Source organism: Apium graveolens, chromosome 4, assembly GCF_009905375.1.
Source record: "Apium graveolens cultivar Ventura chromosome 4, ASM990537v1, whole genome shotgun sequence".
NCBI lineage: Eukaryota > Viridiplantae > Streptophyta > Magnoliopsida > Apiales > Apiaceae > Apium > Apium graveolens.
The window spans coordinates 11,325,167-11,396,264 of record NC_133650.1 but is presented as its reverse complement, the minus strand read 5'-3'; the positions used below and the strand labels follow the sequence as shown (position 1 = coordinate 11,396,264).

Here is a 71,098-nt window from a genome sequence, read left to right as displayed (position 1 = left end):
GAGAGTGTTGTAGTGAGGTATATTCTGTTCCAATTCTTTGTCATGTCTTTCTTCTTTACATGATTTGTGATTTTTTAAACTGCTTCTTTTACCTTTATTTCATTACACATGCTTCAAATTCATACATATATCCCTGTGTTTGAAATTATAAAATTGAGTTGTTATGTATATTATTGAAAATGGAAGGGAACTTATGTACTTTAATCTTTCTGATTTTATGCACTCAATCAATTTTTTGTTCGGAGGTCCATGTGGTAGATGAATTACTGATACGTCACGCCTTTCCAGGCATACTCTGACCTTTCAAAAGATGTTATGTTTTCCTCCATTGTTGACGATGTATATGAAGTATGTGAAAAGTTGCATATGTTCCAATGCTATTTTTAACTCATGCATCACACCCGTTTCAACTTATCCGATTTAAACATATTGTATCTAATTTGGACATTCTAATCGTGTGTAATTGTACCTCACACTATTGTAGCTACTAGCTATAAAGGTTACATCCTTATACTTGGGTAAAATTATAATTGAGAGAGGAGTAGCTTAAGCGTTTTATGCTATTGAGGTTCATAGTTGGGAAATTATATTTATGTCAGGGTAGAATATCCATATTTTGGGTGAACATTATGGGCGGAAGCATCTTATCATTCATATTGAATATTTTTTTTAATGCATAATCACTTTTTAAGTTATAAAATATGAAATTAAATATTAAATATATTTTGAATGCAATTCTTACTTGAGCCAATTACTTTAAACTTCAAATAGAGTGCACTTGCATACCTTTATTGACTTTGCTTGTTGGCTATGACCTAGATTTTATAGATATAGTTGAATCTAAACTAAGACCTATCAATTGACATAGTCTAACTTGACTTGAGTGTCGTACCAGTGCATAGATGCCCTATATTACTTATATTATTTGGGTTGTGGTATGGAGTGTCAGACATGATATATATCTTGAGTGTTGATCCTTCTTTTTTGTCAAAACCTGAGTTTTGATCTTAGAAGATCCAAAAATTGGAAACACGAGGACCTTTTCTTATATTTAGACACAAGTACGGGACATGATATATTCGTAATGAACAAGTATATTGTAAAACCTTAATTAGACATAATCATGTTAAGGGTATGTAAATCAGGGCGTCTTGCTTGGATATCTCTTATTAAGGAGTTTAAAAACAGTTTATCTTTATAAATGTCAATAGTAAATTCACTTTTATGATATCTAAGACAAACTTGTCCAAGCGTAAAGACGAACCAAGGCAATAGTGAATCACCTGGCTCTGGACGCCTGGGCTTTAAGTCGCCAGCCTAGGTGTGTATTAGGTGACTTAAGATTCTGCTATATACAGACATATATATATATATATATTAGACATAATGTAACTTTATTTTGATTGGTTTTAGTAATAATTACATCAATGTAAAGATTAAATTATTTAATTGAAACAAATAGATTTATTAACTCTTGTTTGTTTGATATTGAAACTTTTGTTAAGAGTGATGGTTCAATTGTTCAAGTTTATAAATTTGAACACTCAAAAAGCGTGTTTTGATTCAGTGGGTTGGATGCAAATTTTTCTAAACTTTAAAAATTTTCAGTTAAAGCCTTTATATATAAAAATTGAGATTTCAAATAACATAAAAATATAATCACTGTATACAGAATATACTTGCCAATAACTCAATGAACTATTATATTTTCATTAACGGTTTTTTTAATGTGTGCCCAAGGGTACACAATAGACACTAACTCCCATGAGTTTGCTGCATTTTGACTGGTCTTCTAATAATAAATATTGACGGACCCCCTGTATAAAATGCACCAAGCTCGTAAATTTTCCCGCGTATTGTGTTCCCTTGGGCACACATTAGAAATACCCTTTCATTAATTAACAAATATCAATAATATATTCCAACAAATGATAAAAAATGTTATTTTTTTCTTTAAAAGCCACCTATAAACAGATAAATCGGTAGATGGTGAAGTACAAATATGGAGCATACAGAGATCTTACCAATTAAGAAACTTATTTCATTGGGCGAACCAAGTTGTATACATCTTTGGAAAAGATGTGTTGAAGTGAAAGGAGGTATGAGGATTTCGGTTTAAATTAAGTTTTAATTATCTAGGGTCAATTTTTTCAAAAAGTTGGGACCTTTTTCATTTTTCTCACAAACAATATTGCGACCTAGCCTAATAGATTCTAAAAATCAGCCCAAGCCTCTCTGGTTAAGGAAATGATCAAGATTTTTTGCACCCTAACAATTATATTTTGTCACTTTGCGCCAAAGTTGTCAAGAGATTGCTTAAGAAGCTCACTCATGGGTAGGCTAGGCCCACCTTGATTAAATGATATAGGCTCCCACAGGCATCAGGGTGTCATTTTTGATAATTCAGAATTTAAGGTGGCCCAGAGCCTATGTGAGCCCAGAATTTAGAATGCGCCTATTCCATTTAATCAAGGTGAGTGTGGCCGACCCATTAGTTGGCATCTAAAGCAACCTTTTGACAATTTTGGTGCAAGGTGAGGGGGTGCCTCTATTGATTTGCATAGGAGTTTGAAATTTTTGATAATTTCCATAATCGGACAGGCGTGGGTTGGTTTTTAAAATCTATTGGGTCGCAATATTGTTTTGTGGGAAATGAAATGGCCCAAGTGTTGAAAAAATTGATCCTAGATAATTAAAACCTGATTAAAACTTAATCCCCGAAATCTCATTTCACTTCAGCACATCTTCTCCAAAGACGCGGCGGCGACGACCTTATACAATTCGGTTCGCCCATTTAACAACTTTCTTAATTGGTGAGATCTCTGTCCGCTCCATATATCTACTTAATCATCTACCGATGTATCTGTTTGTAGGAAATTTTTATAGATTTTTTGAAGCAATCGTTATCTTTTGTTGGAGTCCGTTATTTTTATTGGTATATTGTGAATCACTGAAAATTTAATAGTTCATTGAGTTATGGCAAGTGTATTTACGGTGATTCAGTTATTAATTATTTGAAATATAAAATTTGGTATTCAAATGTTTTTCATTTAGAAGTTTAATTATGTTATATTTGAATTTATAGTTCATGGTAGTAGACATGACAAAGGCTGTGTTTTTTGTACATGCTTCCCTTCTGTGAGGGTCGTTTTCAAAGTTTTAGTATTTGCATCTATACATGGAGTTGTAATCTTTTTGTTATATTCAGAAATTGAATAAATATTGAAACCGAGTTTCTCCTCTAGTTATGGATTGCGATCCTGAAAATTTATCTGTGGTGTAAGGTCAATGACGAGAGATTAAATTACGCACACACTCATTTGCCTCCAGCGAGGCTCAAATCCTCGACCCTACCTTTTTGTTCTTTTCCTTCTTTCTTTAGCGTTGATTTTGTGTTGATTAAAAGATGGATAAATTTCTTAAAAGTTATTAAATTTTGTAAGCTAGCATCTAGATCTCCACCAATTTTACAGGCTTTTAGTGCTTGCATGCTGCAGTAGTCTTTATGAGCAATTGATTGTTCTTGTTCTAGGTTCATCTTAATATATGACTTCGAAAATTCCTGATTTCACATAGGTCGGGTGTAGATTTAATTTAAATTTGAGTGTGGGCTAGCTTATATAGCACTTGGAAGTGGCTGTAAGTAATTTTATTGGTACTTATTCATCACTTAGTAGGTTACTAGATTTAGTGTAGTAATTATAAAGATGTTAGCTAAAAAAAGAAGATGTTTCTCTGTTCACTAATGCCGGAATTTAAAAGAAAGGAACCAGTCAGAATGATATTGTTATTCAATCTATTCTCTTGAGTTTTCCAAAAATATTTGGTTGCATTCTTTTTGTTAGCAAGTGTACACCTTAATACATTATTGTCTTCATATGTTTTTAGCTTTATTGAAGTGTTGATTGTATGAATCATATCCAAAATAGTTCCATGATGTTTCATTAGTTTATGAATACAAGTATCCTGTACTAGTTAATGTTACGTTGTGTAGTTTTATGAATCAGTTGTACTTGCAGCTTGAATTGTTTTGAGAAATGGCAACAATGGGAGAACTGCCCTCTGAGCTCCTGTGTTATATTATACTGTTGTTGGTGCAGTCGCCAGGAGGAGCGACTGATTTTGCAAGGATGGTAACTGTGTAAGACATTACATTTGAAGTCTGAAGTATCTGTATATTTATGTGAACATGTTACAGGGCTCCACCATTGTCTTATTTTAATTATTGTGCCATTTTTTTGTAAGATAATAAAGAACTGAGACTAATCTCAGGTTCATTACCTGAGAACATAGGGTTCCACAGCAAAACCTAACATGCTCTGCAGCTGAACTCAAATTGATGTACAGTAGAAATGGAGATGATATACTAGGGTTCTACGGCAGAACATCATGTTTTGCATTGAAACTATAGAAGACATTTTCATAGAGCCGCTCTGAAGATGCTAATGAAAATTTTGCAATCATATATACAATTAATATTCATATATACAATTAATAAAAAATATTGTGTTCTGCAGTAGAACATAGTATTTTGCACATGCAAAACACCAGCATAATATTTTGCACCATAGACGGTTTTGTATTATATCTGAGAACATTTTCAGTTGTGCTGTTGTGCAAGTATGTATCTGTTACTAAAATTGTATGTGCGTGCGTGTGTGTTTGTCATGTATAAATAGGGTCTTGTTGTGTTTGAACAGATTGTTAAAATGTTCTACTGCAGAACACTACAAGATTAGTGAGTTCTGTTGTAAAACCTTGCTATCTCTGGAAATGAACTTGAGATGAACCTGATATAAATCTCGGGTTCCTTATTCTCCTTTTGTACCCTCCTTTCTGATTGGTTACAAGATTTCATAACAATGCCTGGTAGGAATAAGTTGGTAGTTTTCTATTATACAAAGTTTGATATTTGTATGCTTAAGAATTAACTATCTATTTACAATTAGTTTTGTGTTGAAATTTTTTGAGAAATGCTTTTACAAAGAATTGAAGGGTTTAATTTATTTGTTCGTAAAATATGTATATAAGAATTCATCACAAATTAGGGGGTTCGGCCACCCCGTACTTCTGTCTTATATTAGATCAGCTACCCATGTATCTTGCTGGGCTTTCTTCCCAGTAGGTACTCTCTGGTCAATTGGGTACCACTTTTTCGAGATGTATTAAGTTTTTATAGGAGATGCGTCAATCACCAGTTGAGGCAATGCTCAAGTAGATAGCATAATTAAGCTAACCACACATGCGCTCTCTTCCCCTCTTGGTGAAAGGGTAAATGAGGTTCTACTGTGTAAGTCGGGTTTACAATTTTTTGAGCTTTTTTTGAGCAAGATGCAGTAAGGCAAACTTGTGGCATCTCCTGCCCTCTTGGTAAAACTTTTCAGGCCTTAGTTTTACCTGCTTAGGCTTTTAATATTTTGTTTGTTCTTGGATTTATTTTTAAAATAAAGTTTTTGATATTCTGTTTGCAGTTTTTATAAGTGCAAATTTGTTATCCGTTGAATGCAAGCATTTCCCAGAAGTTATCTATCAATTTTTATAGTTAATGTGGAAACATCATGTATTCATGTATATATGTACTTTCCCAAGGGCTCAAAATTGTCTTGGTAAATCTTTATTGCAGTTCCAGAAACTTTAATTTGTTCGTGCAAGATGAACGCATCCTGAAGGTTGTGAACTTTGAGATAAAGATGGAACTTAAGAATTTTAAACGGTATCAACACATAAACAGTCTGCTAGTGAAATGTTCTGAAGCTGGAAATGTAGCTGCCCAGTTTTTGCTAGGGAAGGTAACTTATTTATTAAATCTTTTTTTGTTCAAACAGTAATAATATGATTGCTGAACCCCCTTTTACCTTATGTTCCTTCACTGAGAAACTTAAAACCAAATTTTATGCTAACCTAATAAGAAACACGACTTTTGTTACTCCTACACAGGTAATCCTGGTGAGCTCTTCTCAGCCATTATTTGGTGAATGGCAAAAAGTAGAACGTGATGTCCATCCTTGTGTTTTTCCAACACTCCGTGAGCTTAGTTGTATTCTTGGCACAAATGTTCCCACTCGAAACCCTGAAGTTTGCTCTTTTATTGCCTACTTTATACCTCAGCAAGAATCTACTTGTGAATTTTCACAGCAAGATTGATTCATTACCAACTTGTTAAGTTGTTCTTGCTCAATTGTAGCCTGTGGGACTTCGCTGAAATGTCGCCATTTTACAAGTGTTACATCAAGTTATTTTACCAGGGTTTCTGAAGAAGATAGTCGCCTCCTCAAAGCCATCAGTACTCTTTTTCCTCGTGCTGATACCGTCAGAAATTGTGAGAAAAAGTTCATGGAACCCAGTTGCCTTTGTGCAGTCTGTTCAAATGATATTAGGAACTATATTGATCAAAGAAACAGTCATCTTCGCATTATTACGAGCCCTGACAGGTCGTTTCTTTCAAATTAAATTGGGATAGGATTACATGTTATGCAAGAATTGTAAACATTTAAAGGGTCACAAAAGGCTCTGGATTAGTAGTCAAAGACTAATCCTTGTGCAAATTCTTGCTAAATAAATTAGGTCTGTTCTAGGTTGTCTGAGCCAATTTCACTTGGACTGAATGGCTATATGATACATTCTGTTGTGCTTTATAACTAAACTGTGGTATTGACTTGCCTTGTGTCTTTGAAAACAAATAGACATACTTGTGCATCTATATTATGCTGGAGTTCATTTCGAGTAATTTGTCGTAATATTTCAGACTTTGTACAAACTATATTCCTCTTCTAACTGTTTGATTAGATGACTATAGCAATCACAGTCGATAAGCGTTAAAACAGTACACAACCTCCCTTTCCAGGATCCCACATGATCTGTAAATGGTAGACCAGATTTATCAGATACAGGGATGCAAAACAGCCTATGAGAAGACATTTGTATATTTAGGCAAAGTAGTGTCACCCAATTTGTAACAATGGTCCAATGTGTCTTCGCAACAATCTGACTGTTCACATGCTAACATTTAGCGAGAGAGAAGTCTAAGGATACTTGTTGAAAATTTGCTTGTGATTTAGATATTTTTTGCAAAAAAAAGTAGGGTTCTAATGTTCTTGCTAATGTTCTTGATTAACCAGGATAACAAGAAAAACAGGACAAAAGCATGTTTTGGGAGTTTTTGAACTAGCAAGTCCCAGAAGTAGGGAATGGTTTGAGACTGGAATGATTAAAATCTAGAATATTAAATTGGGACTTTGAATCTGAATGATATTAGTTGGTAGGAGGACATCTGATTAATATGACACTGAAGAAGGGGGCCAATGAGGCTGGGGTTATTATTGGTGACACCTAAAATGATACGATTAGTGCTACTTACGTCAAATCCGTTTTCGAAACTTGTCTCGAATGAAATGACATTTATCACATTTTAATTTGTGGGTACACATGAACACATAAGCGGAGTCACATTTCATTATCGAGAAAATGATTAAATATGTTCCTTCCAGATCAGTATTTGGGAACGGTTTTGAGAAGAGACTAGAGTTTTGACGACCCTAGCATTTGTGAAATGATAGTGCAGGGAAGGAGAGGCCAAGGCCTGAGAAGGGGCTAGATAAAGATTGCCGTATCCATTTATTTTTATTTTCAAACAGGACTTAACTGCTACCACATGTTATCCTTAATTGTGTGTATATCAATCCATATGAACCAAGTGTGGCATCCCAGAAAATGGGACCAGTTGTGAAAGAAATCAGAGCTCAAAGGACAAAACTCATTTAAGAAAAAAATTCCTAAAATACCGGTGCCAGAACCAAATTTTGAGGAGTAGTGTTCAATAAATCATATGTTTTTTTTACCTTTTTTTCAAAAAAATAAGTGAAAGATAAAAAAATAATATTGAATATCACTGTATGACAACCTTTTCAGTATTGTATTTTTTTATCGTAGTAAACCCGCAATCGCTATCCTTCGGACGTGCAATGTGTAAACTCCATAAACTCACACAATAATCTGCAAATTACGTGAACTACACTATTGTATTTTATTTTGCACTATTCGGAACAAATTCACGGTATCGAACATATTTGAACAATATCTTGATCTTAAAAAAAAAATGTGCAGAACCTAATCGGTTCATGTATATGTTATTGAACTGTTCAAATCACAAAAATCATTCTCATTCCATTGTATCGATTCGTGATATGTTGTTTTTAATTTTGATTATGCAGTCGTGATTTGGAATTTTGAGACATGGTGCAATGCGATAGCAAACATCTCTATCCCACATCAGCTTAATTTTCTTAATTGTCCACTTAAAGGGACATAAACTTAAGTTTCTTAAGCAAACAGTGGCTCAAAAATCATCAAGATTGGACAGAGACAGATTGGTAGGGTGATAGTTTAATATAAAATAATAATAATACACGCATACAATAATTTATTATATAATGAGATGGCAATGTGTTATTGAACAGTAGTAATGTGGAATGTATGGTAGGCAAAGACAAGAAGAGCAAGCTGAACAAGTAGAGAGAAACACAAAATTTCTCACGTGCACATCCACCAGAAAATTTCCCATTTCTCCTGTCCACACATGTATGTGCACTCACTAATCATTCTCCTTTCTGTTCTTCTTTTGTAATTCTTTTCTCAGTCTTAGTAAGATATAAGTGAACATATTTGAACATGTAACAACATAGTTGCACTAAGTAGAGTCATGCATACACCATTTTGATGCAAAACTAAGCCTGTAATGTTTATGTTTGGAATTCAGGTCTAAGTTTGAGTTTTCTGAGCTTACCTGGGAAAATGGATTTCTTGCGACGCATGAGCTTGGCGGAATTCTTCCTACAGCACCAATAAAGGCCAATTGGGGGAGGAGAGACGACACGCTAGAGTCCATTGTGCATCAGGCGACAAGCCAGGGTCAAGACATTAGACCGGAGACGACTGTACATCATCATAATACTAATGTGGGAAATAAGAAGAGACCGGTTGTTGTTGCGTCCTCTGACGGGAAATGGGGAGAGAATTTGAGTCAGGTAGAAATGGCTCTAGGCTTCCCAAGAAAAAGAGACTGGACAGAGTACTCTAATCAATGTGAAAGAAACTATAACAGTAGCAACCAGGAACTTGGAGAACCAAGTGCATGCGCCAGTGCTAGCGCAACATTTTGCAGGGGTAAGGACAATACTATGATGACATGGGCTTCTTTTGAATCTCCTCAGAGCCCCAAGAGTAAATCTGCGTACGAGGATTCAGCTTTTCTTGACGACAGGGTAAATTCCACAATTCTCTCAAAGTTTCATTTCTATAGCTCAAGTTACAATATTCAAAACAAAATCTACTCTAGTCTGACAGAGTACTATTAGGTACATTAGCTGTAAATCATCAACTTTATGTACCGATATCACAGTATTTGAATGCCCTTAACTGTTTAAAAAAACATTTAACAGGAAACCCAGGATACCAAGGGAGAAGCAAATGAATCTCGCTCAACAAGACAAACTAGACGTAGTAGAATTGCTTCTGTTCATAACCAGTCGGAAAGGGTAATAACCTAGAACACACTGGCTGACTATTTTCTCTCTTCTAAGATGATTATAACAAAAAAGAAATACTTGTTGTGTATAAACATTTTAAGTCTTTTTATGACTAATGCAGAGGCGTAGAGAGAAGATCAACCAGAAAATGAAAGCTCTTCAGAAGTTGGTTCCTAATGCAAACAAGGTAAGAAATTGCAGGGGATTTTCTCATCAATGTCCTTAAAAAACTGAGATATGTAAACTAATAATAGTTGCACAACTTACTACGTACTTGTAGACCGACAAAGCTTCAATGCTTGATGAAGTGATTGTATACTTGAAGCAACTGCAAGCACAAGTTCACATGATGAGTATGAGAAACAATATGCCCCAAATGATGATGCCTCTGGGAATTCAGCAGCAACAATTACAACAACAACAATTACAACAACAGCAACTACAGATGTCTCTTCTAGCACGTATGGGAATGGGCTTCGGACTAGGGATGAATACAGGAATGCTCGACATGAGTTCCCTGGCTCAGTGTTTCTCTCCCCTAATTCCCCAAAACTCTGCCACTCCTGCAACTCCCAATCTAGTACCACAGCCATTTGTGTCGCCGCCAATAATTAAGAGGCACATTTCACCAGAAGCAACTCCTACTCAGGGACCTTCAAACACTTCTGTACCATTCAATGATCCATATTGTGCATTTCTAGCACAAGTAAGTCCATAAATATGCAAGCAGTATTTTTAGTTTTACACTATCATTATACAAATATTGTATGGTAAAACTATGGTCATTTTCCTGCAGTCCATGAATCTGGAACTCTATAACAAGATGGCAGCTTATCATCAACAAGTCAATCAGGCGGCTCAGGCGTTGCACGGGGATAAAAAGTCCAATCAACTCCAAGGGGAATGAGCATGCCTATATCCTATATTTCTTCAGTATAAAAGAAGCAGCATGTGTAATAAAATTGCATCCACTACAATTATGCAATTTCTGTATTGAACAGACAGTTAGAAATTAATATTATATAGAATCAAAGGCTCTTTATTTAAGGTTAAATATATATATGGTTTGCTAATTTACTTTGTTATGCATTTAGCCAGTTTCAAATGGGGACTAGGACTATTTAAATGGCAGTTATTATATACCAAATATTAGAACTTTGCACAGCTATTAAATTTAGGGTTATGTATATATCATTACTGTTTTCTGATATAAGCCTCTGATGAATCTGTTCTAGAACAGATAGTGTGAAGCATGCTTAACTAATCTAATACACCTTACTAGTACGAGGGAAGCATGTTAAGAAAGTACAAGAAAGGAAATCAACAATCACTTAAAATTGAATAAAGCGAGTTTTTTCCTCAACAGCAGAACATTACAAATAAAGTGAAGTGCTATACTAATGTTTAATTTTTGTTACAGAATGTATATCTCCATCAACTTAGTTTTACACTGTTAATAAATGTAGGGGTAGAAAAGTGGAACATTGTATTAATCCTATTATTGTTATCTATTCACATCAGACCATAATCCACTAAGCTACCAAACAACTAATACAATGAGTTTTTCCGAAATCAAATCAGAAAATAAAGATTTTAAGGTTCAGCATCTCGAACTTGTTAGCTTCTCTGAAAATTGTGGAGGAATGACTACTCATGGATAAGAGGAATGCTAACATTTGATAGAAGGAACCCCAAAAAAAGAGAGCGCAAAATGAAAATGATAACGGACATCAAAACCCAATAACTGGATCGGTGTCCTTGGCAAGTGAACTCGTGAAACATACATTTCCAATTTTCAGAAGAAAAGAGACATGAAGAATTTAATAATGAATCACGTTCTACTAAATCCTACGAGAAGAGGATCCTACCACTGATTATTTAGTGCAGTCTAATAATTATCACGCAAGGAAGTTTAAACATTAAGTAGGAACATACTTCATCAACCAGCATCATCTGCAAACCTTAAAACATTTAGGAGTTTGGTATTGAATAGCTTGATATATTATTCTAAATCTACTTTGTAAGGAGGTGTCTTTTTTAAAACTTAAGGCACCTGTAAAAATGACTAAATTGAGCAAAATCCCTCAACAAGAACTGAAATATACATCTAGAAACTGCCGACATACTTGGCTGTTAATAGCCACTATACAGTGTTTCAATCATTGAATTAGACAGTCAAATACACCGGGAGACAGGCTTTTCTCTGTGGAACCAAAAATATTGTTGGAAGTCATTTTCCAGACCAGAACATCAGCGTGTGGAAAGGTATTATTCATGCCACCATTAGCTATCTAATACTCTCGACACTGGACCACTGAGATGACAGGATCTGCCCATTGAGATAAACTAGAGTTGGGAATTCGGTTCTCAACTAAACTTAATCCATTCTGAGAATCCTTTAACGGGTCTTAATACTATAATAAAATTATCTAAGTCAACTTTGTTCTTAATAACAGACCAAAGAACTATATCAACTGCTTTTATTACTCATTAAATATGTTTACATATATCAGAACTAAACAAAGCATATAAAAGTTATATAATCTACTATAGTTTTAATATAGGCTTCTGGAACAGTAATGATTTTATTTACAGGATACAGCACTGTCACTGTCACTGTCACCAACACTTCGTATGATTACGAGATAAGATATACGGTAAGAATATATTTGAAATCTGCGAAAAGAAAATGGAATATGGAAGAGAAGGATAAAACGGCAAAGGGTGAAGAATATGAGAATGCAAATATTTTTATGATAAGGTTTTGTAACTGATACGAGTAGCATGTAGGAATAAAGATTCATCTCTACATTTAGCTTAAGTTTAAAATTGTGCAAAGGAATGGAGCAACTGAGGAAAAAATAAATATATTATAATCCTACAAAATTAGTACGAATTTCATTATTTTTCCTCCCTCCTTTTATCCAACTAAACAGAATGTACTTGAAAACATGAAATTAATGTTATGAAGTACAAACTCCATCATAATACAAATGATGAAGTAACATTGAAGGTTCTGATTTCTGAAGGACTGGAACCTTCAAGTGTGCTTAGATTGGGCATACATACATAGGTGGATATATCTGTACATATATTAATCTATATTCATGATCAGATGTATCAGCAAGGACCGCTGAATCCTCTAAAAATAGATTTCTTGTGGGTTCCAAAACACAGAGAACCTCTAGTTGATTATCCCAAGGGCCAGGGTAGCTAGATGTGCATTGAATGTAATTTTTTTCTAACATTCAATCCAAGATTGTGATATATACATGCACATATATTTAAACACAGGCACTAGCTAAAGTCCAACAACATGCAATAATATGTATTGTATTCATATAGATATAGATTTAACAGGCAATAAAATGTGTTGACCTATAATATATACTCCTATATATTAATATAACTGAAGTTGAGCAAGGACCATCTGCTTCATTGGTCACAGGCTTGAAAAAATTACAATAAGCAGAAGGGGATTGCCACACTATATCTTTAGTTATCAAATTAAATGAATATTCTTTTTGGCACTAACCACAGCCCGCCCCTATGGGCTAGGGTTTCACAATCCCTTATGGACCCTTCCTAGCGGCAGCTTGGCGGAGATTTAATGCAAAGCAAAAAGTAAGAAGAGCCTAGAAATGAAAATGAGACGCGACCATTCCCAGAAACTTCCCTCCTAGTCACAATCGTCTCCTAAAGGGATTATTATCATACATATCAAGTCCATAACATACAAAAACCATGGCTTCCAAGATAAAAAAGCATCTATTAAAATCTTTCCTGTGATTTATGTGCAATATTTTTAGTTTAGTAGTTGAAAAGTAAAATTCTCAGTAATTAATATTATGACAACGATTATCATAACAATCTCTCAATCTCGTGTCAAAGGGAAACATATGGCACTCTTAGCTGTGGCACCGGTGTACTATACATAAGTGTTATGTGCTAACTATTTGGTAATCCAGTTTGCACCAACTACCTCCTATAAACATAGACCTCAACAAATCAGGTGATATATGATGCAGAAAATGGGTCGAAAAGACCAAACAGAGTATTTGGGAGCAATATAGAGGGATCTGAAAGCCCAATACGTAGAATATTCTGAAATAGGTATTAACTATAATAGCTGATGATTATCTGTTATAGAAAAAGGTTAGGAAACATCATCTCATTACTTTGAATTTTACAAAGAAAGTAAAATTTAATAGCTTGTATTTAATCAGAATTTTTTTATTGAAGAACTGTCCTAAAATTTAATAGCTTGTATTTAATCAGAATTTAACCACTAAAATGTCTAGTCACATGCCCCAAAATTGCTACCTTCTGCAAACAAGCTAAACGCTCAAGGAGAGAAAAGCTGAAAAGGAGTTAAGAACATAAGATTTGGGCACTTAGTGAGCTTATATAGATTTGAGAGAATTAAAGAAAGGAACTTCCATTACAGAACTTGAAATCTTTAAAAGCTTACAATATAATTCTCCGTGTGATTATTGGGTAATCTACAAGTAGATCATAACACAAGTGAAGTACTATTCCATGCATTGGAGCTTATCATTTGTGGGATCAAGATACTCTTTGGAAATCTCTCTTACTATCAGAACTTAAAAGGTCAATATTCAGATGCAGATACTCTTAACGCACCATAAGATATAGATTATACCAAAGCATAAGTAGTCCAGAGGCCAGAATGATCATGACGGTATTAAATAATTCCACAAATTGTATAATATAGCCAGCAGGAAGAATGCCAAAAAGTAGACTTCACAGAATGAAAATTCAGTCAAAATTAATTGATAATTTCCCTGACCAACCAGTCAAGGCTAGGGTATGCAAAGTACAAAACAAGTAAAGCGGGGACAGCAAATAAAACAGTGATAAGAATGTACAAAGCCAAAATGGCTGCACTGGCAGGTATTGCATACAAAACAATAAGGAGAAATATGAAGACTAATGGAAATTTAGCAGTCAAGTGAACAAAGAAAACTAAGGACTTGCGAAGGGATAAGTGGAATCTTTCCGTATTGAAATGAATACCGACTGAGCGACCTTCGTTATGGTTGGACTCATTTTCTGGACGATGATGATGTGTATCGGTGGTGCCGATAAAGTTTCCATTGTTAACCTGATTCCCAGCCACATTCTTGTTTAAAGACCAGACATGTTGATGATCAGTGCACAAGGAAGTATGGGATTTCATCCTGTCGCCATTCATGCTCTCAACCATCCAGAGGACAAAGTAGTTCTTGCAAGGAAATTTGAGGTTTCCCTTGTACACCAGCCTGAATGATAGCAAGCTACACCATGGGCAAGAAATGAAGAAAGGAAGCTGAATAGGTAGCGTTGGAAGTTTCACGATAGCCCATTGCAGTCCTAGTACACAATTCTTACACAAGGTATGACCACACCACAAAACATAAGGTACATTCTCCACAATGTTAAAGGATTCCCAGCAAATTGGGCATTCCAATCCTTCCTCCCTATGCTTATTGACCGAAATCTCATCATCTGAACACTCCCAAGGAGCTTTATTTGCCTTCAAAACATCTTTTTTCAGACCCTTATTTCCAGAGATCGCATTGGAAGCAAAACCCCACATGATGAACTATAAAAATGCTCGACTTGATAAAAAAGATCCCACCTTTACATAAACATGAACACGGGTTTTCTCAAGAACTTCCTTTCAAGGTATAATATAACAAAAAATCGACAATTTCTCACAACCAGACCTACAAAATTGTACAAAAACATTAAGATATCACGGTACACATGCGCAATAGTGAGCAATCACAATACTAGCTACAAACATGAACAAGATGCAAAACCTCCAATTGAAACAAAAGCAAATCACCCAATTGAGCATACATACAAGCATTTGTATCTATAACAAAAAAGAGCTAACATAACAGTCCTATAAAGAGGTTATTATTACTTATTAGCAGTGTTGAAATTATAATCAATATTAAAATGCAAAAAAGATTAAATTTTTATATCAATTAACATCAAGCACAGTGTCACATTACATTTCATTATTTTTAATACTTCAGAAACAGATTCATTCAAATCTTATCAACGCAAAATTAAATAAAGAAAGGAAAAAAAACAAGAAAAGAATAAAAACCTTAAAAATGGTGCCTCGAAAAGTGTGCCAAGATTGAAGATGACAAAAGATGATCGAGTCCTGTAAGAAAGTTGAGATCTTTATTACAGGAAACGTTGTTAAGACCAAGAGCCAGAAGCTCTATCTAGCTTCCAAGTGTTCTGTCTGGAGGATAATGATTAGCTACATCTAGGGTGCATTATAACAAACATAGACTCTAGCCTTTTTCTTGGGCCGGGTCAGATTTATTAGCCAGAAGGTTTTTCAATTTGGGCTTTTATTTAAGGTGACTATATTTTGGATGGTCCTCTTTTTTGAGTTAGAATTGGACCTGAATTGAAGTCATCACATCATCAGGGAGATTGAGCCATGTTGGTGCTTGAAATGCTGATCTTTATACAGGTTATACTAATATTTTTGTTTTTGTAATTTATATTAAAATTTTCGAGAAAATGTTGTTGGTTTAGAAAATCTTGCAGAGTTTTATGTCATGGACTTATTTGTGTTATAATCGGACTTATTGATCATGAATCATCATATGAGAGCTAGCTGCATTTTCTTGCTTGGTAAAGAATGATTTAAATTTTAAGTTATATGTAAGAATGATTGCATTCTGTGATTTTTAGGATTTTTTTTTATTTTTGATGCTGTAAGGTAGAGTAGAATCGATTTTTTAAAATGTAAAATGTTATGGTATCATCTACTTTGGTTAGGCATAAGCTCATTGGATAGGATGTCAGAACTAAGAAGTTACTAAGATTATTAGAGAACCATGCTTAAGCTTATATCAAAATATCTCCCTAACCACAATCTTATTTGTAGGCAAGCCGATAAGAAACAGTAGAACTTAAACTCATCGAAAAGTTAATGGAATAAGCTTTGCAATGCCTGCAGCTCTGGTTAATGGTTGGGCTGCAAAAGTTGAAGCAAAACTTCTGCAAAGATTGCTGACCAAAGTGTTGTCTAGAAAATCTATGTTAAATTAGTATTTACAAAGAATTCTAGTAACAACAAAAATGTAGACATGATTGTGAATCACTAGTATAAACATATCGACATTCTGGATCTTAATTTATTAAGATGGAGGAGAAGGAAAATATTTCAAATCTGTTTGGCTAGCAAATGAAATCCTAAACAGCATAGCAAGCACCTCTTTCATATTTGGCCTAGCTTGCGGTGACTCTGCTGTGCACCTTATTCCAATTTTAAGCACCTCGCGCAACTCCTCTGCCCCCTCTCCCAGCCCAGACTCTGATACTGCCACGGGTACAGATGTTTGATTAGTAACTCCCTGTTGCCCGTAGTCCATCACCCTTCTCGCCCATTCAACTAGGCATTCTTCTCCTCCATCCACTGCTCGTCTCCCAGTAGCCAGCTCCATTATTAGTACTCCGTAGCTGTACACATCTCCCTTTGTTGTGGCCTGCCATGTCTGTCCATACTCTGGCGCAACATATCCAACAGTTCCTGCCACCATAGTGCTTACATGACTCTCTCCAGCATCAACAAATCTAGCTAGCCCAAAGTCTGTCACACGGGCTTTCCCATCTTTATCAAGGAGCACATTGCTAGCTTTCACATCTCTATGCACAATTGCAGGGTAGCACTCGTGGTGTAAAAATAGCAGAGCCCGTGCAACATCAACTGCCACATCAATTCTATGCTTCCATGTGAGACGTGTTCGATCTGAAATAAGGTCTTCTAAGGTTCCACCTACCATATACTCATAGACCAAGTATTTTTCTGAGCCATCAAGGCACCACCCATAAAGAGTCACAAGGTTAGGATGAGGCCAACCAAAGCCCTTTCCGGTTAGCACCTCCATTTCTGCTCGAAACTCTCTTTCCGCGTCAATACCCTCTCTTTGCTGCTTCTTAACAGCTACCTCTCTTCCATCTGGCAACACTCCTCGGTAAACTGTCCCAAATCCTCCCCTTCCAATAATTCTCTCACTGGAGAAGTTCCCTGTCGCCACTAAGATGTCCTTATGCGTAAATGCAGTTTTGTCTAAACGAATGACTTTGATTCCATTGGAAAACCAGGGTGAAGACCCGCCAGAGATTGAACTCGTGTTGTGTCTTTCCTTTGTGCCTTCCATGATATAATTTGGTAAGTCTACCGGGCTTTTCAATACAACACATATCATGAGACTTGTAATTCCAAATGCGAAACAGGCAATTAGTATGACTAAAAACACCATGAGTGCTGATTTCGCACTCCTCGGGTTTTTGGTGATACTTGAGGATTCTTTAGTAGTATTATCCATATAATGCGGAAGGCGTAACAATGGGTCACCAACAAATGACCATTTCTCAAATGTTGCGAATTGTGCAATTGTCGGTATGGCACCAGAAATATACCGATTGTAGGAGATATTAAACTTGGTAAGATCATTCAAATTGCCCAAGCTTGAAGGGAATACTCCAGAGAAATTGTTATATGACAAGTCAAGGCCTTGTAAGCAACTAAGGGACCCTAATTCTGCTGGAATTCTTCCAGAAAAGTTGTTTCCTGTTATGTTAAGGACCATTAGTGGCAAGTTTTTTATTTCAGCAGGAAATTTGCCCTCGAGTCGATTATTACCTAGGTGCAACATACTGAAGTTCTTCATCTTCTCAATTTCTCGAGGAAGCTCGCCAGTTAACTGGTTATGTCCGAGCTGAATATAACCAGATATTTGATTTGTTCGAACACTTGTACCTGGGGAGCAAACTGAAAATAGGCCATACCCTTTAAGCAATGTATCCCATAGGCTTCTACATTTCTTCATTGTGAGAAGAGTATAAACAAAACTAAATGGAGGGTAGTCTGCAGGTATCCATCTCTTCATAGCTGAACACTCCCCCGAACCAGCAGAAATTTGATCACTATTTCGATTCAATAGAAATGTTGGCATCGGGTCCTTGCCAATGCTTGCTAACTCGGGTGGTATTTTCCCTGAAATTTGATTATATGCAAGGTTAAGCCACAACAAGCTACTACAATTCCCTAAAGCTGCGGGGATTTCACCAGATAACTCATTATTTGCAAGCATCAACCACAGCAAGAACTTTAATTTCCCCAAACTTTGTGGAATAGATCCATTAAGCCTGTTGTGAGAGAGATCAAGAGCTTGGAGTTGCTGAAATTCTCCATATTCTGGCGGTATATTTCCAGTGAATTGATTGGAGGAAAGAAACAAGTACTTCAAGCTACGCATCTGAGAAAACTCAATCGGTAACTGACCACTAAAGTTATTCTTACTTAGGTCTATACGAGAAATAATTGGTAATGTGAAAATTCCAGATGAGTTAAGGCCTCCGGTATATGAATTTCCATGCAACAGGAGAAATTTCACTTGTGTCATTCGCCCGAAAATTCCTTGTATATCACCACTGAATTTGTTCTTGCTCAAATCCAGAAAGCTCAACTTTTTCAGGTCAAGGAGAGACTCTGGAATTTCGCGGTCAAATCTGTTTTTCCCCAGTATTAGTGCCTCAAGATTCACAAGTGATCCTATTTCCCACGGAATTTTTCCAGTGAATCCTTCTCCCCACAAATTTAGTGAAACCAAATTCTTGCAAAGCGAAATCTCCTTTGGAAGTTCTCCTGTGAATGAGTTCTCTGACAAGTCCAAAACTTTAAGACTGCAATTTTCTGAAAACATCCATGGTTGAATTTTGCCACTTATCTTATTCTGAGATACCTGAAACTCCTTCAGCCTTTGAAATGCAAAATTGATTTCCCCTCTCAGATGATTAGCGCTAAAATCAACATACTGTAATTTCAAGCATCCATCTAAAGACTTTCCAATCTCACCAGTTAGATTATTTGATGAGACATTTGCAACTACCAAGCTACTACAAAATCTTGGTAAAATTGACCTAATGTCTCCTTCAATTCTATTTTCTGAAAGATCGAGTGTTTCTAAGTTGTTGAGTCCAGAAAAGTTGAGCTTACCAGCTATGAGATTATATGAAATGTTCAAAAACTTTAGGTTCTGACATACGCCTAAATCAGCAGGAACTGGCCCTCTTATTGAATTTCTTGACAAGTCAAGATGAATGAGTGCAGTCAATGCTGAAAAATTCCGGTATATGTGCCCCGAGAGATTGATGTTGGAAAGATCGATTTTAGTGACTCGACTATTGTTGCAGGTGATTCCTGGCCAGTTGCATGGTGGTAAATCTAGTGGATTCCATTGGGTGTATTTCCCTCGATCAACACGATTTTGCTCTTTAAGAAATGATCTGAGGTCGAGTAGGACTTGTTTATCAGTGTCAAGTGAGTCTCCAACAACATATCTATCTGCAGTTTACAACAAGAACGCTAGTAAGTAATCCAATTATCAACATGAGTCCTCCTCGCAAACCTTGAATATGTATTAGACTATTAGATATGAAAGAACCATTATAGTTTGTGCCATGCAGAATTTGGTAATCACATGCAAGGTACATGTTGCTATAGAAAATTTCCCATAAAAAAAATAATTGCTGATGAATACCAAATTAGAATGAAATACAAACTGTCATGTAATTAGTTTTTCTCCTGTAGGATTTTTTTGAAAGATTGATCTAATATGCAAACAAGTGTAGTGAATAGATACCTTTAAGTAAGATCCACAAAACAAGTAGCAATGGTAGATGTCGTATGGCAATTCTGTCTTTCGGCATGATCAGGAAACTAAATATTCTTCTGCTGCTGCTGCTGCTGCTGTTGTAATTCAGATTGGTCTAATGAACTTGGTTTATGAGAAAAATAAATATTGAGGGAACAGATGTTTTCTGGATAGAATTTTAGAGGTCAATGGCAACAGGGTCTTGAATAAAAGAAGAATGTTCTTCGATTTTCGAGAATCTGCAGAGGGAGCAGAACCAACCTTGAAGACTTGAAGCAAATGCAAGTAAGTTGATGTTTTTTGAAAAAATGGATTACTGGTAATGTCTGTGAAGTTACAGTAAGTATGTATAATTAGGTAATCATATACTATAGTTTAACTAGAGTTGATGACTTTTGGTGTTGTTGAAAAGAAAGGAGGAAGAAGATTATGAAAATGTGCAGGTAACTAAGAATGAAGAATGTGTGCTAGGCTTAGTGAGAAACCAAGAATACCGCCCAAGTTGACCTAACTTTGTTTGACCAGCTTTGTTGTACATTTTTATATGCAACCAAACATATTCATGGGTATGTTTTAGCTACGTGTTGATCACAGTCAATGGTCGTTTAATGTTTTGGCATGTTTGCAGACCAGTCTTTCAAAAGGTTCCAAAATAGTATTTTGATTAACTGGCATATGTATCGAACGTTCTATTTCATTTCCCTCTATCTTTCTTTTTTATCACACCACCACACTTTATGACTCAACTTGTTGATTGACTTTAAATATTCATAAAACTCAGTGGTATAATAACGCTCGATGAAGAGAAGACGAACATAACATGTACGTGATTCTTGTTTTTCTTATTCAAATTTATAAAATTATATCCAAGGAATTACTCCCTCGGTCCCTGATTGTATATAGGAAGGGGATATTTTAATGCTTCTCGTATAGTTTTGTATATAATTTTTTATTTTTTTTAGAATAAAATATTGATGTTTAAATTTTAAAAAAAAATGAAAATTTAAAAAAAAAATTATGAAAATATATTTTATATTTATATTCACTGTGTAAGCATTTAAAAAAAAACTTATACAATTGAATTGGATGATACAAAATACAAATGAACAAGTACTAGTACTGTTAGGTACTTCCAAATTTCAAAATTTTTCTCAAATAATTTGGTGTCATTTCAATGGATGAGCCAATTGTTACGTGGTAAAATAATTTTGGTTATATGAATGTGAGAGTAAGAGTTTGGTTCAGACTTCCAAAACTTAACAGGAGAACAAGGGCATAAGTGCAAATTTTTTTATTACAAATGAACAAGTACTAGTACTACTAGGTACTTCCAAATTATGAATGTGAAGAGTAAGAGTTTGGTTCTTCCAAATTATGAATGTGAAGAGTAAGAGTTTGGTACTTAATAGGAGAATAAGGATATAAGTGCAAATTTTTATTATTATTATTGTTTGTGAAAATCGAACTCAAGTCATTTCATTCAACTATACAATATCTTACCACTACATCATATTGTCACATGTATTTTTATCATACACATAATATGTAAGTGTGTTGAATTATTATTTTATTTAACTTTAAAATACTTACTTGAATTCCGCAAAAAAAGGATAGTTAGTTGAATATTTGTACAGTTAATTTTAAAGAATTAAATTTCAGATATAAAATTAGGCATAGTACATAAATTGATTATTATCTTATTTATTAATCATTTTTTAGTTTGAAAATATATCTCATATATTTTTAACAAATTTTTTATTATAAAAAGTAATTAAAATGTACCTATATAATTTTTTTAAAAAATATTGAAAAAAGAATCGCTTATATATAAATAATCTATATTGGTATTACATGTTTAGAGAAGTTCGAATTATAATGAGTCAATGCATTTTAGAACTTGGTCCATTGTTCAAAAAATACTCAAAAATTGACTACATGACCCGGCCGAAAAATATCGTCACATTCTAATTTAAATTACAAGCTCGGCGATAATATCTTACCAATAATGTGAATTTTTTTAATATCTTATATTAATATAAATTAATGTGTTTGAGGTCATTATAGAATCAAGTCAATTAATTATTTATATTAAAATTATTAACTTTACTAGTAACGGGTTAATTGTTTTTGGGACTTTTTTGAATAAATTCTAATCAAACTATTTAAATTTAAATTTTAAATATGTCAAAATTATGTATAATAACACATTTATACTCCTTAATAAAGTTATGATGAATTAAATATTATTTATAAATAATTTTTAATTTTAAAAAAAACAAATGAGAACAAAATAAAAATAAAAAACCCTCGTGAGCCACCTACAACAATGTTTCATTGCACTAGCCGCAATGAAACAATGCTACAGGTGGCAAAAGTCATTTTTTTTATTTGTTACTAAAAAATGTTTAACATTCCGGGGCTCAGTTGTTTTATATTTTTTTATAGGTAACAAAAAATTGATAAAATTTCATTTTTTTTAGTTTTCCACATTTTCAATTTTTAGCATTATATCCGTTTATTATAAATTAAAAATTGATAAACTAAATTGGATAAATATAAGAAAAATAAAAATAAAAACATAAACCTCACACTATTAAAAAAAAAACATAAAACTCACAATATTCCGTTATAATAAAAATTCGAAAATACTATTTCGAAAAAATAATTAAAAAATATTTTTCCACTCAAAAATTTTAAATTCAATATTAAAATTAAATATTTTAGTTTAAAATATTAATTAAAAAATATCAAAATATAAGTTCGAAAAAATATTTAAAAATTCATTTTTAACAAAATAAATAAATTAGAAAAATAAAACGAGCAAAAACCGTTACATTTAAAACAATGTCCTCCAGCAATGTTTCATTGCACTAGCCGCAATGAAACAATGTTGTAGGTGGCAGAGAGTATTTTTTTTATTTGTTACGAAAAAATATTTAGCATTCCGGGGACTGAGTTGTTTTATATTTTTTTATAACTAACGAAAAATCGATAAAATTTCATTTTTTTAGTTTTCCGCATTGTTAATTTTTAGCATTATATTCGTTTACTATAAATTAAAAATTGATAAACTAAATTGGACAAGTACAAGAAAAATTAAAAAAAAAACATAAAACTCACAATATTAAAAAAAACATAAAACTCACAATATTTCGTTATGATAAAAAATCGAAAATACTATTTCGAACAAATAATTAAAAAATACTTTTCCACTCAAAAATTTTAAATTCATTATTAAATTTAAATAGTTTAGTTTAAAATACTAATTCAAAAATATCAAAATATAAGTTTGAAAAAATATTTAAAAATTCATTTTTAACAAAAAACAAATTAGAAAAATAAAGCGAGCAAGAATCTTTACTTTTAAAACAACGTCTTCCAACAATCTTTTATTGCACTACGTGCAATGAAACAATGTTGTAGGTGGTACAGAGTATTTTTTTATTTGTTATGAAAAAATATTTAGCATTCCGGAGGCTGAGTTGTTTTATAATTTTTTATAGCTAACGAAAAATCGATAAAATTCAATTTTTTTTTAGTTTTTCACATTTTCAATTTTTAGCATTATATTCGTTTACTATAAATTATATAAATTAAAAATTGATAAACTAAATTGGACAAGTACAAGAAAAATAAAAAAATATAAAACTCACAATATTAAAAAAAATATAAAACTCACAATATTCCGTTATAATAAAAATTCGAAAATACTATTTCGAACAAATAATTAAAAAATACTTTTCCACTCAAAAATTTTAAATTTAAATATTTTAGTTTAAAATATTAATTAAAAAATATCAAAATATAAGTTCGAAAAAATATTTAAAAATTCATTTTTAACTGAAAAAAATAAATTAGAAAAATAAAGCGAGTAAAACGGTTACATTTAAAACAACGTCCTCCAGCAATGTTTCATTGCACTAGCCGCAATGAAACAATGTTGTAGGTGGCACAGGGTATTTTTTTTATTTGTTACGAAAAAATATTTAGCATTACGGAGGCTGAGTTATTTTATATTTTTTTATAGCTAACGAAAAATCGATAAAATTTCATTTTTTTAGTTTTCTACATTGTTAATTTTTAGCATTATATTCGTTTACTATAAATTAAAAATTGATAAACTAAATTGGACAAGTACAAGAAAAATAAAAAAAAAAAACATAAAACTCATAATATTCCGTTATAATAAAAATTCGAAAATACTATTTCGAACAAATAATTAAAAAATACTTTTCCACTCAAAAATTTTAAATTCAATATTAAATTTAAATATTTTAGTTTAAAATATTAATTCAAAAATATCAAAATATAAGTTCGAAAAAAAATAAAGTGGCCAAACAGTGTCTTACAGCAATGTTTCATAACAGTGCCCTCCAGCAATGTTTCATTGCACTAGGCGCAATAAAACAATGTTGTAGTGGCACCTTTATATATATATATATATATATATATAAATTTAGAAAAATTTGACATTTCATAAAATATGTATATAACAATAAAAACAACAAAAAAATTAATATTAAAAAACTGCGTATAAGTAATTTCACAAATTTTACTAATAAATTTTTATAAAAAAAGTTATTTCAATATGAAAAAATTATAAGTAATATGAATAAAGTTTCTCGTGCATTGCACCGGAATAAAACTTGTATTGTGCTAATATTTTGAATTATTTTAATATTTTGAATTATTCAAATAAAGGTTATATCTATATTATATTGTAACATTTATTCAATACATTTTATATTATTTAAGGAAAAAACATATATTATTCAATAATTTGAAAGAATTAAACAGTTCAACCGATATTTATAAAACTTTATCGAACGAAATTTGTTTAAATTTAGAAGAATAGTGTAAAATGTTATCAAATTATTGTATGAAGAAATATTAGAGTCGTAATGAAAGAAAATTAAAAACGGTTTAAATAGCGATATAAATACAATTTTTCTTTCGAATTCTTGAAAAAAATCATGAATATCAATAATAAGTCTTAAAAATATATAATTGATTAATACGCGGTTGCGTAAAAAATATATATGGATTGTTTGTTAGTGATAATGTGAATACTGAATACCATATATAAATTATAGCAATTTATTTATTACATAATTTTAATTTTTGAATAATTATAAATGCATGTTATTTAAGTAATCAATTATCTCACTAGATGTTAATAATGATTATACATGTACATAAATCAGATATTTAGTATATAAATAATTGAAACCATCATAATTTACTAATAGATGTAACATACAATAATTTACATGCTAACACTAACAATATTGTAAATAAGAAACTAACATTTTCCCATACATACGTTGAATTTCAAAAACTAATATTTTTCATTAAAATCAACTTTAATATCAGCAATAATGTAAATTTTACATTATTGTATACTATGATTGCAAATCATTTTGACTTCAATTATGCATTTTTTTTATCTTTTTAAATTAAGTAAGTTAATTGTAAGTTAGTACTGAACTCAGTAATAATATATAGCAGTACATATAGTTTATTTAAATAAAATTCAAGATTTTGGTCAACTCTGTATTCAGCATATATGTTAATTTGTAGCTTTTTATTTGTAAACATACCAACGGCATTTTACAAATTAAGTTTAATAATTTCGTTTTAAACGTACACTTACTGCCCTGTTTATATTCATTCATTAAATATAAAATAGCAAGTATGAAAAATATAATATAATAATAGTGGAGGGGATATTCACTCCTAAAAGTGAGGAAACATTCGAAACTCCTAATATTATAGAGGGGGATATGGAGCTTGTTAGAGAGAAATTTTGTCTCAATTTCTTAAAAATTTGACTCAAGAACCTATATAAAGATATTGTTGGAGTTGCTCAACAAACATTATAATTCCATGATATATAAAAAATTTCTAAAAAATTAAAACATTTAATTTAGTAAATATATGGGCAACTTCTAAAAATGGCTACTATTGGAGAAGAATATCACCAAGTTAAGATAAAATTAGATGAAAATAAAAGATTAATATCTTTTGATAATTTGACAAGGTTGTAATTCTAATTGAAAATGCTCCGATAAGTACTAGTTTATGGACATATCTCATAATATTCCTATATCAATATAACAGTGGAAGATAATACGTGCGAATTGGGCAAAGAAAATTTATTAAATGTATTTGTAATTATATAATTAGCATAATATATTAATATTATGTTATAACTAAAATATGGTGAAATTAAGAAATGTATCGTTAAAAAAAATACAAAGTTTTAAGAAAAATAAAAGTATGTTAATATACACAATTTCTACTAATTATAATTTTAACAAAAATTAATAAAAAATATACGGGATGTAGAAGTTTTGTAATTATGCTGCGATTTCAACAATTTTGTTACTTCCATAAAATAGGAATTTAGGGGTGGAACCAAAAAACGGCAAACCAAAATATAATAAAATCAAGTAGCACTTAAAGAGGTTAGATTGAAACGAAAATACGGTGAAACCGGGTACCGTATCGTTAAAAAATAATACAGAGTTATACGGGAAATGGAAGTATTTTAATCATAATATGATTCAAATAATTTTATTATTTTAATACAAAATTATAAAGAATTTTACGAAAAATAAAAATATCGTGATTATAATATGATTCCAACAATTTTATATTTCATTAAAAGTAACATAAAACTCTACATGAAACAAGAATCTAGATGTGAAAATGAAATACGACATAACCGTACTAAAATGTATGAAACCAATTACTATATCAAACAATTATTTAGAGCTCTGCGGGAAATAGAATTATAATCGTAATATGATTTGAACAATTTTATTATCTAGGGGTGAAACTAAATACTGTGTCTATAATATCTATATTGTTTTATTAAAATGGAATTCCATCAATAACTTAAAAAATTATAAATTAAAATATTCTTAATTTAAACACATGACCTATTTATTTGGTCGTCATTTATATTTTTCGGAAGTTATTTAGTTGGACCAATTTGCGAATCTATTAATTTTAAAACATAATTAAAAATAGGAATTCAACCTATAAAACAATAAAAATACATGGTTTCTAAGAATAAAAAAGGGGTAACAATAATACATATAGAATTATAAGTTATATAGGAATAAAAAATAATAATACACTTAGAGTTATGAAATTATAAATAATATAAAAATAAAAAAAGGTTAAAAATAATACAATTAGAGTTATAATATGAAAAAAAAATGAAACTGATGAAACCAAAAAATGACGAAACTCGAGTAACACTTAAAAAAATACTTCGTATTAATAAAGATTATTAATTAGAATGTCACCGATTACATACAGGATACTATGTTTTTGAGAAATATTTAGGAATAATTTTTGGATCATTTAATATTTTCCAAGGAATCAATATTCAATAGCGACAAAAATAATCACCTAGTCAAATGTAGGATGCAGAAATTATAAAGATACGAGGGGATAATTCAAAGATTACGGTTGCTTTAAATTACAGCCTAGGTTGTTTTTACAAGGGAAATCCCCCCCTAACATAGGGAGTGATTTGAGATTATTTTATTATTTTATTTTTATTTTTAGTGATTTGAGATCGGAAGTTGGAGCCTTTTGGGTGATCTACTCATCAGCCGTTATGTAAAAAAAATTGATAATCTAAAAAGTCCAATAATGCCCTCAAAACTTGTACTAAGTTAAAATTTGAGACATTTTAAATAAAAGAGTTATCCAATAATATCCTAGCGGTACCTTAAAATACTAATACATTTATCATGTCCCTCATTTTGTAAGGCACCACTAAGAATGTGTATTTCTATTAAAAAATTATTTCCCTCTCATTTTACACATCTCTCTCCTCTCATTATTTATTTTCCCTTCTTATTATAATTCAAATTTATTACTTCTTCCGTCCCTCCCAATTGTTATCGTTTTTGGGAAAGTGTTCGACACGTATTTCAAGATGAACAAATATAAATCATATTGTTAAAGTTGATATACAACAAATTTATCTTAAATTACTAGGACACAATATTTATTATATTTATAAATTATTTATTAGGACATTATTTGATTTGCTCTAACATTCTACATAAAGGCTCATGTTCGGTGACAAGACGGACGGAATAAACTTTATATAACACACAACTTTCAAAAAATCTGGTATATATTTTAAGAGTTTATATTCAAATATTTTTTTTCTTTTTGCTGATATTTTCCGTGAATCCAAATTAGTTTTTTGACTGAAAATATTCACGTAAAGCAAAAAGTCTGATCCGCGTAAAATATTTGACGAAAAAAAAATTAAATTTATGCTTTTAAAATAATAATCTAAGAATTCTACCTGATTAGACTAAGACTACCCGATGAATATGAGGCAATACAGCAGGTTAAAAGAAAGAATTTATTAGTGGGACGAGGCAACAGAGTGGTTTGAGGAATTTTAAAATAAGTAATTTATAATTTAAAATAAATAATTTATTTATAAGTGATAATTTTATTTATAAATTAGAATTTATTTTACTTAAATGAATTAAAATAAATAATTTTTAAATATAATTATCTTAATTCATGAATTTAATATTAGATTAACATTTACAAATATATATTTTAAAATTAAAATATATAAAAAAGCAAAAAATCATAATAAATTGAGAAAAAGTATATCGTTGCTAACATTTAACTTATCATCAGTTTAGAAGTTATAAATTTGACTTATAAATTAGATTGACAAACACTTATGAATAAATTTACTTATAAGTTACGTACAAAGAGACCCTAACCAGCCACATTCTACAAAAATCAAACATTTGATTCTTGTGTTTTTTTTTTTTTGACAAAATGTTTTTTATAAATTGCATCAACCAAAATTACAACTTAATTTCAATAGAAACAAAACTCCCATCGAAAAAAACACAGTCAGGATTAAACAAATAAACGAGCTAAGCAAATAGTCGCTTATGTTTTCAGACTGTTTAACATCATGAATCTCACGATTCTTTGAATGAAAAAAGATTAAAATAGCTTCCTGATCGATCATACATGCACCAATCCTGAAACTAGTAATATCACAAATGACCTTCACATACGCACCACCTGTAGCCCAATGTTCAGAAGCACCCAAGCTATCTACATGCCAAAAACCAGCTATAGACAAGCCGAGGGTGAAAGATCTCAAAAGATGAACACATTTTAGTTGTGAAAAATAAGCTCTTGTAATAATCGGCACTAGCCCAAATTTAATGCACGAAAAACAGATCTCCCACAAAACCACATAAATCATTTTCAAAGTAGCCAGATTAACCCAAGCATGACTAAGCAAAAACATAACAAACACTCCAAAAGGAGAGACAGATACACACTCCAAAAGGAGAGACACACAAATACCCAAAAAAATGGGTTTTATTGAAAAGAAATCAACGAGAATAAAAAAATGAAGGGATTGAGGCTTTCCACTGGAGAAAACCAGTAGAAGCCCCTCGATTTACTTGAAAATTGACAAACCCTAGGAGAGGGGAGAGGAGGGAGGCGGCTATGTGATACCTAATTGTGCTATTATAAATATTTGATTCTTGTGTTTTATTATAAGTCGGGGAGTTGCTAATATCCTTTAGAGCATTTCATCAGCTCTTAGTTAAAAATATGTTGGATATATGTTGAACATATCATTGATATATATATATATATATATATATATATATATATATATATATATAAATAAGATTTTATGTAAAAATATTCAATTTTGAAGGTGCATTCTCTTTAACTAAGATATTTAATCAAATTTTTCTACATTCACTATATTTGTCGAAACTCTGAGGGGTTAAATTATACATAATTTATTATTATATTCAAATAATACATTTTATCTATAACAAAATAATATCTAATATAATATTTTTAAAACATAATCATTATTGTTAATATAGTATTTTTAATTTATATTTTCAATTATTTTAGCTAACAGTTTTGATAATACGGCGGAGATGCAATTAGTAGTTTGATTATTAACGTCTTAGTGTCTAACCACGCATCAATGCAAGTTTAGATTTCAATTCTCGAAGCAATACTTACCTGAGTCACTCGTGAATACATGCTTTACTATTTATTTTGAATTTCAATATCAAAGAGGCGGACATAAAAAGTAAAAACATATGTACGGATCTTTTTAAAAAATATTTTTTTAATTAAGAATAATTTATTTATTTATCTGGGAGTGATCCGTTGGAACATATCCGATTAGGGGAACAAAAAAAAGAATTAACTTTGGATTGATTCAAGAATCGAGAGGCACCTTTGTTTTACTTATGGGTCCTAGTGACCTGCTTATATGGGACCGGTCTACAACTATTTCGTAAACCGGTATTTAACAAACCGTATTATCACGGTTGGATGATGTATCGAACGTCTGGTAATTAAAATAGCATAAAGGGGAGTGCTGAAAATTTCCGCGATCCGGGATAATTAAAAAATACTTCTAACCTTCGGGTCGCGGATAATTTCCGCGGTTGGTATTATTTTTTTGTTTGTTTAATACCCAACAAACACATAGTACCCAACAAACACAGACATAAACATACACAAACACAGAAACGCAGCAGAGGCAAAGAACATGTGAAAAACACAGCAAACCCAAGCATCAACAGCCTTGAATCCTTGAATCGTTCCCCTTTTTCCTAATTAAGGTATATGATCGATTCCTTTTTGTTATTTTCAGTTTTGTTGATATAATTTTTTTATTTTTTTATTGTTGTAGATCTGATTTTGTGTATGTAATTCAAATTTTTAGGGTTAATTAATGTATGAATTATAGTACTGAATTAACATATGAATTGTAGTATGATTAAATTCGATTTTTAGAATTTCAAGGGTTCAAAATTTTGAATTGATTTAATTCGATTTATATTAGTGTTGATATGAAATTTAGTTCAATTTTTAGGATAAATTTAATTTGATTTTTAGGATAAATTAGTGTTAAATTCGAATTATTTTAGTGTAAAAATTGAATTTATAATGATAAATTAAGTGTTAAATTCGAATTATAGTAGTGTATAATTAAAAGTTTTAATGATAATTTTATATGCTAAATTTCGAATTTTCAATGATAATTTAGTGTAAAATTCGAAAATTTAATGATAAAATTAGTGTTAAATTCGAATTATATTAGTGTAAAATTCGAATTTAGATATAATTAAGAATTTATAATTATGAATTTGGGGTTAATGATAGGGTCAAATATAGGGGTTAAATTTAAGTACATAAATTTTGGGATGTAATTAACGTATGATTTTGGGATACTTTTTACAATAGTTCGAACAAATGGGTGTATAATTACGAATTACGAATATAGGGGTTAATGTATTGTGTACTTGGTGATTATATATGTGGTGATTGTTTTTATTGTGTATGTGGTGGTGTTTTTATTGTGGTGATTGATGAATTATGTTCACAATATTTTCAGGTATGGATAATTTTGATGATTTCGGGAATATGTTGTCGGGTTCGAACGCACATAATGTTATTTGGGATAATCGGTATCACATTAGTGAAGATGTTTGTGACGGTGCAGGAAGAGAGGAGTTGCAGAGCTATTATGGGAACAAGTCATTGCACGATTGGAAGTTAAGGAGACCACATCGGGAATTGTTACACATACTCGGGTTTGGGATATTTGCAGACCCTGTAGTTGTTTTGACTACTAACACTCGGTTGATATCTGCTTTGGTAGAGCGTTGGAGACCAGAGACCAACACTTTCTTCACGAGACAGGGGGAGATGACTGTTACACTGGAGGATGTAGGGTTCATTCTAGGGTTGCAAGTTCAGGGGGATGCACTGACTTGTGGGGTGATAGAGAACAAGGTTGCGTAATTTGTTAATAACTGGTTTGAGCCTTTGACCGATGAGGAGGTGAAGTAGGTTTTCTATCGGAATAACATCAAGTTAGGGTGGTTGTTTGATAGATATAGTGCGCAGAAGCCTGAGAAGAATAATATGATGGCCACTGTTGTATATATTAAGGCGTATCTGCTATGTTTGATGGGTTGTATCCTCTTCCCTACCAACAACCGGTCTTTTGTTCATGTTCGGCATATGCACCCATTGATTAATATGCGGGATATTCCTTATTATGCTTGGGGTGCAGCTGTGTTAGCTCATATATACCGGGGTTTGGAGGACAGTAAGAGCATTGCTTGTTGTGCCTGGGTGTTACATGTTTGGGCTTACGAGAGATTTTCTCGTATTGGCGTGCCTTTACGGTCTCTCGGTCAGGATCATTATCCGGTTGCTGAGGGATGGGCCTATTCTAGTCATACTCATGTGGGGGTTTCAAAAAAGCGCAGGAAGACATGTCCTCACCACAGCTTACCGTTCTATAGGGGTGAGTTTGATGGTATTGCTGGTGATGAGGTGGTTTAGAGGCCATATGTTAGATTCGATGATATTATGGACAGTGAGATGATACAGGCACAGTTAGCAGGTTGCGGTCGAGTTCCCCTTGTATGTTATGATGTGGTCGAGTGGCATCATCCGAACAGGGTGAACAGACATTTTGGTGCTAGTCCTCAGATTTCACGAGCGCCGGTGAACATGGTTGGCTATAGGGGGCCTAAGGAGGCCACGTTTGCAGGAGAGGATTGGCTTGTATGGTGGTTCATTGATATTGGCAAATGGTCCAGGTTTTGTTCAGAATTGGATGGGCTTGTTGATGACTCGGTCGATATTGCTTCTGAGGCTGATTACATGGTGTTGAGCAACTCCTTGCATAATATCCACGAAGCATGCAATATGGTAGAGAACAAGTACATAATCATCACGGATATGCCCTTCCGTAAGTTTCCACGGGTAAGGGTTGGAGTCGTTCCAAATGGTAATATGAATGGTACTCGAGCCATCGTAGAGACGAAATCTTGCAAAATATGTCCCGCATTCCCTCTCCGTCCCTCCCGTTAGATGTGAAACCCAACCCTTCACATATTCAATGCGCATTTGATCCATATTACAACCCTCACCATGCCTCAAGTTTACATTATCGGCAATCTGATCACATTTAACAAGCTTACCACCATTCCATCCGGATTTTTTCCATTTTCCATCGGGCGTGTTGTTGCCCAAATTCAAGATCAGAAGGAAGTACGGATCTGAATGAGAGTTCACCAATCTCCACGGTTCACTACCCCCATCCAATTGCTTGCCTCGATCCAATTGTTGTCCCTGTAAGCCTCCTCATCGGGAGGGTACAAGTCCGTTTCCTCTTCCTTTACATGGGGCAGCTCCTCATTGTCCACAAGGGGCATCAACTCGACACATGCATCTTCCATCTCACTAAAGGTTGGTGAGACCACATATTCCTCGTCATTGTCCTCATATCATGAATCGCTTGGTTGGGAGTCCGAGAATGTGTTGCTAACGTGGGAAACCGAATCACAACTATGATCGGAGTTGTTGTCACCACTATACTCGCTAGTCATGTTACCTATCACAATAAAACACAATTATATGACAATAATTGGCAATTATATGACAATTAAACATAACCAAAAATAAAGCAATGTTAAATATAAGAAGTTCAAATTCATTAAAAGATTACAACATTCCGTTACAAAATACTACATTACTAATTATATTGCAATTATTGAGCATTTCTAAAATTTTCTAGTCTACTAGCACACTTTCTTTTATCATGACCTTCCATTTGACAATATGTGCACTTTCTTGGCGGCTTTTCCTTTTTACCAATCGATTCTATGAGACTTTTGAAACGAACGTCCTTTTTCCTCCCTTTAGTTTGGGACATAATAGGGTCAAAAATTGGTTCTTCATGAGCACTTGTATTTGGAGCATGAGAATTGCTTTCGTAAGATTTAATTCCATCAACACTCATTCTTTCGAGGATTAGTATTTCTCGATTCATCACTCCAAAGGCATAATCATACCGTTCCTTGGATGCAATGCTACTTTGAATAAAACTCATGGTTAACATTGCCATATTATTAAATTGATCGGTTGAGGTCATCTCATGACTTTGTCCAACATCCAAATCGTAAGGCAACACACCATCAACTCTATTGGCATGCATTGTCCACCTCGAGTTTATGAAATACGGGGGGATTTCCGAAACCCGTTTTTTAGTGAAGACCGCCAATAGGTGTCTACAAGGTAGCCCCGAATGTTTAAACATTCCACACATACACATTTCCAAAAAGGTTACTTTCTCGAATGCCACAAAATAAAAATTTCTTCTCGTAGGCTCGGACATGGGCCTATAACAACTATAGTACGTATAGACATCCCCCATTCTCTCCACTTCTTCACAAGCTCGTCGGTTTTTTCAACAAAGTATTTTGAAGACTCAAACAATTCATCTTGAAATCTTCTAAACATTTTCTTAGTGTAAATACAAGAAGCATGATACTCCAATATGGTATGCATTTTCATAGGACATTTTAGATTAATTGTGACATAATCTTCTTCCTTCTCCCTCATGAATTGCCTTGCCAATGCTTTTTGGGCATTTTCAATGAATTCCTTCAAACCCGTTGCCGAATTCACATACTTATCAAAGAAATAATTCATCCCCTCACTCCTCAATGAACTATTTTGAAACGCCGAAAATGTGTTTCTAGTATATGCAATAATCCACTTGCGCTTCGACTCATATAACCCATTTAACCATTTATGCTCTTGCAAGTGATACTTTTCCACAAACAATGCCCATCCAGCCTCAAAAATATCTTCGGTGAGAGATTTATAAATACAATGGTTGAAGTCCGTCTTGAATTTCGGAAAAGCCGAATAATAATGAGCTAATTTATTGGGGAATTTTTGACTTATGTGCCAAGAACACATTAAATGGGTAGTATTCGGGAGTACAACCGCAATAGCGCTTGCCATGGCTTGATCTTGATCCGTTATTATAGTCAATGGAGGCTTATTTCCTACACCTTCAATCCAAGTACGAAGAATCCACTCAAAAGTCGACGCGTGTTCATCCCGCATCAATGCAAACCCGAAAATCACCGATTGATAATGATGATTGACTCCGGTAAATGGGACAAATGACATTGCATATCTATTTGTCCGAAAAGTGGTATCAAAAGCCACAACATCGCCAAAATTTTGGTAGGCCATTAAACATTTCAGATCAATCCATACTAGACACTTCAAACGATTTTCTTCATCAACTTCAGTCCTAATAAAATATTTAGAACCACTTTCTTCATTCAACCTATGCAACAAGTCCAACCCCGCTTGGGCGTCACTAATCTCAAACATTTTGTTCCTCTCGTCTTTTAACACATTCCTAACATGTTGAACATTGAAACCAACTTTATCATTACCTCCATGAATGTTACCAATCACATTCATCACTTGACAATTACGAACCCCCGAACCAAAAAGCGTTTTAATCAAACTACGGGTAACGGTGTTGACATGTCTTTCGCGTTGTACCAAATTCATCTTACTAGGGAAAACAAGACCGTGGTCGTGTACCAATTCAAGGCTAGTTACCTCCCAAAGACGTTTTTCTTTTGATAATTGACATACATCATCACCTTGCACTCACTTTTAGGAAGAACCTCTCTACGCCATTTATTTTTACTACTCTCAGTAACGACACTTTTTCCATAAAGCCTACAAACATATAAACGACCATATATCTCGTTGTCTTTATTACGATGGCTCGCTTGAATTTTAATAGCAAATCCATTTTGTAAAACATAAACCCTAAAAAAATGACCGGCCTCGTCCACAGTTTGAAAATTTTGATTCAAATATGGAACTCCCCCATCAACATTTTCATACATATTTGCATCTTCTACATTATCATCTTCATCCTCGCCCTCAACATTATCATTATCATTTTCAAGCTCATTTTCAACCTCATTTTCATCATTTTCATTTTCATCCTCAACATCAACCAAATCGTCATCTAAATTAATAAATTTCTCATTTTTATCTACGAAATCATCATCTTCAACAAATACAGGGGTTTTAGGTTCTTCACTAGTATTTAAATCATCAAGATGTAAACTATGATCAATAGTTTTTTTTTACGTTTATGACGAACCATACGAGCAAATAAATTATCCGCCATGAAAATGTGAAATTGAAGACAAGAAATATACCTTAAATTGATAAAAGAACTTGAATTTTTTGATGAAAATGCCCAAAAACCGCCTAAATTGATCACTCTCCAAGTAAAATTTTTGTTGTGAATTTTTGTTGGTTTGTGTGGTGAATGGAGGCTGTTGGGTTGCTGGGGATAAGGGAGCAATCCTACGAACCACGGAAATTTTCAACGGTCCGTCCTACCAACTGCGAAAAATTTCCGTTGTCCGTCCCTCATCCCAGTTCCCCAATCCCCATCCAACAGTGGAAAAACAGTTTGTTGTAAAACTGGTCTACAACAAACGATTGTTGTGGACTGTCCCCTACTTATATTATGACAATGAAAACCTTCACAGGCTTAAGAGCCCACAAAATTTATCCAGATCGATCCAAAATTAAATTATGAATTTCAGGTCCAATATTTCACAAAGCCATTAGTTAGTTTTCATTACAGCTCACTGTTAAGAAAATGCAATGTGCAGGATTTTTAAACAAGAATATCCACTGTTAATACAAGTGATCATAAGGCAACCAACCTTTTAATGTGATATATAGCAAAGCAGCAAGTTTATAACAATATTTTCAACAGTTTCATGTAATACTAGAACTTCATCTTCAGAATCTTACCTAGTGGCTGATATGGCTTTGGAGGCTCAGGATGTTTCCTAAAACTGTTCTTTAAGGAAATGGATTCTTGTCTAAGTGCTTCAAAAGCAACCTTTCTCCTCTCCTCTTTCTCCTTCAACTTCCTTTTCTCTTCCTCAAGCAATGCTTTTGCTTTCTCAGCTACCTCTGCTCTCCACACTGCTTGTTCTGCTCGTGTTCTTAACTCCCCGATTCTTGCTGCTGTACTCTCCATTTCTCTTTTCAATGCTTCATTCTCGTTACTCGTTTCTTCGGCCTGATCAGCCTTTTTCAACAATTCCTTGTAGTCTTCTTCAGATATTGAAATGCATGCATTTGTTTGTTTATCTGTTATGGCCTCATCAGTCTCGATAACTTCTGAATTTTGCCTTTCTTCGTCTCCTTTGTGTGCTAAATCTTTTATTGTTTGGAGCTTGTTCTTGGCTTCCTGTGCTTGCAGTGCTAACTGCTGTATACAAAGCTCTAGTGCCAGCTTTTCGCGCTTGGCTCTTTCTTCAGCAGCATCAGCAGCAGCTGCTTTTGATCTACCTCTATGCAGCTCAGACTTTAACAATGCAATCTCAATTTGTGCTTCACTTTCTTTCTCATAGATTTCATTCACCTCATTTGTAAGCTTCTCATTCTTGCTTCTCATTGTCTCTAAATCACATTTAAGTAACTCCCCCTCTTTGTTTGCAATTTTAAGTTCTACTCTTAACTGACTTAGCTCCATTTCTAGTGCGATGATCTGACCATCTTTTTTTGAGTTTCCAGTCAGAAGCAGTTCCATATCAGATATTAACTGGCCTATATCATTAACTGCATCATGAGTAGCCTTTTCAGCAGAATAACGAACCTCATTTGCCTGTTGAAGTTCCGATTGCAGTGACTGAATTAATAAAGACTTTTCTGAAACCTCACCTTCCAAAATCGTCAATTGATTTCTAGTTGATTCCATCTCTTCTCGAATTTTCTCTGCTGATCTAGTGGCTTGCATCAAAGCAGTCTGGTTTTCAGAAGAAATTAAATCTTTTTCTTTCTGTGCCTCTAAAACGACAAATTGTAAATGAAGAATTGTTTCATTGAGCTCCGCTACTTGGCCTGAAAGCTCTTCAGCCCTTTCCATTTCCATGTTCAAAGCAGTCTCCATTACTTCTGCTTCTTTCACTGCCTCGATCTTTGCACTTCTGGCTTCAACAAGTTCAACATCTTTGTTAAGCAACTCCTCTTTAGCAGTATTCAACTCCACTAAAACTTGAAAATTTTCGTCTTTGAGTTTTACAGTTTCGGACAATTGTGCATCCATCTCCTTTATCTTGGATTCAAGTTCATATATTCCCATTTTAGCCTCTCGGCAAGCATTCATGTATATCTCTCTCTCAAACTCGGTGTTCTTCAGCAAGATGAAAAGTTCTACTGCAGTTTTTTCATACTGATCTAGCTTCAACGAGATTTCAAGATTCTCCTTCTCTAGCTGCTGGTAAAACAAGAATAAATTTTGGACCGTAAGTTTAATCGGATATGTATTCAGAAAAGGTTTGCTAGTATTTTCAACACTCTGACAAATTCTTCCTATTTATAGATCTTTCATTCATGAATTTTACTTATTCTTGCTAAATATGTTCATGAGTCTTAATTGCTGTAAACTTATGTAAGATTTCAACTAGCTAGCGACATAAGCATTACATTATTCCTAGAAAGCATTTGATATCGCGGCTTAGAGAACTTACAGTGTAGCAGGCAGGCCGGCTTCTTAACTGATCACTTTTGTCACCAAACAAGGAAATCGATGCCTGAACCGATTCAATAGATTTTGTGTCGATTTCTCCCATTCTTAGCAACGTACCAACTCCTCTGTGAAATGCATTCTGGCATATTGAAAAATAAAGTCACTTCACAAAGTCAAAACAAGGTAATAACACTACAGTGATAGAAAAGCAATTCAAGACAATGGACAGTTTGCTTACCAAGACAGTAGAATTCCCATGAAGCTGAATGTGCAGAAATAGTTAATCTGAATCGCGATGAAATATGATGGAATTGACGATAATGTTTCTCATGAGGATCTCCTCGAGGTATATATACGGGAATTTAGCGTGCATTATATAGCGTTTACTTGAAAGTGGTTCTGGAAATCGAGTTTACCAAAGGTCACAAATGCTGTCTGAAACGAAGAATCTAAAGGAGATGATGCTGACAACAACATTGTAACTATCGTCAAAGTTATGTTAGTGGCCGGCTTAAATTCCAGATATCTGTCTTTTGTAGTACTACTTGTATTATCGCTTTGTTTTTTGTTAACTAGCAATCTACACGAGCGTGAGGCCTTCTTGTTATGAGATGATTATTTGCCACTAAACATATATTACCTGGCGAGATTTATGTATTTGGAAGATGTGCACCTCCGTACAATGATTTAATATATGTTCTCGCTGTAGTATATGTTTTTATCTGATCCAATCATGCAGCAACTAGTTGACCTAAATCAATCAGTTGGCAATATTTATCCTATCTGTCAAGCGGCTCGATACATCAAATTTTTAGGGCGCATTTAGATGTCGAGCCGCTCTATGGATCCAAAATGTCTGTATAAAGAAGGATCGAGGTAAGATAATACAACATCGTCGAGCTAATTTAATTTGAGATATAATTTATTTCACCTCTTCCTTTCCGAAATATAGAAAATTTAGATAATATAAATATCGTCGAGCTAATTAATGTATTATATAATTGAAATCATATTTTTAAAGTATTGAATCTCTACCCTTGTTAAAATTACAAAGTTTATAGAATAGTAGAGTTTCTAATTTAGAATAACAGGTAGCGGAAATTTGATATATAGGTATATATATTATCTCGCCAATCAATATAAAAACTTAAGTTGTTAAGAGAAAGGTCATTTTGAGGATATTATATTACTCTTTTAAATCACTCGAAATTCCATTTATGGTTAGAGTGGATTACGGGCGCCCCAACCCGCGCTCTGATATCATTAGTGACCAAGAACAAGTAGCAGGATTGATGACATCAATTAAAGGCATCTGACCAAGGTGAAGGGAGGTTGTACTGTGTTTTATAGTCTGAGATGAAGTTGGGATAGGGTCCCAATTAGTGGTTGTAAATGATATAGTGATGCTAGAAAACATTCTTGGAAAACGAAAAACTTTTTCTCCAAAAATTACATATGGGGAAATATACAACTTGGATTTTATTGGATTTAATTGTAATGAATTAAAATATTTTCTGTTAAATGGTTCGATGTTAGGGTTGATGATTGATGCACCATATCAGTTAGTATCAATCATAATCAAGTTGCTGATCTTGGCAAATCGTAAATTAGTCCTGATTTATCGCTATTAACTACAAACTACACGTTGTTGCTAAAAGTGTATGCCTTTAGCAGTGCTAGTGCTATTCGCATTAATTCTCTTTGCTGATTTTAAGTAGTTTTACATAGCTGTAGTGGTGAAGTTACAAAAGGTGGATTGTACATATATAGTACTAAAAATTGATACATTTCCGTGTTCTTAACTAAACAGAGAATTTCACAATTTAATGGTTCTTCACTAAGGAGTTTCGATGCAGACAAAGCAGCAGCAAAAGCGATGGATGCTTAAACTCAGAGCCAAGGCCAATAAGTTGAAACTCGAAGGCAAACGGCTGTTTTCGGGTTGCAAATTCTCAATGTTCTGTATTAAGGTGTTCAAGAAAAAATCAGCGGCGATCAAGCTGAAAACCGAAACACCAGTTTCTGTTGTTCCGAAATCTAAGTCTCTGAAATACAAAATATTCAAGATTCTTAAGAAACTCGGGATCAAACGGACCAAGAACAAAGATGCAGGTGCTGAGATAAACGCAAGAGCTGAACGTTTAAGCGATAAGGTATGATTGAAAGATAAGCGATTTCTTTCAAAGAATATATATACTACACAGAATAGTCCAAATCAGAACTAATTTTTAAAAAAAAACACAGAATGTTCATGAAAATAGTCGAGCTGGATCTGCTCAGGGCTTGCGTTCCCAACTGGTACTTACCTATGAGCTATAGAGTAAATTTGATTTAATTTGCTTTGGTTTTGAGATATGACAACTGTTCGTTAATAAATTTGTATATTTCAGCAACCAAATCCTGTAGGTAATAACGGACAAGGCGTTAGGGAGAATGATGTTACAGAGAAAATGATAGGGGGTTTGATCATAATGTCGCACTATTTTTTAATGGTGAACAAGTATGTGGGAAGTAACAAACCAAACCATCTGCTGATATTTGTCATTTCAATGGCCATGGGTTATTTCACCATCACATGTATGCGGAGTATCGACCAAATTGAAGACTTCATATCAGGCCTGATTTCGAGAGCTTGCAGTTGTTACGTTCTGCTGTGATCATAGTTGGTTGGTGGGTGTTCATCAATCTTATATATCAAGTTGTGTTCTAAACTCTATATGTTTGTTTCAGCTACCACTCTTTATATTGAACCCTCCTATGATTATTAGTATGTTAATTATTCAGATAAAATTCGATACAATTGCATGCTGCAGATAGGGCATTCTGGAGCCTAAAGAATCAGAAATGAAACTACAATAAAAAAATCTCTGTCAATGTTTTGAAGACAAACTAACTTGGCCTACAGATGATAGATCAGTGATAAATGTTCTGTGGGGAAGTGTTCATTTGTAGTAGAATGCTAGAATGTGACTAGGAATTGTAATGGATTTCGTAGTTTGTAGAACAGGACGGAAAATAGAGACTAACAATAATTTACGGCACATGAACATGATGATGCTGTGAAAAGCTCTGCAACTTACAGTGGATGACATAATTTCATGGAATGTGAAATGCAGGAGAGTTTATAAGAATGAAGATGCACTTGGTGGGGGCAATGAGTAATGTGTTTCACATATGGGTTAATAAACACCATCACACCGTTTGGTAACATATCTACCAGCCACGGTTTTGGTAATTATATTAAGCTCCTGCTGTTATCGTGTTCCAATAGTTTGATAAAAAGAATTTAAATACAAAACTAACTACCGATTCTATAAAAAATTTCGACAATATTAGCAATTGTCATATATTTATTACGTACACATCTTAGAGGTTCGTCAACTCAAAATTTTATACTCTGATTTTAAGTGAACATTCGCTTTTAAGTAAAGAAACATGACGTCTTTAGATAAACGTACTCCCGTCGACAACGCGTAAATTTATATATTAACATGAATATCACAAATAAAATAATATATATGAGCTTGCCATGAATCTGGTCATGGACTTATATCGTTGTCATTGGGGAACAATTTTGAATATTTTGAAGGACATATAACTGTTACGGGATTGCAACAGTTTGATAAAAAAAATTACAGATTGCAATTGATTAATAATAAAAGAATTAAATACGAAGCTACTAGCGGATTTTATGAAAACCGTCCATAACAGTTGTCAAATAGGTTAAATATTCATGTTATTATTGTTTTTGAGTATATCGTAACTGTTTTCTGAGTTTAAAATTTGAATAAAAAATTTAATTCAAATTTAGTTGTTCTCTTCTATAAGGTAAATACAAGTCCAAATTTGGTTCAAAACAGAAAAAATGGGTTTACAATTTTCTAAAAATAAGACGGTACTAGCTTGAAGGAACCTATCTATTATTTGTTTGACAATGACAGATTGACAGGTAGTTGAAACATACATTTAATAAAAAAAATTGTATTAATAAAAAAATAATAACAATTAAATGCCGAATAATACAATAATAAACAACTGTATCAATTATTAATAAAAATATTTGAGCTGATAGCTCATCTAATTAAGAGTTTATCTTTTGTTAACCCCAAATTCTGGTTCACGAGAATCCTGGGATTTGTTAAAACATATTTTTTATTGTAAGAAAAATAAGTTTAATTTGTAAAAATATTTTAAAAAATAATTTAAATATAGAAAGATAAAAATGAACAAAGACAATAAAAGAAAAGAGTAAAATAAGTTGTATTTTAATTTTGTACACCCGAAAATACAGAGGGGGCGTATCTATCTGTATGCATATATCTAAAATCTAACATCCTGAAAAAAGGACAACATGACAAACATAGCAGTTTCTATCTTGTTTCCGTTCTAACTTCCTGTTCTCGTCATTACATTGCCACGTGTACATTTCTTCCCTTCAATTCATCAGCTATCCAGCCCCAACTTTGCTCCATTTTTTACAACTCCACTTCTTTTAAACCTTTTTTATATTTAGTCAAACTATTTTTAACATTTCGATTTCTATCATATACTTTTTGAATTTCTAACAGTTTGTTTCAACAATTTGTGTCCTGTTTGAATTTTATTCAACAGGACACATTGTGTCCAATTGTGTTAAATTATTATTGTTGTTGTTGTTGTTGTGAAAATGGAGAGAACTGTGGTTGTGTTGTTTTGAAGTTTGTGACATTTGGATCTGGTAGGGAGAGAGGAGGAGCAGCAGCGCCATTTGTGGTGAATGGCGCTGTTCCGGCGGTTTTTTTATCGAAAACCGCCAGAAAGGCTCCTCGAGATCTCGGAAAGGCTTTACTGTAAGCTATTGCTCCTGTTTTTTTATTGTTTATTTTATGTTTATTGTGTTGTGCTGATTTGATTTTATGTGGTTTGGTATAGCTGCTTAATTTGTTGAATTTGATTTTCGTATGTAATTAACTTCATTAGAGTTGAATTGCGGTTTATTTGATAGAATTCGCTATTTGTTAGTTTGTGTAGGCTTTGTAGTTTGTTGTATGAGAAACTTAATTGATCATGATCACGACTTTTATGTATTGGATAGAATTCAATCTTTAGGGAGCTTGTTAAGGTTGTGATGTTATATTGCACCGTTATGGTTGTTATCATCTTTTCGTTTGAAATTCTGCTTCTACAAGTTTTATGCTACAAAGTCTTTTATAAATTTTGTATATTCTGCTTTTAGGAATATTTTTGAACTTTTGTGATTTTCTTTTGGTTTTGACTGTTTGAGCGTGGAATACCATTTATTTGTTAGCCTATCTATTATTGACAATATTTTCACTTGGAATTTATGATTTGCAGTGTTTGATTGCTGCTTCTCGACTAATGTACTGGGAAAAGATGAATACAAATCATACATCGGTGGAATTATAGCTCAGCTACAGGATTATTACCAAGATGCTTCGTACATGGTTTTTAACTTTAGAGAAGGGGAAAAGAGAAGCCAAGTTTCAGATTTGTTGTCTCAGTATGATATGACAGTCATGGACTACCCTCGAGATTATGAGGGTTGTTCACTTTTACCCCTAGAAATGATCTACCACTTCTTGCGATCTAGCGAGAGTTGGTTATCTTTGGAGGGCCAACAGAACGTGTTGTTAATGCATTGTGAAAAAGGAGGCTGGCCTGTGCTTGCTTTTATGCTTGCAGGCCTGCTTTTATATCGTAAACAGTACACTGGCGAACAGAAAACCCTTGAAATGGTATACAAGCAAGCTCCAAAAGAACTTCTTCATCTTTTGTCTCCTATAAATCCACAGCCATCACAACTGAGATATCTTCAGTACATTTCCCGGAGAAATTTAGGTTCTAGTTGGCCGCCTTTAGATTCACCTCTTGCTTTGGATTGCATTATTCTTAGAGTTCTACCCTTGTTTGGTGGGGGAAGAGGTTGCAGACCAGTAGTTCGAGTTTATGGTCAGGATCCGTCTTCAACAACAGCTGGTAGAAGTGCTAAGCTCTTGTTTTCAACTTCAAGGAATACAAAACACGCTCGATTCTACACACAGGTAACCTCAATTTGCAAAATTAGATGTAGGATGTTAAATTTAGATTCATAATTTAATTGTACCTGTTTCTTCTTAAATGCAGGAAGAGTGTGTCCTAGTGAAATTAGATTTCCATTTCCGAGTTCAAGGTGATGTTATCATTGAGTGCATTCATTTGGAAGACGACTCGGTAAGAGAAGAAATGATTTTCAGAGTCATGTTCCACACAGCATTTATCCGCTCAAACATCTTGAAGTTAAACCGTGATGAAGTTGATGTTCCGTGGGACATGAAAGTCCAGTTCCCAAAAGACTTTAAGGCAGAGGTGGGGTCTTCGCTTGCATGAAAAGTGTTTTTCTATTTCTGTCTGTTAGTTTTCACATCGAAGTTGATTTTTGGCTATATATATATTCAGGTGCTCTTTTCGGATGCTGATGCTTCATCAATTATCACCACAAATGTGTTGGCAGAAGATGAATATGAGACAGAAGGCCCTCTAACTGAAGAGTTCTTTGAAGTAGAAGAGATATTCAGCAGTACTGACACACAAGTTGGAAAAGGTGACCTAGATGCTCAAATAGCCGAAGAATATACTGTAGTTCAAGGAAGCAAATCGATTGATGACAACAAATCGATTGTTTGGAAAGATGATCTAGAACCTCATGCATTTCTGGACTGTGCATCAGATGATGGAACTCCCAAGCAGGATGGTAATCGTATTTTTAATGAACTAAAAGCTGAGAATAGGGTTGATGAGATGTACCCTGCTAAATTTGTTCGTGACAAGTCCTTCACTAAAGAAACTAAGCTGGTGACTAGTGATATGTTTAGCTCAACTGAAACTGAGACAATTCTTACCGACACCCGTGACATCTCAGATAACAAAGAAAATGAACATGAAAAGAAAGATGGTACCTTGAAGATGCTTGAAAGACATGGTTTACGAGAAAAAACTAGTGTCGGGGTGGCTGGTGGTGTCTGCGGCACTTCTGATGTTACGAACAATGTAGAGGAAGGCAAAACAAATCCTGTGGAAACTCTAGAAAAGCAAGATTCACAGCAGAAGTTGAGTGCTGATGTTCCGAAACATAACTATGATAAATCTAACCCACCAGCAACAAAAAAGCTGCCCACTCCAAGCTCGAAACCAGCTGCAGATTCAGGTAGTACCAAACAAACGTTCAAACAGCAAGATTCGCCGGGCAGTGTTTCAAAGCAGGCTAAGACGAATCAAGTATCTAGGTGGATCCCTTCTAACAAAGGCCCTTACACTAATTCAAATTATGTGGTGTATCCACCATCAAGGTATAATAGTGCACCCCCTGTGCCAGTGCCTGCGAAGGATAGTCATATCAAAAGCAATTTAAAGCCACGTCCTTCCACTTCTTTTGAAGTGATGAGTAGCCCTGAATCAATATTTTCTGAAGTAAAAGCGAAGTCGACTGCAAATAGTGTACAGGTGAAGGCACCTTCGTCCCCAGTATTAGAGGTATCAACACTAAATGTGACTCCGTTGCCTCCACCCCCATCCACAGCTACATTTTCTGTGAGCTTAAGGGCAACCGTTGCTCAGTTAAACTCTAAATCGCCTCCGCCCCCACCTCCTCCCTTGCCACCACCCCCAGCCCCCCCACCCCAGACTCCGTTTTACATTCAGAATGAAATCAGACCTTCATCTATTCCTCCATCTCCACCCCTTGTGCCACATTCCAGCACTTCCTTACATACTACTTCTCCTACTCTATTCCAACCCCCTACATCAAAAGCTTTGCTGCCCCCACCTCCTTTTTCTCGAGTTTCACCTCCACCTCCGCCTCCACCACTCCTGCCTCCTTTTTCTCATGATTCACCCACATTACCCCCAGTTTCTGTTTCACCTTCACCACCGCCTCCTCCTCCTTCTCCCTTACTTCCTTTTTCTCGAGCTCCACCTCTGCCTCCACCACTGCCCTGTACCCGAGCTCTGCCTCCACCTCCACCTCCAACCCCTCCTCCACTGCATGGATCCTCACCTCCGCCTAAGCGTGGATCCCCGCCTCCACCTCCACCTCCCCCTTTATCATCAGCGCCACCACCTCCTCCTTTAAAGCGCGGGGGACCACCTCCAGCACCTCCTCCTCCGACTCGCGGAGAAGTAGCTCCACCCCCACCACCTCCAATGTGCAGGGGACCACCTGTTCCTCCACCACCACCACCTCCAATGTGCAGGGGACCACCTGTTCCTCCACCACCACCACCTCCAATGTGCAGGGGACCACCTGTTCCTCCACCACCACCTTTGGTTGGTTCGTCACCGCCACCTCCTCCAGTGCATGGAGACCCTCCCCCACTACAAGGAGGACCACCTCCACCCCCTCCTCCCGGGGCACGTGGACCTCCTCCACCTCCTGGTCCACCTAGATCTTTAGGTTCCGGGCCCCCGCCCCCTCCATCATTTGGTGCTAAAGGACCAGTAGCTGATGGTAGAGGCTTGGCTTCAGGAAGAGGACGTGGGCTTCCGCGTCCAGGAGGCATGCCAGCTCCAGCAACTCGAAGATCTACCTTAAAGCCTCTTCACTGGAGCAAGGTAACCAGGGCACTGCAAGGGAGCTTATGGGAAGAATTGCAAAGGAATGCTAATCATCATAGGTATTACATTTTTTATTACTGCTAGAGCTATCTTGTTTTTGTTCAGACAAGTGCTTTATTTTTTTTCTATAAACCCTTTCTCTAAATTCTAGTACCTTAAATCTACACTATGTTATATGTCTGTAATGCTGTATATGTCCGAGTGAGAAGTGCATTTCTCTGCATGTATTTTAGTTGCTCCTTATACCTGTTTTTGATTTAAACTAACTTAATTCTATCATCAAATCCCAGTTCGTCAGATTTTGATGTATCAGAAATAGAGTCCCTTTTCTCTGCCACAGTCCCAAAGTCAAACAGGGCGGGTGATAAGTCAGATGACAGGCGGAAGTCCCCTGGATCTAAACCTGAAAAAGTTCACCTGGTAATGGTTACAATACTTTACATGTGTTTTATATGAATTTTGATATTACAGAGTGAGTTGCTTCTCTAACATGGGCATCGATCTTCACTTTGTCATGATATTTACCTATCCGTAAGCTTAATTCCTAGGAGCTATTCTTCACCTTTTCACAAATTACGTGTACTTGAATGCGTATATTTACTTCAATTTCATGTTGATTTATTCTATCCACCCTTTCATATGTTTTAGAGTAATTATTCTTATCTTGTGGATGATTAAGTAGTAAATGTCATTGTTGAATTAGAATGCATGTTTTTTATATTTATTTATCTGCTACTGGATGTTCCCTGTTCACTATAGGTTGATCTGAGGCGTGCAAACAACACTGAGATTATGCTCACAAAGGTCAAAATGCCGCTACCTGACATGATGGTAAGTTACCTTTTACATTATGGTTTCTTTAGTATATACTTCCTGCTTCTTCTGCATATCGTTGTGTTTGTTTCATATTTCACTTGTTCTTAAAACTGCGAGTGTTTGAAAAAACAGGCCGCAGCTTTAGCAATGGACGAATCGATTTTGGATGCTGATCAAGTAGAAAATCTAATAAAATTTTGTCCTGTTAAAGAAGAGATGGAACTCCTCAAGGTGAAGTAGATAGGTCTGCAGAATGTTGCTTAATGTTTTACTTCCCTCTCTTATTTATACATCATTTGGTTCTATTTGATCCTGCAGAATTACCCAGGTGACAAAGAGAATCTGGGAAGGTGTGAACAGGTCCGTAAACCTCATATTCCAAAGTTGTTTTTTATGATTCTGCCTGTAAGAATTTGGTTGCTTCCGTTGTGTGAATACTAGGGATTTAAGTTTCTTGACTGGGAGATTTAACAAACAAATTACTATGTTTTATTTGTTGATGAAGTTTTGCTTGGATAAGTTGAGTAGCTTAATTAAAGGCATTTTGCAGAAAATTACTGTTCATGAATATTGTTCTTTCTGGTTTTTAGTTTTTTACCTTTTCCAATTTCCATCTTACTTCAAAAGCATGTAGCTGAACAAGAGAACAATTGAAACAATGTCGATAGTCCCTTCTATTAATATACGATGCAATGTGCTAGTTTTTATATTATAATTTTATAAACCGCACTCCCAATCTATCAAGTACCACGACTATGAATCTGTAGCGAACAGTTATGGACATCACAACACATTAATGTCTCCTTAATCCTGGGTTAGGGATTACAATCTATCTTATACAGTAATAATTAATTTGAGTTAATGTTTCAGTGTTTCCTATCTGATTTGTATATATTTTTTCAGTTTTTCTTAGAGCTGATGAAGGTGCCACGAGTGGAATCTAAATTAAGGGTTTTTCTTTTCAAGATTCAGTTTAATTCCCAGGTTTGTTGGTATATATATACTTTAAGTTCTGTGCAAATTTAGTATTTGTTGATTTTAGTAATTTCGGATGTTAAATATTTTTTTTATTACAGATTTCAGATCTCTCGAAGAACTTAAAATCTGTTTTTGCTGCATGTGATGAGGTTAGTCGTAATAGTAATTAGTGAAGCATATTATGTTGTATACCTTCTTCTGGTTCTAATGTAGAATTTCAATTTCCTTAGGTTCGGAATTCTGTCAAGTTCAAGGAAATTATGAAGAAAATCTTGTATTTAGGAAATACATTAAATCAAGGAACTGCTAGGGGTAAGTGAATTTTTTTAATAAGCAAAATTCTGCCCATGTTAGATCACACTATTATAGTTCACTGCTTTGTATCTTTTTTCAAGAATGAAGTCTCTTACATGTCAAAAATATTACAGGATCTGCGGTAGGATTCAAATTAGACAGTCTTTTGAAACTTACCGATACCCGTGCCACCAACAACAAGATGACATTAATGCATTATCTTTGTAAGGTATGCATACTTTGTGTTATTTGTCTCCTTTGCAAAAAAAGAATTGTTTAAGTATTGTCTTCCTATGCTGTAACTTTAACTTGTAAAGAGAGGGCTTGCATGATAGGACATTGTCTCTTCTTACCGTGCTTAAATACGACACACACACACATATATATAATAAGGTTCTATGGAGACCGCTATTTTATCGGAGAACTCGGAGATTACCTATATTCTGCAATCAATATACTATAAAATATATTATTTTGTGAAGTATGTTTTACGAGTATCACTAATTCATTAAAATTGTTGAAGATCCAATAAATTTATTGAGTGGAATGTTTATGTTCCACAAACTGAACAAATATTCTTCAAACTAAACATGTTTCATAGAATTAAACATTTTGTAATGTTTTACATGCAGTACATATATGATATTCAAGATTTTGCATAAAATAATAATCTTTGTAGAACATGATTCACAAAATAATACGTTTTACAATATTTTTATGTAAGATTTTACTTGCATATCCAAGGTCTTCGACCAAAAGGTGCTGTCCATAGAACTTTACTTTTAAGAAATTAGAAACTAATCTAAGCCATAAAATCAATCTAATCTAATGCCCCCCTAAAAGCACCACACCCAACTAATCTGCACCCTCCCACGCACAATCTCAGTTTTTTCCCTCCATTTTTAATTTGATTTTTCCCGTCAAACGGTAAGTTTTTTTTAAATCCGACTTCACTGTATTTTTCTCCATCTCTCAACGATCGATTTGCATACCATATGTGTTATATTTTGAAGTAATTTTTTTTTAAAAAAAAATTGTTTTCTAGTTTCTATTCTAAAATTGATTTCTATTAGAGTAGCCCCCTAAATATATAAACACCATATCATCTATCAATATACTTGGTCACTGTACATGATGAACAGGAGACCAACCCCACATAAAAGTTGCATAGTTGACTATGGAATTTCAGTATATTTTTCATATAGGGAAATTTCACTTTATGGATATTTGTATCAGACTACGCATTCGATTACATGGAAGAGAACTAGAGTTGGAACGTTAATGGATATTGGATTAAGACTAGGCATTTAATTGTGTAAAGATAACTATATTAGAAATGTTAAGTGTTTGCGCAAATATATCTGTTCATTCATTATCATGTGATGTGGCCTATGAGGTTATTTCTTTGTTTTATAATAGTAATCAAAAAATTACTGGCAGATGATAGGAATTGCTTATACTACCTTTTCACTGCTGGCCTTTACCTTTTATTGTATTATATAGTGTTAATCTTTTTCTTTTCTTTTTTTCCAATTTGTGTTTATTCTCTTTATCCATTTTTTCATTTCAGGTTCTTGCTTCCAAGACCCCAACTCTACTAGACTTTCACATGGATCTTGTTAGTCTCGAAGCTGCATCAAAGGTTCCTTTTTATCCTTTTCTCACTACCAATATCGAACATTTTTATTGGGAAAAACTGTAAAAAGATCTTAATTGCAGATTCAGTTGAAGACTTTAGCAGAAGAAATGCAAGCTATTATCAAGGGATTAGAAAAAGTAAATCAGGAATATGGTGCATCCGAGAATGATGGTCCAGTATCTGAAGTTTTCCGTAAGGTATCCCCATGAATCTTTTGCAAATTTTTCAGAAGAGTGGGTTATGCTTATAATTAGGTAATGAGGAATGTTTTAATGGGAAATATTTTTAAAAATCCTGATAACATCCATCTTCAAGCTAAAAGGAGTACGAATAAGTGGACAGGACTGCACATACCCTATTTTCCAGAAAAAGCTTGTTTTTGAGATGCACCTTCTTCACTAGTTTAAGATCAAAGAGCAATTTAAGTATGTGCTACAAATTGGTATAGATTTAAGGATTGATACTTGGTTTTGGTTTATTGGAACTATATGGATATTGTTAAGTTAAGCCGTTCCATTGGCTTTGAGATAAATTAGTCAAAATGTTCCTGTATTAATGCAGCTTTCATCATTACTATATTGTGTAATTGTTCAAACAATACTTGCATGTTATTCTATAAAATGTCATAACACATGGACGTTTTTTTTCCATCTGTAGTCACTGAAGGAATTTATCATTGTTGCTGAGACTGAGGTGGCTTCTTTAACAAATTTGTATTCTGTGGCGGTAAATATCTACCCTTTAAACTAATCACTAGTTATACTAAAATAATGGTGTTTCTTTATATCTTCTCGTAATTTTTGTCTGTGGACAGGGTAGGAATGCAGATGCCCTGGCATTGTATTTTGGCGAGGACCCTGCTCGATGTCCGTTTGAACAAGGTAAATAGTCCCTCAAATTTGTGATATCTGTTCTTTCTTCTTTACAATTTTCTTCTGGCTTTTAGCTAGGGTTTCTCTGATTTTTTTTCTTTTTTAACTCGGAAAACTTTCGGTTTTATTATCTATCATCCCTCTCATGTTTGGTCTTTAATAGCTTGATGCTCTACAACTAATTGTTTGCTAGTTCTGATCCCCCCCCTCCCCCAAACAGTCTTTAAAGGGTGCTAACTGATCGTGCTTTGATTGATGCAGTTACTGCAACACTCTTAAACTTTGTGAGGATGTTCAGCAAAGCTTACGACGAGAACTGTAAACAGGAAGAACTGGAAAAGAAGAAAGCCCAAAAGGAGATTGAAACAGAGAAGGCAAAGGAGATTAATCGAACAAAGAAGATCGTCACATAGGCCGTAGCATGTCTTATCTTCTTTACCTTCACGGGGCTCTTATTCCCTATGGTCTTCTTCAACTGATGTGTGAAGTCGCAGTGAACTGCTTCAATAACAGACCGAAAACCTTCCTCATAGTTGCTAAGGCATGATTCTCATCAGTTATTGAAGCTCAAGTAAACAAAGTGAAAATGCCAGTCTTAAGGTCCCGAGATCCTGGCTGTGACTCAGCTCACAGTGCAATTGGGCAATTTAAATGCTTGCAGCCATTTTCTTCGCTGGAAATCAATTGAATATTTTTGTTGAGGCTGGGAGCTTCAGGTGATCATCCATCCTAGGAATCCAATCTGAGTCTTGGGTGTCATCTACGGAAGGAATATATGATATCAATTGGCAATACATCATTGTTACAGCAGATATTGAATTCCTCACCCTTTCGCGAACCAAGTATGAAGGCTGATGTTTCGGGGACAGCTGATGAGAGTATGCCGGTTCACTATAGACCATGTACAAAGCTCTAACCTAACCTTTGTAGTTAGAAAGATTAAATAGCATCTGATTCTTGTAAGATAGGAGTATAGGTTCACTAATTGGATATTGCCAGGACTAGAGTTTCCACCTCAAGAGTTGTATATATAGTAATCCTTAGAATATGAAAATAGAAAGAAAGTAGTAAATTACCAGTGCAAACTGCAAAGGCTAAGACCTGGTCCGTAAAACAAAATTATAGTACGAATGTATAGTTAAATGAGAAAATGTGACAGTAAAAGTTGGGATTAAAGTCTACAGGAAGCATGTGTTTTAGAACTACAAGAAAAATGGAAATGTGTAATGAATTAACTGAAGGGAGGGGTTGCTAAGAAACAATCAAACACTGCAATAAAGATGCGGAGTGAGAAACATTCCGAAAATGTGAGAGCTGAGTTTCATTTTATAAATGTGATATCATAAACTCATGTTCTACTGTGTTTTCAATATATGTACAACTCATGTTCTACTCTGTTTTCAACTACAAGCTACAACTCTAACCTCCACCACAACATAACCGAACCCCAGAAGTCTATGTATCATAATAATATCCATATGATTTGGAACTTGTTGTTTGTGTTGGTTTACATAATGGTGCGGATAATTGTTGTTAGCAACATACTCATATAGCAATTATTTGAAGAAGAAAATAATCGTGTGATGGTAAATTGAGGACAGCTATACATTCTTGCAATTTTGTGGCAACTAAGCAAACAATGCATGTGATTTTGCTAATCTTCTTTATGCTCTTGATAATAAGTTTATATAATTCAAGAAACGACGTTTACTAAATTCCAATACATGAATTAATGGAGAATGATGGGTCATTACATAATTGTAATGGGGGAAAATTGAAGTTATTGCGAGGCTGATGCAAAATATGCATGCAACAATTTAAGTATATCGGAAGTAGAGAGATTGTTTCCGTAAAATATCTGTTTTTTTTTAGATTTCTTTTAGGAAAAAGGTGATTATTGTTTTGAAGATTCCAGAAAAATTGAGAAGTTGGAAATAATAATGGAATTTTTAAAGACATGATTAAAATAGAAAGACACGGTGGATGAAATTCTATCTGGATAACGAAGGGATGCACAACAGCCCAAGTCACAACTCACAAGTGTGGTTGCTGATTGATATTCTTACTTTACACTCAGAAAGGATAGTGAGAAGAAGACAAAGTAGAAGAGTGAGTGGCTAGGCCAAGTATGATCAAGTGATCAGTGACTTGACACAAAGTAGAAGAAGATATAATAAACCTAACAAAATATACTCAGCCCTTCGATTTACCATTATAAATTGCAGAAAATATGCATATCAGCATGGACTCTGTCACTCTCAACCGGGTTTAACTTTCAACTCACGGATCTTTTCCTCGCCAAACTTGAGTTTCTGGCATTCTTATTACTTAATTTTATAGATATATGATATGCATGCATGCATGCAATAATATTGTGTTATGAATGCATTCTTGATTGTCATGACTTGTCTGAATCCAGATGCATGATGAGTTTCTTGAATTTGATCCAATGTTTGTGGCTTTAGTCAATAGGACAATTCTGTAGATTTTAGTCTGTTCTGTTTTAAACTCTGGTTCAAAGTTTATCTGTATAACATGAGACTACCAAGTGCCATCTTTTTTAAAGTTTTTGGCCTTTTTCCAATGCAAGTAAACTACCTGCTTTTTCACAAGAAGCATATGAGATTGAGAATGTTAAAGAGTATAAGATCCTGTTCGCGCTTTATTATTGAAGTTACTTAAAGAGTATATATATGTGAACTTCTTTTGGCTTGTCTGGCCTATCTTTTGAATCTATGAATACAGATGGACCAGCAAGTCTGCAAATTTCAGAGAATGTTTTACTAATTATTGAGTACTAACTCTGAGGACATCATGAAAAGTTCTTTTAATTCAGTTTACAGAATAAACATCAGCAAATTAGTCAGGAGAAAGATAAAGCCACTGAAGTTATAAACAGTAACTTCTGCATATTTTGTTACAATGGAGTAGAAGATAAACCTCTATAGTATATAGATGCATCCAATTAATCTCGAAACCACACAAAAAAACATACAAATAAAATCCCTCAGCATTTAAAAGAACAGAGGGTTGCACATAGATAAGAGCCTAGTGTGTGTATGTAACAGAGAGACTGGACAAATATATCCCATGTTTCCCATTCTCTCTCAGCCCTTCTCATTTTTTATCCTACATTCAAATGAACAACTGTCGAATTATCTAGTATTATAATCGTATAAAAAATAATTACGGAAGCTCTTCTACACTCTTCAACTTTGCACAAGAAATGATGTGATCTTGATATTCTTTTGAAATGTCAATGCAGTGAGAGTATATGTTCCCCTGAGCTTCAACCAAAAAAGCTGTTTTACAGCTTTTGAAAAACATACAACTGATGATTGTATCAAGAACGATGAAGATGGAGTATAGATATGCAATGACAATCCACTCTAGAGTCATTGAAAAAGTCGGATATTCATTTGAAGAAAAGACTACTGCACCACGATATAGAAACAAAGCCTCGATTTCAGCTAAGGCCAAATTGAGAGGCAGGGCTAATGATATAGCTTTTGAGTTTCTTCCTTTGATCAGAATACATGCTTTGAGTATTGAAATATACCCTCCTTTTGCTTCCATTCCTGATAAAACCAAAGCCAAGTTGCTAATAACGAATGCATTAGCAAGAATTATCGAGTAAATAATAGCTGCTGCTGCAGAAAAAAGTACTAATGATGTAGAAGTTGATATTAGTTTATACACATCAAGACAATTGAAGGCAATGGATAGTATTGAGAATCCAGTTGCATTCGAGGAGAGAATTAGTAATGAGGTCCAGATTTGTGTAGAGAAGATGGGATAGAGAATTGAAATGAAGGAAAAGATTTTTTGTGGAGGAGCTGGTTTTTGTTGGGAGAGAGCCTTGATTACAGACGCCTTCGCGATGAGGAGGGAAGAAAAGGTAAAAGGAAGAACTAAAATCGCAGAAGTAATGGTTTGGGAGAGCTTTAAGCTGAGAATGTCGAAGAATTTATATGATGGTGGTAAGCCTGCTGCAGTAAGAAGACTCTGCAGCCTACTTTGTATTGGTGGCAGAAGAGAAGAAGAAGGCACAAGTGCTTGTGAGAAGAGAACTGAAGCTGAAAATGGCAAGGCCAGAATTGCTGAGATTGTGAAGTAATGGTAGTTTGATAGAAAAATGTAGATAGAACTTCTGATAATCTTGCCAGGGGTCTCCATTACAATGTATGATGAATATTCTTCTGGTTTAGCTAGGCCTTTTATATGAGTAGAAGTTGTATAAGTTTGATTTTTTCTTACAAGACAAGGGTAAATTTTCTGGAGTTTATGGTGTAAAGCTAGCCAGCAACTGATAAAATAGTAAAGCATCAGATCATCAGGTGATTTCTTTACTTGCAAATCAACTTTTGGCCTGTTTTTACCTTTTGGTGTCATTCTGTGATTTTTCCCCCACCAAAATTAGTAGCTGGCAAAAATGTGAAACATAGGGAATAAAATCATTTGTCACATAAAGTATGAAATTGTAAAACCATCACATTTAAGACCTTTTTAACAATGCTGTCGTTTTTTAAGTGTCTTTTCATGCAAAAGCAGGTTTGTTTTAGCCTTTTTGGCTTGGTAGCTTAGAAAATACTGCTATACATTTACCCATACACATTTTCACCTAATCATAATAATCAATTGTTTTAATTATTTATTTAACACAAACCTTGTCCAGGTAGAAGCATCCATGTGGAAACATTAAAAATAGTAATCTTTCTTTAATTGAAGTAGTGATTTTCTGATAAAAATATCATCAAAGTTTAGGATTTGAGAAAGATCACTTTTGATTTACTTGCATTGTTTTTGTTATATTTTAATAATTTCTAGGAAGATACTGAAAGGGACATGGGTTGATTAAAATACAGAAAATCATAAGAACATTTTTGAAGAAATAAATGCCAGTGATATGTATATTAAACTTTGTACACAAGGGAATATAAATAAGGAAAATCAAGAAATTTATAAGCAGTGCCAGTAGTTAACTTAACTTGGTCAAGAGTCAATGGACATGAAAGTGGCTAACAAGTTGGATGGATTAAGACTCTTCAGTCAAGTATGGCAGCCTTAATACTAATTAATTAACTACTGAATTTATATTTACTGTATAATTAAATAAATTTTAAAACCTATATCATTACAAATTATATTTCATCATCTTTAAAATGCATTTTTCAATTTAGAAAAATAATACATAATTTTGTTTTAATTATCAGTCAAAATATCATCACTTGACTATATATTAGTAAAAAAGAATTATGTGATGAAGTGAGTAACTACTTAATCCACAACAATTTTACGGATATACAACCCACAAAATTAACAATGCTTACGTGTCAAGATTTTTAATTTGTAATTTCTCAAACATTGTTACAAACTCTCGTTTACGTATGCGACCACAGGTTAAAACGCCTCAAATGTAGTCCTCATCCCCTCTTCTAGAATTTGTTCTTAATTGAGGAATTTTTACTGATTTTCTACGATGGAAAGCTCTCAATACCTTCATTTTCTTCTGATTTCATTAATTTTTTTTAATAAAATCCATTTTTTTGGATATTTGTATGTTTTTTTTCTTGAAATGTGTATTTTGTTTTTACTTTTAAGGTGTTTTATTATATTTTTGTTTGATTATGATTGAGTTTATTTGGTATTAGCTCTATTGAAAACGAGTTTATTGATGTTTATGATGATCTGAAAAGCCTGCATCAAATCTGTGACGGTAATGATTATTGTAAAAGCTCATCTTTCACAGATCAAAGATTGTTCATAATTCACGAGTTTATACTTTCGACGTGTTTGTAGGCGGTATCAGACATAGAGGTGTCTTCAGAATGTCTATAGCTGGTATCGGGTATATAAATAGCTGATGTGTCGTTTTTTCAATCTCGATTTATGCAATAAATGTTTCAGAACACTGGACCAATAATGATTTTTATGTGATATGATTAATTGTGATATTACCATTTTTATAGTTGTTGGTGCAATTTGGATCATTTCGGATATTTTTAATTTAATTTTTAGTTTCACGAATTTATAAATTATGTGTGTTAAATGAAGCAATTTATTTAATTATTTTCAATATACTATTTGTTTTATAACCTTGTAATATGATAATACCGGCAGTTAAAAATTTGTCTCGACTGTATTATATTCAAATTAATAAAAACTCTTTTTTATTTATGAAAAAAAACGTGTCAAAATGTCATTCCACCTTAGGAAAAATTTAAAAATATTTTAGGACTGTACATATTATAGTTCAACCAAGTTTCATATAATTACATTTTATAGGCCTCCCTCCTTGTTTATCACACTCCATTTACTGGTCCCTCTTTTAACAATGATATGGTGATTCTTAGCTTCAAAGAAAAATAATACCCTATCAAATTAGGCAGCAAGTAGCGTGTTCAAACTAAATTAAGAAACTATTGGACTTGTTATAACTTAACTACGTACATATAGAGTTAGAGTACTTTAGTGTTTGTGTTACATGTAAATTGAGAAAATGCCTAAAATAACTAAAATTCAGGGGTGGCTGTCCAAAATATTCACGCTCAAAACAGATGTCCAAAATAACCATTTGAATACGCATACGGTATATGCGTGTGTTTTACACGCATATATCAAATACGTATAGTTTCAAAATTTTCCTGTAAGCTGACCTGACACAAGGAGTATACGCATATTTCGTTTGCGTATAGCTTGCATACGAATATAGTGTATGCGCATAGCTATAAAATTTTTACTATATGTGCATATGTTGTATGCGTGTATTGTACACGCATTTCTTGTATGCGTATCTGTCTGGTTATTTTGGGCACCTATTTGGAGCGTGAGTATTTTGGCCAGCCCCCAATAAAATTTGGTTATTTTGGGTTTTCACCCGTGTAAATTGGTATTTATTTTCGTAATATTAATATAATTTTGATAAGTAAAATTTTTATAAGATATATTATATATATATATATAAATGATATTTACAAATACAATATTGTAAAATAAAGCATTGTTTTTAAAAATACATATATAATATTTATTATAAATATTAATATTTAATTATAGATATCTTTATTTCGTGAACTGTTGTGTACCTTTTACTAAGACTTTTACTAGTACTTAATATTGATCATGTACTTTTATATTGGTGTGAAACTAGAAAAGTAATGCTTATTAGAAATTTAATTGTCATGAAGTGAAACTAATAATATGTAATAATAATTAATACGTAAGACTAATAAAGTATAGAATATAATATTCAGATTTAAATATTACTTTACTTCAGTCGCAGTGAACTTTGATTGCTGGGGAATGATTGAGGACAAAATGGATGGATGACAAGTGATGATGATTAGAACGAAGATATCATGATTTTCACAACTTAAAGCCACCACCCTTCCCACCATGTGGTCACGGGTCCATAACTAACTACACTTTCCAACGGGTCCATAACGAAGATAAAGGTTTTTTGTTAATTGGGCGTGTGTATCAGTTTTCGTGCATTTCAATTAATCCGAAATACTATCAGCACACTCGTATTTACTAAATGTGACAATTCACTTAATTTCATGTTTTTTAGTGGATTTGAACTTGTGATATTTGAATAATAAGCCCTTTGAGCATCCATAATGTCAAGATTCAACCATTTACACGTGGGGTTATATTTTTGTCAACTAACCATCAAGTGGTCTTTTAGAAAAAAGTGGTCACTCCCCTCGAGTATACAAACCCAATTATACTTACACATGGGTTCCTTTTAATTTTATCTTATTCTTTCTTTCACAATACTTCTTATAAAATTTTAATTTATAATTATAAATATCTTACTATATTTTATTTAATTAAATAAATAATTATAATTATAATTATATTTGCGGTAAAATACATTGAAAAATACCACACGATAAAGCATTAAATTAAAAAAAATTGCAAAATGGAAAAAAATTAACGATTATTATGGAACTAGAAGAGATGCTCAACCAAGTCATTTTGTAGCTGACGATGTGCTCGTTTATCACGCATTTGTATTGTCTTCTAAATATATGTTTCATACGGAACTTGAACTTCTTCGCCTAAATTTGGTTGCGATAAGTCATTTGTTGCATCATCATAAGTTGGTAGGGGACCAAATTGAGTGGTGTATGTGTCCTTCTCGTCTTCAACAATCATATTATGTATTATGATACATGCCCTCATAATTCTCACAAGATCTGTTTTAGGGGTGTAATTCGAACCGAGCCGGCACGAACTCGAATCGAACTCGACTCGATAAATTGAGCTCGACTCGACTCGAACTCGTTATCGAGCTCGAGCTCGAACACATTTTCTGGCTCGATAAAAAACTCGAGTCGAGCCGAGTTTTTTTGAGCTCGACTCGAGATCGACTCGATAAACTCGAACTCGACTCGGCTTGAACTCGCGCTCGATTACTTTTTTTATAAATATTTATGTGTTTGCTAATATATGTTTCATCCAATTGTCTAATAAAATTAGTTTTACAGACTAATTTACTAGTTTTTCATAATATATTGGCATTATTAGGTTTTTATTATATTTGGTAAAAAATTTGAATTGAATTATTTTGTTAAAATATATTTAATTATTTTTTTATAGTTAAAATTTAAAATTATTTTCTAATTTGCTCCTTTTTAAATGTTATTAGAATTATTAGTATGTATTTAATATCTCAATATTACATCGGCTTATCTTTCAGCCAGTCGATCCATGAATCACTCGATTAACATTCGAGAACTTTTGCATATATTATAAAATTACACAAAATCACTTGTTCCAACATGATCATAATATTCGAGAATTTTTACATTTAATACACATAAGGATTAAATTTTTTTTGATCGAGGAGAGAAACAATCAATTTTAGAAGTATTTTTGAGAACATATGACTTATTAATGTGTATAAAATTATTAACCAAATCAAATGTATTAAAATATGAATATATTTTTTAAAATATAGTGATTATTCATTTATATTTACATTGGTCGTATAAGACTCTTAAAATAATTATTCATTAACGCATTTAGCTACGATATTCATTAAGCCCATTTTCTCAAGTCGGGACTACAAAAAGTTATTCGTTATATGAGGTTATTCATTTATCGAGGTGTACTTATGATTCTTAGTCTATGTCCCATGGTCCCAATTTTTGAACAAGCAAAAATCAAATTTGTTCAAAAAAAATCACATTTTATTATTGTTATTATCCTCATATTTTATTTAAGATGTTTTCAAATGAAGATGAAATGTATTTGTAAATTATGTATGAATATATGAGATTGAAATATTGTTTAACTGATTGAAAAAATTGAGTATTGAAAATATTAAGTGTGTTGTTATTGTTATTCTCGTCGTATTTTAATGTCATTTTAAATAGAAAACGAATATTTTTAGGTTGAACTTGAAAATAAAATAATGTTATCATATAATTTTCATGAAATCAAAGTAAAAACTCAAAAACTCGATAATAACCCCAATAATATTAAAAACTCGATAATAATCTATATAAGCTCGAAAACTCGATAAACTCGACGACCCGTTAAAAAACTCGATAAGATCGAACTCGTTAAAATGGGATAAGCTCGAAAGCTCGTTTAAAAACTCGAAAACTTGTTTAAAAACTCGAAAACTCGATTAAAAAACTCGATCAAATCGAACTCGTTAAAATGGAATAAGCTCGAAAACTCGTTTAAAAACTCGAAAACTCGATTAAAAAACTTGAAAACTCGCGAGTAGCTCGAACTCGACTCGTTTATTATCCGGGTCGAGCTCAGACATAGTTTTCAGGCTCGATTTTTTTTTGGCTCGACTCGACTCAAATAAAAAAAGCTCAAACTCGAATTTAATAAGCACAAACTCGAATCAACTTGAATTACATCCCTAATCTGTTTTTATCCCAAAAACGTGCGGGACCATGTATAATTGTGAAACAGGACTGTAGCACACCAATTTAAACTTGTGATCTTGTCTTGGGCTTTGAAGCCTCAGAAGTTGACCTTTCCTTGATCACAATGCCTTTTGCCTTAGGCCTTGGAGGTTTCTTTGTATTAAAAGCTTTAGACTTAAGATTTGTCTTCTCAGCTGCAAATCTAGCTTCTTCCTCCTTTAGAGTCTCTAAATCCATTCCTGGGTTATGCTTGAGAAATAATCTTCTAGCAATCTCTTCATCAAGTGTCTGAATCTTGGGATCCTTATAGTAGACAGTAGTTTCCCTTCCCTTAAGTTTCAAAGTTTGTAAAAACTTATGAGAGTCTTCACTTCCAGACTGAATCAGAATATCAGGCTTTGTCATCAGACTTTGATCATCAGAACTTGCTTTCAGAATTGAGCATTCACAGCTTCAGAACTTGTATTCTTCTGTGTAGAAGATTGGCTATAATCATAAATTAGTTTCTGTGAAGAAACTTTGCTGCTTTACCCTTGACATTTGCCCTTGCTAGGGTTTCCCTGGTCATCTTCTTTATCATCCTTCTTCTTCAGTGTTTGAATAGTAGAGCATTTGGACTTAACTACCTTCTCCCCTTTTTTAGCATCATCTGGCAAGAGTAGTGAAAGAAGGATTTCCACTGAAGATTGGATTTCATTGAGTTGTCTTGTTGGGAGGCTTGATTCTGCAGGACCTCATTCAGTTGGGCCTGTTGCTTTTCTTGAGCCTCCTAAATAGCTTCCACTTTCTCTTTAATTGGTCTGATAAACCTCTTTTTATCTAGTTTGATCTCCATGTCCAGCTTATCAGCTTTTTCCAGAAGTTTATCAACCTTTTCATGAGTAATAGAGTGTTGACCCTGAAGATTTTTAGTACTGAGAGCTGTGACTTTAAGTTGAGCTTTGAAGTCAGAATTTGTCAACAACTCATCAGCTTTTGTAATATGATCTGACAGAACTTTTGAGCCGGGAATGAAGTCAGATTCATTCCACGTCTTGGTCCATTCAACTCCTCTGTGAGTTTCTTCCTATAGAACAGGAGCATCTTCTTCAATAAACTTTTTAAGCAGTGCCTCCTTTCCAAGAATTGGAGCATTTACTGCAACACTGTTTCCAGAACTTGAGAGAATCTCATCATCTTCTGACAGTACTAAAGTGTGTGTCACTGAAGGTGATTCTGTTACAACTTCATCTATTTCCACATCCAGAATTGGTGTGGTAGGAACTTCAACATTTAGTGGAGAAACAGGTGGAGTTGTCTCCTTTGCTGGTGCTTCCAGATACAAGACAGTTGGTATGTTCAGCCTGTGAATATCAATTTCAGGACTTAATCCTGAATCTTCAACTGTAACAGATTCTTTGATTGGAGAGACATGAGGTGTGATCACTGTGTCTGGAACAGTGTCTTTAGGTGCTGAAAGGGCTTCAATGACTATTGGTTCTGATGAGATCAGAGATTCCTGATCCCCTTCCGAATCTTCTTCAACATCTTTAGCATTCTCAGATTGAGGTTGTGCCATATGCCTACCTGCTCTCATCTTCTTTGATCTGGACTTTGGTTGTGAAGGTGTTGCTTGAGCAGCATCAGAACTTGAAGTTCTTTTCCTTTTCAGAATTCCAGAACCCTAGCTTCATTATTCTTCTGAAAAATTACCTTTTCAGCTTATATCTCCTTCTGAAGAATTGATTCTTGAGCTGCTATTATCACAGGTTCTGATGCATGAACCTGGACTTGCTCATCTTCATCTGATTCATCCCTCAGAATTATCTTTCTTCTTCTCCTTGGTGGAGATTGAGGAACATATTTTGCTCTTGAAGATTTTACAACTGGCACCTTTTGGGAAGTACCAGAGGTTGGTTTGGTAGTAGGTGCTGATGGTTGTGGTTGAGAAGATTGTGATGGTTGGAAATAGGTTTTGATGGTAGGCTGTGGTTGAGAGTTGGAAGGTTGTGTTGGTGGAGGTTGAGAGGGTGTAACTTCAGGAAATTTGGGTGTGTATGTGTTGGGGTCAGAGTTTACTAAGAACTGCTATCAGAATTTATGCTGTTATCAGAATATTTCTCCAGTAATTAGAGAATGTGCAAAGTCATTAAGAAAAATTATTTTGCTTTTCTAATATATATTACTTAATACCAGGAATGCACTTGGGTCTTCCCTTTCACATATTTACTCTAGATCTCAAAGGAGTACCTGATTTCAATTTTTCTTTTCTTTTATTTTCTTCAGATAAGTGAGGCTTATCAAGCATGTAGTTCATCCTTAGGATTTACTGACATCAGAATTTGACAGATAAGAAGCAATAATCTAGTTTGTGACTTAGTAATAAGATATACAAAGTAAATTTGACTAAGATCAAAATCAGAATTTGCTTGTGTTATTGATTTCCACATAAACAACTAATTCAAACATGGGATACATAGTTTGTTAAAGACTACTAAGTCAGCATCTAATAAATAATCCTCATTAGAGTGAATAGTCACAGAACATTTAAAACATTTTCAGAGTTTATAGAATCACATCAAATAACAATCAATATTTAATATGTTACAATTTAAGCATAGATTACATGAAGATAAGACAATCTGTAAACACTGATCATAAAATCTGATGCATGAGAACAAAAACTAAATAGATTTTGAGAAAGGACCTGAAACCATTCCAAGTTCATTTACCAGTCTTGTAAAAGTAGCTTCACATAGTGGTTTTGTAAAGATATATGCTAGTTGTTGATCTGTTGGGATAAAATGCAATTCCATTATACCTTCCATCACATGTTCCCTTATGAAATGATACATAATGCTGATGTGCTTTGTCATTGAGTGTTGAACTGGATTTCCTGTCATAGCAATAGCACTTTGATTATCATAGTAAATAGGTATTTTAGAAAATTCTAACCCATAGTCCAGTAGCTGATTCTTCATCCAAATAATCTGTGTACAACAGCTTCCTGCAGCAATATATTCCACTTCTGCAGTTGATGTGAAAATTGATTTCTATTTCTTGCTAAACCAAGAAACCAATCGGCCTCCAAGAAATTGGCAGCTTCCACTAGTGCTTTTCCTGTCTATTTTGCATCCTGCAAAATCTGCATCTGAGTAACCTATTAGCTGAAAATCTGATTACCTAGGATACCACAATCCTAGATCAGCTGTATCCTTGAGGTACTTGAAAAATCTTTTTATAGCTATTAGATGAGGTTCTCTTGGATCAGCCTGAAATCTTGCACAAAGACAGGTAGCATACATGATATCAGGTCTACTTACAGTTAGATAGAGTAAAGAGCCAATCATACCTCTGTAGTTAGTAATATCTACTGATGCTCCAGTATCTTTATCTAACTTGGTTGCAGTGGCCATGGGAGTGGATGCAGCTGAACAGTCTTGCATTCCAAATTTTTTGAGTAAATTTCTGGTGTACTTGGATTGATTTATGAAAGTACCTTCTTCAGTTTTCTTGACTTGAAATCCCAGAAAATAGCTAAGTTCTCCCATCATACTCATTTGATATCTTGACTACATTAACTTGGAAAATCTTTCAAAAAGTTTTGTATTTTTAGAGCCAAAGATGATATCATCAACATATATCTGTACCAAAAGTAAGTCCTTTCCATGGTTAAGGTAGAACAAAGTTTTATCAATTGTGCCTCTGGTAAATCTACTTTCCAGAAGAAATTGAGCTAAAGTATCATACCATGCTCTTGGAGCTTGCTTAAGGCCATAAAGTGCTTTGTCAAGCCTGTAGACTTGATTTGGAAATTTTGGATCTACAAAGCCTGGAGGTTGTTCAACATATACCTCTTCTTCCAATTCTCCATTGAGAAAAGCACTTTTCACATCCATTTGAAAGACTTTAAACTTCTTGTGAGCAACATAAGCCAAAAAGATTCTTATGGCTTCCAATCTAGCAATTGGAGCAAATGTTTCATCATAGTCAATACCCTCCTGTTGAGAGTAACCTTAACAACCAACCTTGCTTTTTTTCTTGTAATTATGCCATCACTGTCAGTTTTGTTTCTGAACACCCATTGTGTGCCAACAATGGATCTGTTCTTTGGTCTTGCACTAGGGTCCAGACTTTATTTCTTTCAAATTCATTTAACTCTTCCTGCATTGCTTGCACCCAATCAGCATCTTGAAGAGCTTCTTACACTTTCTTTGGTTCAGTCTGAGATAGAAAGGAATGATAGAGACATTCATTTGATGTTGCAGTTCTAGTTCTGACACCTGTTTCAGGATCTCCAATTATTAAGTCAGGTGTGTGTGCTTTAGTCCACTTCCTTGCAGATGGAAGTTGATCTCTAGAACTGGATCCTCCCCCATGATCCATGCTGTCTCCATCAGCATTTTCTGATGCTCCCCCTAAAGTTATGCTCTCTGAGATTCCAGAATTTGAGTTGGATCCTTCAAGAATTGAAGAATCAGAGTTTCCAGAATTATCAGAATTTGGCTCATCAGAACTTGATGAATCAGAACTTGAAGAGCCAGAGACTGGTTCTGATGCTTCTTGAGAGTCTTGAGATGTGGTAGGATCATTAGCTTGCTCCCCCTGAACAGGTGCATTTTCCCTTGGAGCAGTTACCATAATTTCAATGACATCAGAATTTAACCCGTCAGAACTTACATGATCAGGATTTAGGTCATCAGAATTTACAGAATCAGAATTTACATCTTCATTTTCAAATCTCAGCTGATCATGATCATTGAAATCTTCAAGTCCAGTAATCTTTTTATCATCAAAAGATACATTGATAGATTATATGAAAACCCTTGTTCTTAAATTGTAGACTCTGAAGGCTTTTGTGGAAAGTGGATATCCAACAAAAATTCCTTCATAAGCTTTTCGATCAAATTTTGACAGCTGTTCAGGATGAGTCTTAAGAACAAAACACTTGCATCCAAATACATGAAAGTATTTCATATTTGGCTTCTTTTTCTTCACCATCTCATATAGTGTTTTTCCATGCTTTTTTATGAGTGTAGCATTCTGTGTAAAACAAGCAGTCTGCACAGCTTCAGCCCAAAAATAGGTTGGTAGCTTTGCTTCATCAAGCATAGTTCATGCAGCTTCAATAAGAGTCATGTTCTTTCTTTCTACAACTTCATTCTGCTTTGGAGTTCCAGGTGCAGAAAATTCCAGATTTATTCCGTGCTCTTTGCAGAACTCTTCCATGATTGAATTCTTGAACTTAGTGCCATTATTACTTCTTATTATTTTAACAGAATCTTTGACTAACTTATCCAGTTGTCTGACATGATCAGTTAGAGTAGATGCAGTTTTATTCTTCTTGTGCAAGAAATACACCCAAGTGTATCTTGTGAACTCATCCACTATAACCATAGCATATTTCTTCTTTGCAATGGACATGACATTGACTGGACCAAATAGATCAACATGCAGTAAGTGATAAGGCTTAAGAATTGAGGATTCAGTTTTGCTCTTGAATGAAGATTCTCTTTATTTTGCCTTTTGACATGAGTCACAAAGACCATCAGGAGCAAATACTGATTTTGGCAGTCCTCTGACAAGATCTTTCTTTACTAGCTCATTTATGTTGTTGAAATTTAAATGAGAGAGTCTCTTGTGCCAATTCCAGCTTTCTTCAATTGATGCTCTGCTTAACAGACAGATTGCAGAACCATCAGAATTTGTTGAAAGTTTGGCTTCATATATGTTACCATGTCTGTAACCTTTCATAACCACTTTGCCTGTAGAATTACTTACAACTTTATAGTGTTCTTCAAAGAAATCCACATGATAACCTCTGTCATAGATTTGACTCATACTTAGAAGATTGTGTTTAAGTCCTGAGACAAGAGCTACTGATTCAATGATGACATTCCCAAGATTGATATTGCCATATCCCAGAGTCTTTCCTATGTTTCCATCTCCATAAGAAACTCCTGGGCCAGCTTTCTCCACAAAGACTGATAACAGGGCTTTATTTCCAGTCATATTCATGAACATCCATTGTCCAGAACTAGGATATTTTTCCTGTTGCCCTGCAATCACAAAGACCACTATTGGTTAGTTTTAAGGACCCAGACTTGCTTGGATCCTTTGGCCTTTTCAAGTTTGTTAGCATTTGCAGCGGATTTAGTTTCAGAGTTTATGCTAACATGTTTTTATCAGACTTTATATCAGACTTTGCATCAAAATTTACACTAGAAGGAATTACACTAACTTTCTTTAAATAAGGTTTTATTTGATAATAATCATAGTACAAACTATGATATTCCTTACAAGTATAAATTGAATGCCATAAACTACCACAATGAAAACAAGGATTTTGTGGTTTAAACCTAATAGACTGACTCTTAACTCCTGATCTAGGAGGTAAAGAGTTTATATCTTTATTTTTCCTGCAAAAAGAAGCAAGATGGTTAGAGTTTCCATAATTATAGCATTTCTTTCTAGGAGCATTAGGAACATGCATATAATTATTGCTTTTATTCACATCTTCCTTTCCATTCCTATTTTTCCTATCTTCCTTGACCTTGTTCACATTTCTAATCTCTTTCAGCTTATGCTTAAGCTGCTTCTTAGTCATTAAGCCAATGTTTATAGCTGGTTTATCATGTTTTAATTTGTCAGAAGTTGAATTTTCTTTGACTTCTGTTTTAGAATCATTTATCTTTTTAGATTTTGACACATCAGTTTTTGCAACAAATTTAACAGGATTTACCTTTGTCTTTTCAGCTTTCTTGGTAAAGTTTGGTTTAGATGACACAGTTTCTTTTTCTTCTTTATCATCTAGGTAACCTAGTCCTTCTTTTTAATTTCCGTTTTCTAAGATTTTCTGAGTTGTTCTTCCATAGTTAGTCCAAGTTTTGATTATCTCCTTTTCCTTTTCTAGTTCAAATATAAGAGATTTATTCAATTTTAGCATTTCATCTCTAACATACAAAGCCTCATCTCTTTCTTTCTGAGTTTGATGGAATATAACTAACTCTTTTTCTAGGTAGTCATTTCTATTTTTAAGAGCAAGACTTTCAGATTTTAATATTTCATTTTCTAAAGTCTGATCTCTAAAACTAATGAACATGGTTTTCAGATATAATCTTAGCTCAGAAATATCATCAGTATGAAAAGCAAGAGTTGAATGAGGTACCTTCAATTCAGCAGTTCCAGAACTGCTATCAGCATTTGCCATCAAGGCATAGTTCACCTCTTCTTTAGAATCTGAAGTGTCTGCCCAGTTTTTCTTCTTTGTGATAAGTGCCTGGCCTTTATCACTTTTTCCTTTCTTGCATTCAGGAGAGATGTGGCCTCTTTCACCACAATTGTAGCATTTGACATTTGAGTTGTCTCCTCTGTCAGACTTTCCTCCTTTGCCTTCAAACTTTTTAAACCCTTTCTTTTCAGAACTTCCACCTTTCCTGGAAAACTTCTTGCCCTTTCTGAATTTCTTGTAGGATATCTTTGTGATACCCTTCACCATAAGAGCACACAGTTGCATCATCTCTGCATCAACATCCACTTCAGATAAATTTTCAGATTCTGAATCATCATCATCAGAATATGATGACTTTGAATCAGACTGTATGATGAAAGCCTTTCTTTTGCCCCTCTTTGAGACAACCACTTTAGGATATTCCTCCTCAGCTTTAAGTGCAACTTTCTTTGACTTTCTTCCATGCCTTTTGCTCCTTTGATCCATCTCAAGTTCATGAGTCTTGAGCATACCATAAATTTCGTTAAGAGTAGTTTCAACAAGGTCATAGTTGTCTCTTATGGTAGTAGACTTCAAATCCCAATTTTCAGGAAGAGCTAAAAGGAATTTTAGATTTGAATCTTCAAGATCATATTCCTTGTCCACCAGTGACAGATCATTCAAGAGTTTGGAAAACCTGTCATATAAATCAGTTAATGATTCATCAGCTTTTGAATCAAAGTGCTCATACTCTTGTGTGAGTATAGTCTTCCTGTTCTTTTTGATGGCTTCAGTTCCCTGGCATCTTGTCTCCAAAGCATCCCATATTTCCTTTGCAGTCTTGCATCCAATTACCCTATTTGACATGACATTGTCAATTGCACTATGAAACAGATGCCTTACCCTTGCATCCTTGGCAATAGATGAGATATCTTCAGGTGTGTAATCACCTTTCTCCTTTGGTATCATCTTTGCTGGTTGATCAGCAACTGCAACAGAGAGCTTGGTAGGCTTATATGGTCCATCATTAATTCTATCAAGGTATTCTGGATCCGTGGCTTCCAAAAATATAGCCATCTTTACCTTCCATATAGGATACTCAGATGCTCTCAGTATGGGAACCCTAATACTCTCATATCGACTGTGTGTTTGATTGTTTTGAGTGTCTTGAGTTTTGGCGGGCTTAGTTGGAGTGTGTGTTTCGTCAGACATGATTGTAAACTGGATCTCACTGTTTGTATATCAACAGAGATGCTCTGATACCACTTGTTAGGTCACACAACACTATAGAAGGGGGTTGAATATAGTGTTGATACAATCAAATCGATTTAGAACACAAGTATGCAACAGTTTTCAATTTTATTCAATATAACAAGCTTTGTTACAAAGTAGGTTAAACTACTCTCTCAGTGATGAACAATATCACTAAGAGCTGCTAGGTTACAATGAATAATGTTCTCGTGAATGATAACACTTATAGTGTAAACCCTAAGCTGTGTTTATATAGTACACAATTACAAGATATCTTCTAATTGATATGGAATATAATTCTGTCTCCTAAAATATATCAATCAGATATTATCTTCTACAAGTCTTCTAGCTGTCCAACTCTTCATGCATATCTTCTTTTATTTTAGTCCAGATTCTCTCCTGTAAATCAGCTGCATTCCTTATCTGAAGTACCCGCACTTAAGTCCTGATATAAATCCTGACGACCTTAAGTTCTGATATAAGTTCTGACTTCAGTAAGTTCTGATTTTCATTAAGTCCTGATATTAAGTTCTGAAACTAAACACAACAGATTAGACATGACATCACAAATATATCTAACACCTGATAATGATACTGATTCTGAAAATGATGAGAATATGACAGATTCCGATGTCATGCAAATGGCCGCATTGCTGGTTAAGGGCTTCAGGAGAATGCAATTCAGGAAGTCTAAGAACAACAGAAGCTTCAGGAAGAAGTTCACTGGAGGTGAAAGGAAGTCAACTGGGAGAAAAGATGGAAATGACTCTAAAGCTGAGAAGGTAGATATGAAAAAGATCAAGTGCTACAACTGTGATGAACCTGGTCACTTTACCACAGAGTGCAAGAAAACAAAGCATGATAAAGGGAAGAACAAATCCCTGATCACATCAAGC

The 71,098-nt window shown here is 33.9% G+C and overlaps 8 protein-coding genes across 12 annotated transcripts in view; 4 read left to right on the top strand and 4 right to left on the bottom strand.

Moving 5' to 3' along the window:
* The window catches only part of LOC141717747 (uncharacterized), a 6,896-nt gene extending 111 nt beyond the window's left edge, over positions 1–6,785 (top strand). The window contains exons 1-4 of one of the 3 annotated variants that reach the window (XM_074519934.1): positions 1–17; positions 4,020–4,141; positions 5,624–5,789; positions 5,938–6,785. The exon at positions 1–17 is cut by the window's left edge and continues 111 nt beyond it. In XM_074519934.1, the coding sequence (XP_074376035.1) occupies positions 4,038–4,141; positions 5,624–5,789; positions 5,938–6,144 (477 nt within the window). In that variant the 5' untranslated portion in view covers positions 1–17; positions 4,020–4,037 and the 3' untranslated portion in view covers positions 6,145–6,785. The other 2 variants (XM_074519935.1, XM_074519936.1) reach the window with 2 other exon arrangements.
* A 1,655-nt stretch (positions 6,786–8,440) lies between these two features.
* Positions 8,441–10,597, top strand: LOC141717746 (transcription factor PIF7-like). The gene is made up of 6 exons (XM_074519933.1): positions 8,441–8,577; positions 8,756–9,260; positions 9,438–9,533; positions 9,646–9,711; positions 9,805–10,230; positions 10,321–10,597. Coding segments are annotated over exons 1-6 (1,206 nt in total). The 5' UTR covers positions 8,441–8,575; the 3' UTR covers positions 10,432–10,597.
* Positions 10,598–14,293: 3,696 nt separating this feature from the next.
* LOC141717744 (uncharacterized) lies at positions 14,294–15,819 on the bottom strand. Of its 2 annotated transcripts, none has more exons than XM_074519932.1 (2): positions 15,646–15,819; positions 14,294–15,165 (listed from the first exon to the last, which is right to left on the bottom strand). In XM_074519932.1, exon 2 carries the CDS (start codon positions 15,121–15,123, stop codon positions 14,314–14,316), a length of 810 nt encoding a protein of 269 aa, XP_074376033.1. In that variant the 5' UTR covers positions 15,124–15,165; positions 15,646–15,819; the 3' UTR covers positions 14,294–14,313. The 2 variants fall into 2 exon arrangements, with proteins under 2 accessions (XP_074376033.1, XP_074376032.1); XM_074519931.1 differs by having other exon boundaries at positions 14,294–15,253; positions 15,646–15,814.
* A 672-nt stretch (positions 15,820–16,491) lies between these two features.
* On the bottom strand, positions 16,492–20,718 carry LOC141717743 (putative LRR receptor-like serine/threonine-protein kinase At1g74360). The gene is made up of 2 exons (XM_074519930.1): positions 20,210–20,718; positions 16,492–19,911 (listed from the first exon to the last, which is right to left on the bottom strand). Exons 1-2 carry the CDS (start codon positions 20,274–20,276, stop codon positions 16,700–16,702), a joined length of 3,279 nt encoding a protein of 1,092 aa, XP_074376031.1. The 5' UTR covers positions 20,277–20,718; the 3' UTR covers positions 16,492–16,699.
* A 13,705-nt stretch (positions 20,719–34,423) lies between these two features.
* On the bottom strand, positions 34,424–35,677 carry LOC141718319 (protein FAR1-RELATED SEQUENCE 5-like). Its single transcript, XM_074520703.1, has one exon. The coding sequence runs from the start codon at positions 35,675–35,677 to the stop codon at positions 34,424–34,426; it is 1,254 nt and encodes a 417-aa protein (XP_074376804.1).
* A 1,073-nt stretch (positions 35,678–36,750) lies between these two features.
* On the bottom strand, positions 36,751–39,328 carry LOC141716653 (WEB family protein At1g12150-like). Its single transcript, XM_074518847.1, has 3 exons — positions 38,920–39,328; positions 38,683–38,820; positions 36,751–38,429 (listed from the first exon to the last, which is right to left on the bottom strand). The coding sequence occupies exons 2-3, from the start codon at positions 38,782–38,784 to the stop codon at positions 36,930–36,932; spliced, it is 1,602 nt and encodes a 533-aa protein (XP_074374948.1). The 5' UTR covers positions 38,785–38,820; positions 38,920–39,328; the 3' UTR covers positions 36,751–36,929.
* A 1,113-nt stretch (positions 39,329–40,441) lies between these two features.
* Positions 40,442–41,921, top strand: LOC141716652 (uncharacterized). Its single transcript, XM_074518846.1, has 3 exons — positions 40,442–40,834; positions 40,926–40,979; positions 41,072–41,921. The coding sequence occupies exons 1-3, from the start codon at positions 40,532–40,534 to the stop codon at positions 41,336–41,338; spliced, it is 624 nt and encodes a 207-aa protein (XP_074374947.1). The 5' UTR covers positions 40,442–40,531; the 3' UTR covers positions 41,339–41,921.
* Positions 41,922–43,031: 1,110 nt separating this feature from the next.
* On the top strand, positions 43,032–53,045 carry LOC141717742 (formin-like protein 20). 2 transcript variants are annotated; one of them, XM_074519929.1, is made up of 18 exons: positions 43,032–43,510; positions 44,016–44,722; positions 44,805–45,026; positions 45,117–46,875; positions 46,960–47,329; positions 47,561–47,690; positions 48,030–48,101; positions 48,219–48,317; positions 48,405–48,446; positions 48,990–49,070; positions 49,163–49,213; positions 49,295–49,376; positions 49,493–49,587; positions 50,929–51,000; positions 51,078–51,194; positions 51,655–51,723; positions 51,812–51,878; positions 52,131–53,045. In XM_074519929.1, the coding sequence occupies exons 1-18, from the start codon at positions 43,438–43,440 to the stop codon at positions 52,280–52,282; spliced, it is 4,260 nt and encodes a 1,419-aa protein (XP_074376030.1). In that variant the 5' UTR covers positions 43,032–43,437; the 3' UTR covers positions 52,283–53,045. The 2 variants fall into 2 exon arrangements, with proteins under 2 accessions (XP_074376030.1, XP_074376029.1); XM_074519928.1 differs by having other exon boundaries at positions 45,117–47,329.
* The last annotated feature ends 18,053 nt before the right edge of the window (positions 53,046–71,098 follow it).

Bases quoted from the DNA above. Each gene is read 5' to 3' on its own strand.
- LOC141717746 (XM_074519933.1), top strand. The intron at 9,261-9,437 runs GTAAATTCCACA...AACATTTAACAG, and splicing joins CAGCTTTTCTTGACGACAGG to GAAACCCAGGATACCAAGGG. The intron at 10,231-10,320 runs GTAAGTCCATAA...ATTTTCCTGCAG, and splicing joins ATTGTGCATTTCTAGCACAA to TCCATGAATCTGGAACTCTA.
- LOC141717744 (XM_074519932.1), bottom strand. From the start codon at position 15,123: ATGTGGGGTTTTGCTTCCAATGCGATCTCTGGAAATAAGGGTCTGAAA.
- LOC141717743 (XM_074519930.1), bottom strand. From the start codon at position 20,276: ATGCCGAAAGACAGAATTGCCATACGACATCTACCATTGCTACTTGTT. The intron at 19,912-20,209 runs GTATCTATTCAC...TGTAAACTGCAG, and splicing joins TTTGTGGATCTTACTTAAAG to ATAGATATGTTGTTGGAGAC.
- LOC141718319 (XM_074520703.1), bottom strand. From the start codon at position 35,677: ATGAATTTGGTACAACGCGAAAGACATGTCAACACCGTTACCCGTAGT.
- LOC141716653 (XM_074518847.1), bottom strand. From the start codon at position 38,784: ATGGGAGAAATCGACACAAAATCTATTGAATCGGTTCAGGCATCGATT. The intron at 38,430-38,682 runs GTAAGTTCTCTA...TTGTTTTACCAG, and splicing joins GCCGGCCTGCCTGCTACACT to CAGCTAGAGAAGGAGAATCT.
- LOC141716652 (XM_074518846.1), top strand. From the start codon at position 40,532: ATGCAGACAAAGCAGCAGCAAAAGCGATGGATGCTTAAACTCAGAGCC. The intron at 40,835-40,925 runs GTATGATTGAAA...AAAAAAACACAG, and splicing joins CTGAACGTTTAAGCGATAAG to AATGTTCATGAAAATAGTCG. The intron at 40,980-41,071 runs GTACTTACCTAT...TGTATATTTCAG, and splicing joins AGGGCTTGCGTTCCCAACTG to CAACCAAATCCTGTAGGTAA.
- LOC141717742 (XM_074519928.1), top strand. From the start codon at position 43,438: ATGGCGCTGTTCCGGCGGTTTTTTTATCGAAAACCGCCAGAAAGGCTC. The intron at 49,214-49,294 runs GTTAGTCGTAAT...CAATTTCCTTAG, and splicing joins TTTTTGCTGCATGTGATGAG to GTTCGGAATTCTGTCAAGTT. The intron at 51,879-52,130 runs GTAAATAGTCCC...TGATTGATGCAG, and splicing joins TCGATGTCCGTTTGAACAAG to TTACTGCAACACTCTTAAAC.